This window comes from Pinus tabuliformis, chromosome X (assembly GCF_031772625.1).
Source record: "Pinus tabuliformis cultivar Carrire ecotype Pingquan chromosome X, CPIR1, whole genome shotgun sequence".
NCBI lineage: Eukaryota > Viridiplantae > Streptophyta > Pinopsida > Pinales > Pinaceae > Pinus > Pinus tabuliformis.
Window position 1 is genome coordinate 98,689,001 of NC_142308.1, and position 72,089 is coordinate 98,761,089.

The following is a 72,089-nucleotide window of genomic DNA, read 5'->3' on the forward strand; positions in this document are numbered from 1 at the left end:
TAAGATCAATGTACGAAAGGTGATGATTATTTCGTTTAAAATAAATTTTATATGCTTTGATAGAACTTGTTTTTTCAATTTTTAAGAGTCGAGAAAAAACAGAAGATGACTCTAGTCCCCTTCGATTTTTAATGAGCCTGAAGTGACAAGTGCTCAGATGGACCTTTTCCATTAAGGAGTCTGAAAGGGAACGAAATGGACTTCTTTGGAAATCTAGACAGAGGGATTACCAAACCAATCGCAAAACTGCAGAATACTTTTTACGGTACGGCAGTCAATCTTCCCAAATGCTGTGTTCAGTGCATTGCGATCGATAGGGCGGCAGACACGGCTTCCTATGGATAAAGGATAAAGCCTATTGTGGTCTTCCAAAATATACTCGACAGTACATGGGAGCACAAGTCCGTACTGGCACTTATCGTCTCAAAGTGGAGGAATCACCCAACCAACAGTGAAAACAACAGTTACCAGGCTTTACAATGCCGGAATATGTCTCTAGCCTAGACTTCTAGATGTTGTGCGTTAGGTTCCAAAGCATTTTTAGTTTCATTAAATTTATTTTATGGTTGATCTTGCTTAAGAAATTTGCCTTTCAGGTTCACCGCGTGATGTAGATGTACAATTCCTAAAATGAAATCTAAGATGATAAACAGTCATTTGATCTTCTTTTTTCAATGAAAATCACAGCTACTAGGGAAAGAGAGATGGCATTCTTTCAACAAAGAGCAGAGAGCACACACTATATGCACTATCCTAAATCAAGCCAACAAACAATCTAAATGCAAATGCACATGCATGTATTTGTTTTCAGCCTTCTTAATGTGTGAATGATAAAAATAAAGCTAAGCAAAAATCTAAATTATTTTCCAAAGTGACAATTACTAACAAGTTTCTTTTCAAAACAAAATGAGGACAATGACAACACTTTGTTATTTGGAATTGAAAACTTGCTTTCGACACTTGAAAAACTACTAACTCAAATCAAATACAAGAGTAATAGTGTAATCGACTACCAAGAATAATCAGATTCTCTTCTATGACTGGAAACGAAACTTGCGACACTTTCAAATCAAGAAACGACAGTACAATTACGTTACTTCTTTGTAAAGGAGAACTGGAAATGACTCAAAATACATAAAAAAAAATTACAGTTCTTTGCACAATGGAGGCGGAATAACAGCAAGGAGGGGTTTCAAACAGAGGTGTACTCACTATAGGTAGCAAAACTCCTAAATAGAGCTGAAAAGAGTGAACATAGAAACCAAAATTTAGGAACAAGGCCTTGTCTGATCAGCGCACTTGTAACACAATGAAACTGAAATGCAACACACCTACTACACTCAGGAAGTGCGATGCATTTGAAGTTCACAGAACAGACAGTGCGCTGGACCAGAGACAAGACTTTGATTGGGTTTCGAGTCACAGTTTACAGTTCAGTTCAGGGATTTAGGCCGAGCAAGTGGTAATTAGTAAATCAATCACAGGGGTAGATCTAAGGAGGTTACTAGAGCCACCACAAGGGAAATTAGAGAGCTTGTAAATCAACCATTTAATTCATAAACAGAACCCGGAGATAGACTGAAGCAGCATTGATCTACTTTGCACTTGCATAGCAAATGCAGTTCGAAGGCTAGCTGGCTTGATTTCAAGCTCCGTCTGTAAGTTTATAAAGTAAAAAAATGTAGATGAACAAACAATCTATTCGCTCCCCAGTGGAGTTTCCATTTTGTTATCGGGAAAACTAGTGTCTATACAGAGCTGCTAGTCCCACTGAGGCTGGTAACTACCTTAGAAACAAACACACTAAAAGCTACTTTTGTTTTCCTTTATGAGAAATAGATAAGAGAATAATAAGGAGACCAACCTCTGTCTTGCGCTTGGTTCCTTGCTTGATTCCTCTCTCTTCTGGTAGGTCTTTGCCACTCTCTTCCTTGTCTACCTAGCTTCAAGGAGTACCTGTAGAACCAAAGCAGCATAACACTATCCAAGAACATATATCTATTATCACAAACAATATAGGATCAGATGTACATTGACCACACAAATGCATAAATCATCAATCATACAAGAATGTGGAGGAAAACTTGAATAACTTTATTGATAATCAAGAAAGAACAAAGAGGATTACAACCAAATTTTCTAACCCAGCATCATCCTCTCAGCAAGAAAGCCCTTCTTCACCTCATGAAAAGTTTAGATCACCCAAAACTATGATATTGCACCAAGAAACCAACAACACTTCCTTACAAGATACAAAATTCCAGCCTCTGGATCTCTGGGATGAGGGATCCATATATAGATGTCTGCAAGGGAGGTGAGTCAGCTTTTGGGATTTGATTAGTGTCTTCTCTCTGATAGTTCTTGATTCCACTTGGAGATTGATGATCTCTTACTCGTCCCTAGTCAAATTCAGAGAGGCAAGTGTCACAAGAGACGTTTCTGGAAGATTCCATGCTCCTCCACCTTGCGGATTGACCATTCCATTTGTCCCTTCCCACCCATCGCACCCCATAAAAGGGTTTTTTGACATGCATCACACCTACTATGTGTATTCAAGTGGGATGCATCGCACTTTGCCTATGGACCAAGTGAAATGGTCGAGTTTTGACCAGTTCTGAGTAGTTTTTTATGGAGAACTTCTGGGAGATGTTGTAATCAGTTGACCTTGTTCTTTTAGGGGTTGGAACAACACCTTTAGAGACTTAGGAGCCCTTGGTTTATGGAAATTTATGCTTGGGGTTCTAGTGCCCAAAAATGTCTATAACACCCGTCCCAGGTGTTCTCCTAAAAAATGATATCGTTCAGTAGGAGTGGAGTCTGCAAAGAGCTGTTCCTATCATCTAGGTCCTTGGGCACCTTTGCCTTCCCCTTCTGTGAAGGAACATACGTGGGTAGCCTAGTTGGAGGGTGTGCAACCTCGATTTCTTCCTCCATGTCATCTTCCTCGTTGTCTTTGATCAAGATTTTCTCAAGTTCTTCCTCCTCCTCATTGATTTCCAAATTAACCACTTTCCCTTTTTACACCATGGTCAATTTAGTTCTCAACGGGTTTTAAGGGGACATGCACACTAGAATCATAGGTTGCTTATCCTTCTTGGGCATTGGCGTGCACGGTGATTTAGGGGTTTCCTCTACTATCCTAGCACTCTCAAGGGCATCCTCTACTATCATGGCCTGCGTGGCCTCTTTGGTGGTAATTTCTCCGATTTCCCTGGCTTCTTTATACGTTGCCATTTTGTTTGTCCAGAAATCTCTCAACTACTCAACTGGGTGCTTACACAATGCTCTCCACAAGTTAAACAAGTCTCGGTTTAGAATAATCTGGGTGCATGACAACTCAATTCTCAAGTGACCAAGTCTTGTTTGTGGGGCAACCCTTTGCAATTTATAGTGCCTTTTGAATTCAAATTCAATTGTTCCCCAAAAATCTGGTTCATTAATGCTCCCTTAGTGGTAAGTTTTCCCAAATATTTCCCATAAAGCTCGCCTGAAATTCCTGCCGCCTACTCCATTTGATCTCAAACCAAGCATTTCATCATGAATAATGACTATAACGGTCTCTTTCCAGCCAACCCACGGAGCAACGCAGAGACCCTTCCGCTACCATAGACCCCATGACACGTCACTCCTGCACGCAGCCCTGACATCGCGCAGGTCTTGGGCAAAGAGCACTAAGACTATGCTTCCCACGGCTAGTCAGATGGTCCTGCCACCTGTATATGGATTCAACAGATCATCAATAACTTTCCATAGAAAAAATCTTCCTTTTAACTTTACTATCTGCGTCACGCACTCCACCATCTGTATCGTGGCCCCATTGGTGACCCCTCTAGTAATATATGGTCCAATCGAAGGCATTAAGATGATTAACTCTCAGTGGTAGTCCCCAAATTTTTCAACATAATTGTGCACATCCTATTTTATTACCACAGTTCTCTTATCGAGAAAATCCTTCTTTATCCCTTCCTCAAGCTTCTTGAATTCCACTTTCAATAGAGCACTTTTATCCCTTAAGTTATTGCTTTCATTCATGAGTTCTTGGAGCCTAAGATTACCTTGTTGGATCTCTTCATCAAGTCCCAAGAGTTCTTCTTCACTAAGTTTCACGATCCCTTCTTTCAAGGCTCCATGAATCGTCATATCCACGGTTGTTGCTATGTGCGAACTAGGCATAATATACTCCATCGACATTACACAGTTGCTCCATAGGGCAACCTAGAAGGCATCTCTCCCATCAATTTCTTACACGTTGTCTTATAAGCCCACAAAATTGATACTATGCACAGGTCCGAATCACTTTTTTGTGCGTTATATAACCTATTCAGTGCTTCGCATACTTCGTTAAATGCTTTTGCGTGGGTAACCATCTACACAGTCATCCTTTCCACCCTCTGTCATTCCAACTTGAGGGACCGTTTACATAATTTCCTCCCCAACACATGCTTATTGATCGTGTTCCCCAATGCGAAGGCCATGTGAGTCCACATAGGTTGTTTACCATATGCCTGTACCCACCTAGAAAGATGCATGTACACACTTCCCGTACATTGTATTTATTTGTTAGTCGCATCTAAGGATTCCTGAAACACATGCACATCATTCTCCTACATTCGCGCCAGTCCTCAAAGCTTCCTTGGTGCGTACCCCACCACCTCATGGGCATAGAACGTAGTACCCACTTCAAACACTAGAAACATTACTTTTCTAGAACCTCCCTTTCAAATCTATCCAAGAAAGAATCTACCTCACCCAATCCATCATAAGTAGGAAAGTCTTTCACTTTTGTCAATACGCAGCACAACAATCTTGTCATCATGTTACAATTCAGTGTGGTTACCTCATGTAACTGGTTTTTCCATCGCTCTATCTCTTCGTCCGAATCCGACGTACAAGAGCTTTCGCACTCTCATGAGATTCCTCCATCCGTGGTGGGATTTACCCAGTCTTGCTCTTGTGCGGTTAACTTGTAGATGTAGTCCAAATCGTCATCGCTTTCATAGTTGTGCACTGGCTCTATGTAGTGACATCCTTCTACAAGGTCCAAAGATACGACTACGCGCAAAGATTTTTTCTCAAAAATCATCCTACACTTCCTCAGATTAATCACCCCGTTCATGTCAGTGGCCCAATCGATTCCTAAGAGTGCGGGGTAGGGATTGTTGTCATCAACAATCTCTATCACTTCAATATCTGCTAGTGTGCTTGCCCCTTCAATATCCATAGTTATCCCCTGCAATCTCCCCATAGGTATTATCTTCTGCTGGTTCACCATTCATAGATGGATAGGATACAATTGCAACATAGGCCTCCCCATTTGCTCCCATATCTGCTTCGGCAGAACATTCACATCCGATTCTAAATCTGAAATTGCCCGTTCCATCTCATATTCTTCAATCTGTGCGGTCAACCTCATTCTCTTCCCGTCCTTGTTGCTTCTTTCCAATCTTCTGGACTACACATGACTCTCCTAGCGTGGTCTAAGCATATCTGTTAATGAGTATGTGCAATCCCTTTACAGCCCTACTATCACACAATAGCTTCATGCATGTTTCTAGGAACATCATAAGCATAGATGGGTTCATTTCCGGCTCCAATATATCTTTTCTTCCTAAAGTTGAGGCACCAGTGAAGCTCTTATTAGCTTCCATAAAGGTTTCCTTAGCACGCTCCAAATCAAATTCTACTTCTTTCATTAGAGCCTTGCGAACCCATGTACTATCTTTGGGTTGTTTGTCTCTATCATCTCTCGTCGTAATTTCACTTTGCAGCACAATGTTCACATTTGGATCTTCCTCGTGTAGCTCAAACCTCATCATTTGTAGGTTCTTAGTTAGGGGAGGTTGGAGCACTCCCTTGTCACACGGCCTAGCTACTAGCCTAGGACAATCCTCTATTTTGTGATCAAACAAGGTGTAATACAGAAATGATGGACATGTTTGATTCATAAAATCATAGGCATAATGTCCTGGCCCTACGCAATTGTAACATATCAGTTGTCCACGACCTCTTCCAGGTCCTCCTCCACCTCGACCTCATCCACGCCCCTCAAATATTGTTTTCACCACTCCTGTGTTCTAGTCAAGGGGACATGTCTTGGCCTGTACCTTGTAGGTGCGAGTTCTATCCATCATCAGCTCATAGCTTCTACAAGTGCACTCATCATGTCCAACTAATCTACAAAAATTACAGAACAATTGTTGCAAATTTTTTGTGTACTTATGTAACAAATGGCAGTTTTCTATAACATGATTCCCTCCTATTTGACAAATTGCACAACACAAAGCATGCATTGTGCTAGGTCCTTCTTGTGCCTCTAGTCTTAACGACATCGGTCCTCCTCCCACGAGGTAATTCATGAACACTGGGTAGTGGTCCTTGTCATGACCCTGACCCTTACATTTAATGCACCATACCTCTTTGTGCACTTCTGCCCAAGTTGTCCTGTCCTATTTCAGACTTTGCATCTCAAGGCATAAGTTTTTCAACTGCACGTGGATCTGTTGAACTCCCAAGTTAGGATCCTATATCGGGGTCTCATGCACCCTCATCGCGATCTCTAGTGGTTTTTCCTGAGTCATTAACCTCTATTTCAACAACGCATTCATCAAATGTGGTGTTAGCAATGTTACAAACCATTCGTGGTGTTGTCCATTAGTGAAAATCATATTAGCTTCACGAATTGTGCACTTTAATCTCTGATCCAACTCCCAAGGAGTCTCGCCTAGTAGCATTGTGATCTCTTTAAATCCAATGATTGACTACACCTCTGACTTTGGCTTGCTAAATTCTATGTTTAGTGCAATTTGGATATCTGTGATCCTCGCATTCCGATTGTCATTAGAATTCTTAATATACCAGGTTAGAACGTGATCCTGAAGAGCACTGACCAGCATCATTTTCTTTATATTATCATCTCCAACTCCCCGCTCTACCCATATGGATCTTATCACGAACCAAAATTGGTTTAGATCTTTGTTTCCTACTCCCTTGAACACAGGAAACTTTATTGTGCTTGCCATATTGACTCAGGGTGGTGGCGGAGGTGGTACAACCGAAGATGGAGGTGAAGGCAATGAAGTTGGTGGTGGTGTGGGTGGGGGTGGTATGCATGGAATCATCTGCCTTATCAAATTGATCACATTCCACAGCGAGAACTTCGTGAGATCTTCCTCCTCTCATGCAGGAGCATCTAGACTTAGCCAAGAATGTGAAGGTTCATTCACATGTTGTGGCTAAATGCATCGAATTTCATTGACTTGAGTGGTCAAAAGTCAGTTTTAACGAGAGGGTTGGATCTCTCAAGAAAATGATTTGTATTTCATTATTATAATAGTTAGAAATTGTCTTATTTTAGATTCAGGGATAAGTTCTTAGAATAAGTGTGTGATAGAGCTTGAAAATAGAGATTGAGTTGTTAGAATGATTAAAATAGAAGATTGAGTTGTTAACAAAGGTAGAATAGGGATCAGACTCATAAAAATAAAAAATTGTAATGGAAAGAGGAGAGCAGAGATGATAGAGGACCGAGTATAGAGAGGGTGGAGTGATAGAGAGGATTTTGAGATTGAAATAGGGGTCTTCTGAAATGTTTTAATCAAGCCAAAGAGTCGAGACTCTGTAACATTGATCGTATTGATTAATTCATGTCACGTGCAATTATGTGTTGATTTCATTGAGAACTCTCTTTTTACCTCTGTTTATTTTTATTTGGAATGAAATAAAATATTTCTCTACCTTATGATTTACGTAATAAATCTCAGAGTTCAAAAGATAATCGGGGGCCTTACTTAATAATAGTGGCGGAAGCCCGCATTAAATCCCAGCTGTTGATCTAAGTTCCAACCAAAGGTGCATTCATGCTGACCATTGGATTATCCCGCATCACATTGCATCGCATTGAAATATTCATTTGCCAGCGGACAGACCTTAGGCCTTAAAGAAATGTGATGTGCGATCACCGATTTATCGCATCGCAATATTCCATCAGCAGTTGAATAGACCTCAGACCTTAAGACCCTGTGATGTGTGATCGTTGATCCATCCAATCGCAAATATTTCATGGTATGTGAACGGGCCTTGAGCATTAGGGAAGTGTGATATATAATGGCGCGATGTGATCGCTGATTAAATCACATCGCAACCATTCAAAGGTGGAAGTACCAGGCCCTAAGCCTTGTGATTTGTGATTGCGATATCAATTGTGGACCGTCAGATCAAAGATGTGTGATCCACAGTACAATACCTTCAAGCGGCTCTTTTGATCCGTGAATATCAGTTGTCGAGCTTATATAAAGGAAATCAGAGAAGTGAATTGAAAGGCCTAAATATAAAGGGGAAAGGAACGCGGGGCCGGTTGGTGATAATTTCTAAAGAAATTGATTCCTGCATCATTTGTGGTATCAGAGCACAGAGATTAAGGTTGGTTGCAGTAAGCATGCTGCCGAGGAGAGTAGTTGGCATAGAATGAGGAAGACCTGAAGCAAATGAAGTTTTGCTCGAGGAGATCCGAAGTCTGCATACGAGGATGGAAACAATTGAGACTGCTCAGAGAAGAACACCTGATGAAGGAGTTGACAGTGCTAAAGAAGAATTTTTTGAGGAAGAAGAAGAGGAGGAAAATGAAACTACCAAAGTTATTAAGATATTGGCAAAAGTAGGAGGAAAACTTGAGGTGGAAATCCCTACGTCTGAAGGGAGTCTCAATTCAGAAGAGCTAACGAATTAGATCAGTTCATTAGACAAATATTTTGACTATGAAGAGGAGGATGATGACAAGAAGAAAGTGAAATTCATAGTTACCAGATTAAAGAGTCATGCAACTATTTGGTGGGATGAACTACAAACATCCAGAACAAGGAAAGGAAAATCCAAGATGAAGCAATGGGACAAAATGGTGAGTAAAATGAAAGCTAAATTTATGCCAAAATATTATCAGTTAAATCTTTTTAAGTAGTTATAGAATTTAAGGCAAAAAGGTATGTTTGTTAAAGAATACACAAGAGGGTTTTATAGATTGAGTATTAGAGTAGGACATGCAAAGGATGATATGGAGAAGGTAGCCAGATATATCAATGGCTTAAAATATGACATACAGGATGAGATCAGCTTGCTGAGTCTGAAGACTATTGAGGATGCCTATCAAGAACGTTTGAAGGTAGAAGAGAAGATGTTGAGAAAACAAAATCAGAGGAATAGAGGAAGAAGCACAATAAGAGGTAGAGGAACTACCAGACCAAGGGGACAACAACATCAGCATGAAGTAGGTAGTTCAAGTAGTAGACCACCACAGAGGGGAGATTCTAATAGAGGAAGATTTGCACCTAGAGGAAGAGGTCAATGAAGAGATATTCAGCATTACATGTGTCGAGAATGGGGACATGTGTCGTGAGACTGTCATCATAATAAAACAACAAGTCTAAGGAATGTGAATGTGGTTGAGGCAAAGCAGGAAACACCTCGAATCATAGAAAATGAATAATCCCCTAAAGTAGGAGAATCCTTGTTGTTGGGGCATTTCTTAAGGTAGAGAAAGAGATTGAAGAACCAACACAGAGGAAGAGTTTATTTCGAACTACATGTAAATCTAAAGGTAAGTTTTGTAAAGTGATAATTGATAGTAGAAGCACTGATAACCTTATTTCTACAGAGATGCTGGACGAGCTAGGATTAGCGAAGACAGTACACCCTACTCCTCACAAAGTGTCATGGTTGTAGAAAGGACATTAGATTAATGTGACAGAACAATGCAAGGTAGAGATACATATTGGCACGTATAAGGATGTGATATTATGCCATGTAATTCCAATGGATGTATGCCATGTATTGCTAGGAAGATCATGACAGTTTGATCAGAAAGATATTCATGATGGGAGGAAAAACACTTATACTCTAGAGAAGGATTGAAATAAACATACATTGCTGCCATTGAAGGATGAAACTGACAAAGGAACACCTGCAAATAGTGTTATGATGATGAGCAGAAAGGAGTTGTTGCAAGAGGTTGGAAAAGGTGAAGAAATGCATTTTGTTGTCATAGGGAGACCTAAGATAATTTTAACTTCCACAAACTTAGATGATTTACCTAAAGAAATCAAAACTCTATTAAATGATTTTGCTAATATTATTGTGGATGAGTTTCCAAATACATTGCCACCAATTAGGAGTATTAGTCATCATATTGATCTAATACCAGGAGCAAGTTTCCCAAACAAAGCAGCGTACAGATTAACTCCTCAAGAGAATGCAGAAGTTCGAAGACAAGTGCAAGAACTAGTGGATAAGGGACTAATCAGAGATAGTATTAGTCCATGTGTTGTACCAATAGTACTTAGTCCAAAGAAAGGAGGTGAATGGCATATGTGTACATATTCCAGAGCCATAAACAAGATCATTATCAGGTATAGATTTCCTTTGCCACGCATGGATGATTTGATGGACTGTGTGAGTGGGTTAAGGTATTTTACTAAAGTAGATACAAAGAGTGGATATAATAAAATAAGAATTAAAGAAGGAGATGAATGGAAGACTGCGTTTAAAATAAACAGCGGGTTGTATGAGTGGTTACTGATGCCTTTTGGACTCACTAATGCACCTAGCACGTTCATGAGATTGATGAATGAAGTCTTGAAGGAATATGCAGGCAAGTTTGTTATTGTTTATCTTGATGATATTCTAGTTTTTAGTAAAGGTAAAGAAGAACATCTAGAGCATCTTAAATTGGTTTTAAGAACTCTGTAGAAAGAGAAACTACTGATAAATCTGAAGAAGTGTAGTTTTATGAAAGAAGAATTAATTTACTTGGGATTTGTAGTTTCTAAAGAAGGGTTGAAAATGGATCCAGAGAAGGTCCAAGCAATTTGTGACTAGCCTATTCCTAGGAATATATTTGAGGTTGTAATTTTTCATGGGCTTGCAAGTTTTTACAGGAAATTCATCAGAGGGTTTAGTCAGATTTGTGCACCAATTCTTGAAACAATCAAGGAGACTAATCAGCCAGTCAAATGGATAGAAGCAGCAAACAAGACTTTTAAGTTACTGAAGAGGAAAATCACAGAGAAGTCGATTTTAGCTTTACCTGATTTTCGAAAAGTATTGCAAGTTGAAACAGATGCTAGTGGAGTTTTAATTGGAGCAGTTTTGAGTCAGGAACAGAGACAAATAGCGTACTTCAGTGAGAAATTAAATGAAGTGAAGAGGAAGTAGTCTTCTTATGATAAATATTTTTATGCTATTGTACAAGCCTTGAAAAAATGGAGACATTATTTGTTACCAAAGGAATTTATATTGTATTCTGACATTCATGCATTAAAGTTCATAAACAACTAGACGAAATTGAACCAGAAACATGCCAAGTGGGTACAGCTTTTGCAGAACTTTACTTTTGTGATAAATCACACAAGTGGTAAGTTGAACAAAGTCGTTGATGCTTTAAGCAGGGTAAGTTTTATTGTACAAGAATTCAAAGTTGGTGTTGTAGAATTTGAGGAAATGATTGAAATGTACAAAGATGATGCAAATTTCAAATATATTTATACAGTAGTAAAAGTCCAATAGTTCATAACAGAAGTTAGTGGTAAGATTATCTTATCCAAGGAGGTTTATTGTTTAAAGGCAAAAAGTTGTGTATTCCCAAATATTCTATGAGGGAAAACATAATAAAGGAGAAACATAGTGGAGGATTATCTGGTCATTTTGGACAAGACAAATCCTTTGCTCAGGTGAATGCTTTTTATTATTGGCTAGAAATGAAAACTGATGTTAAGATATTTGTTGAGAAGTGTAGGATATGTCAACATGATAAAGGGAGAAGTCAAAATATAGGATTGTACTAGCCATTTCCAATACCAGATTGACCATGGGATGCAGTTAGCATGGATTTTGTTTTGGGATTACCTAAAACCAAAAGAGGGAATGATACCATTTATGTTGTGGTAGATAGATTTTCCAAGATGGCACATTTCATTGCATGTAAGAAGACTAATGATGCAACACGTATAGCTAATATATTTTTTTCAGAAATTGTAAGATTACATGGATTGCCTGTAAGTATTGTGTCTGATAGAGATACAAAGTTTGTAGGGCATTTCTAGAGAACTCTTTCGAAGAAACTAGGGGCTAACCTCAGTTTCAGTTCAGCATGCCATCCTCAAACAGATGGGCAGACCGAAGTAGTAAGTAGGAGTTGGGGAACATCTTGAGAAGTTTAGTGTATCAAAATCCTAAGCAGTGGGATTTAGCACTAGCTCAGGTTGAGTTTTCTTATAATGACACTCCAAACCGAACTACTGGAATGAGTCCATTTTAGATTGGTTTTGGGATGAATCCAAGAGGTGTGTATGAGCTCATAAATTTTGGAAAACAGGAGACAAGAAGTGCAAAAGCTAAAGAGTTTGCAAAGCAGATATAAAGACTACATGAAGATGTCAAAGGCAGATTGTAGGAAAGCAATGGCAAATACAAACAGAGAGTAGATATGAAAAGAAGAGAGAAAAAATTCCAAGTGGGAGATTAGTATGGTGTATTTGAGAAAAGACAGGTTTCCTGCTAAGACTTACAATAAACTAAAAATCAAAAAGATAGGACCATGTAGAATTGTAAGAAAGTTTTCCACTAATGCTTATGAAATTGAATTGCCAGAAGGGATTGGAATATCACCTATATTCAATATTGCAGATTTGTATCCATACAAAGGGACAGAGGCAGAGCTACAAGAGGAAACTACAGAAGATGAAGTTCAAGCTATGAACTGGGAAGAACAAACGCCAAGGATAATTAAGAAAGAAGTGGAAGTTGTTTTGGAGAAAAGAGTATCTAAAATAACCGGAGGAGAGATTTATTTTCAATATCTAGTCAAATGGAAAGGACAACCAGTGGAGGATGCTAGCTGGTTGACAACAACAGAGTTTTAGAAGTAGGGAGTAAGTCCTGAAAGTCAGAGGGATGATCCTTTTCTTCCTTAGGAGTCTGATGCAGGAACATCTAGACTTAGCTAACAATGTGAAGGTTTGTTCACATGTTGTGGCTAAATGCATTGAATTTCACTCACCTGAGTGGTCAAAAGTCAGTTTTAACGAGAGGGTTGGATCTCTCAGGAAAATGATTTATATTTCATTATTGTAATAGTTAGAAATTGTCTTATTTTAGATTCAGGGATAAGTTGTTAGCATAAGTGTGTGATAGAGCTTGAAAATAGATATTGAGTTGTTATAATGATTAAAATATAAGATTGAGTTATTAATAGAGGTAGAATAGGGATCCAACTCATAAAAATGAAAAATTGTAATGGAAAGAGGAGAGCGGAGATGATAGAAGATTAAGCAAAGTGAGAGTGGAGTGATAGAGAGGATTTTAAGATTGAAACAGGGGTATTTCTTATTTCTGTAATCAAGCCAAGGGGCCAAGACTCTGTAACATTGATCATATTGATTAATTGATTTCGTGTGAAATTATGTGTCGATTTCGTTAAGAACTCTCGTTTTGCCTCTGTTTATTTGTATTCAGAATGAAATCAAATATTTCTCTGTTTTATGCTTTATGTCATAAATCTCAGATTCCAAAGGATAATTGGCGGGCCTTATTTAATAATAGTGGCAGAATCCTGCATTAAATCCCAACCGTTGATATAAGTTCCAACCAACGATGCGATATCACGTCGACTGTTGGATTATACCGCATCACATCGCATCGCATCACGATATTCATTTGCGAGGAGACAGTCCTTAGGCCTTAAATAAATGCGATGTGCAATCGCCTATTTATCACATTGCAATATTCCATCGGCAATTGAATAGACCTCGGGCCTTAAGTCCCTGCAATGTGTGATCGCAGATCCATTGCATAACAAATATTTCATGGTATGTGAATGGGCCTTGAGCATCAGGGATGTGTGATATGTGATGGTGCTATGTGATCGTTGATTAAATCGCATCACAACAATTCAAAGGTGGAAGTACCAGGCCCTAAGCCTTGCGATTTGTGATTGTGATATCAATTGTCGACTGTTAGATCAAAGGTGTGTGATCTATAGTACAGTACCTTCAAGTGGTTCTTTTGATCGGTGAATATCAGTTGTCAGGCTTATATAAAGGAAATCAAAGTAGTGAAGCGAAAGGCCTGAATATAAAGGGGAAAGGAGCATAAGGTCAATTTTTGATAATTCTTAAAACAATTTACCACCTGCGTCATCGTCCCCTTGCGGAGGTGAAATCAAAGGGCTATTCTTTGGTCCCTTACTTCCTTTGTTTCTATAGGTTTTTCCACTTCGCGTGCCTCTGGACAACAAGGTAATCTTATAAACCTCTTTTGACACAATAACATTTTAACCCAAGTATTTAGAGACTTTACATACTCACCTCACGGTCCTTCAAGAAAGCGTTGCTCTTCCTCGCTATAGTTGATTGAAGTATCTACTATGAACTCAATAATGAATCCTCCTATAATTCGATCGAGCCAGTGGTCAAGAGCACGCGCAATCTTATCCTCTAATGCTTCCAATCTGCACACCAACTCTAGGGTCCACACAATATGATTGTCAATATGCCACCTTCCTTAGCTATCTGCTAGTTTTGTGATCCACTCGTACAAGTCAGTAGGGAAAGATGAGAAGAAAATTTCATGGATATCTGTGTATAGGTAGCAGTATAACCACTCTTCCTTTGATAGTCGTAGATTATTATTCTCCTACGCCGCGAACTCGTGAATTCTCCCGTCCAACCAACCTTCAATTTCTTTCTTAGTTGGATTCCAATGATACAACATCAGACATATCTATGCAGATTCCAATCCCGGCAATGAAACCATTTGTTAGCTTGATGGGGCCTGACCTAGTTTTGGAGTTATTTAGCCAAACAAATTCTTGTACTATTGGCCCTTTCAGCAACAACCCACAGAGCAGGAACTGAGGTCTCACCCAAAGTAGTATGGGGGGATGTGATAACCAAGTTTCCGTACCCTCGAGATGTCTCAGGGGTCAGTTTAGTCCAACCGTGAATACCTTCGCACAGGTCACTTCATGCACTTTCCTAAACCGTGAGGCCCTCGCGTAACCCTAACTAGGGGCTGAGGAGCCTTCATGCTGCTAAAGCAGTGATCTATACTATCTCCCCATTTATGCCACGTGTCTTACTTATCTTCTTATAACATTTAGTTATTGTCACGTTAACAAATAGTTTATCTTATATTCACTTATTCAACATATTCATATAAGTTCATGCAACAAATAAATGGTAAACTTGCAATTCATACGCAATATACTTCAATGCATAAAACAGGAAAATATACATAGAAATAATGTAAAACTTCTCTTTACTAATGCTTCAATTGGTTATAGACTCAACCTGCCCTACGCACTCAGCTGTAGGGGTCCACGCACTCAGCAGCAGAGTACTAGGCCTCTCCGCACTCACCTACAAAACGTTCTCCTACTCTACGACCCAAAAACACAACTTTACACTTTTGACTCAATGCTTCATCATTAGATCTTCCATGTTCTATTCCTTTGATTCTTCTTTACACTTAGAGCCTCGCTCTATTTATACAATCCCATGGTTTGCGGACCATGGGTAGAACTCTAAAGCCGCCACTACATTACAAAAGTAAGGGCGGACAACCCTATGACTTGATTACAACTCTACGCTCCGCGACCACAAATCGTGGAGTCTTTACATCGAACTTAGTCAAAACTTGGGCTTTAAGCCCCAAAACTTCCCTTGGGAGTATCCCGCACCCAACAATAATAATCTACAAGGTTTTTTAACTAAAGACTAATAGAAATTAAAGTTTATTCTAATATAGGAAATATAAATACATATTGAGGGAATTATTACTAACTTAATGATCAATATGGATAATATTTTGAATTTGAGAGAATGGGAGATTCTTAGAAAATCAAGCTAGCGATTACCAAATTGAAGGCACGTGTTTATTTCTTGACATAAAGAAAGTCTATATCTATAAATTTATAAAAAAAGATAATTATATCACATAATTTGTGACTAAAACGTCATACAATAGATAAATACACACTCCATACAAGAAGGAGCCTATTCAACTTGCTTTTAAGTATGTTAATATTTGAAAACCTACTATACAAGATCAAATTAGTTAGAAACTATTTTCTTCATTAGAAGCGTCATATCATTTAGCATTTTGAAACATGTAACTAAAATTACCATTAAAAAAGGTAAGAAAAACTTTTTTAAAGCAAGAACGTATTATAACTATAGAGAATTTCATAATTCTAAACAAAATCTGCATGAAATTTGGGATGACAGGTATGAAAAGAACAAGGAAATTACTTATAAAGAAACAAAAATAAATCAAAATGTAGAGGTTCTAATGGATTTAGATAACAAGGAATATGTTTCGAGGTCTTATCAACAATGATTGTGTATTGTTTACCATTTGTGGCAAAAAGGGGGACAAGTTATTTGAGTTTCCTTTGTTTGGAGAATGTACATGGAAAGTTTAGCACAACAATCATGTAGGACGAAAGGAGGGGTAAGACAATTTATAAAATTATATGTTTCAAATATTGACAAAGTTTTATAAGGTTCCTCTTTTTAACTTTAATAGGGGGAGCTCTTGATTGATCTATTAGCTCAATCGAGCTCCAAGGTCCAAAAATTATCCATTAATGCCATCAATATAGTTGGTGTTTGGTTAATGGATGATTAGGTTTTGAAATTGATTAATTGAGCTATAAGCCAGATCAACTGCATGATTAACCATGTTAATCGCTTAATCAGGAGTTTCTTAAACCCATGATAGAGCTATTTGAAAGTTTATCTCAACCGCTCAATCAAGCATCTTAAGTGCTTGATCGAGCTGCTAAGGTCCCAAAATACACAATTTTAGCACCACCACTATGAATTTCTACGCAACACCATTTTGTACCATGGTGGAGTTGATCATGTTGGATTCGTGAGGAAATCCTCTATGCAAGGGCATATGAGTTTGAAATTTTCGAATTCATATGATATTTTTTCATCTAATTTCTTGTAAACGTAAAGCTTGAATTTGTTTTAGAGAGTTTCAAAAGGGTTGAATAAAAAATCAATAACATAAAATATATACAACGAAAAAGGTTCAAAAAATACCACCACCTTCATTTATGAGTACTCATTAAAAGGGTACTCTTGGTTTTTTTTAAATCATTTAAATAGTTGAAAAAAAATCACGTGAACATGTTTGTTTGCAAAATGAAATGGAAATATTATTTGGCCAACCTTGAAAAATAATAAAAAAATAAAATTTGCAATATATATTACTTAGTTCTCTCCTTGTAGATCATGTTGATATATTACTTTTAACAATTTACACATTTTAAACTAAGTTATGCGACATGAGCACACACATAGCTCTTAATATGTGCAAAAATTTGTAAGGAAAATCGTTTCATTAAATGGAAAATTGATGCACATTCTTTTTGCAAAAAATTCATTAAGAAAACATACTTATCCACAAATTGTCTTTTTACTCTAAATCAAAATTCAAAATGTTTATATGAATTTTGAGGACTTCAGTTTGTTAAAAGAGATTTTTTGAAATTTCATTACACATTTGGCCCAAAAGTGTAACCCATCCTCATGCATTCACCCCATGGTTAGTCCAGTTTCCTTGAGTAATGAGGACTTATGTGGTGTCCTCTTAAATTATAGTGGTAACAAATGATAGATTAACTTTTGAGAGGCATAACTTTTATGTTTGAAATTTGATTAGCATATTTCTAGCATTATTGGAAAGGTCTCTAAGTGTATAATAATTTCATGGGGTCAGTAGAAAAGTTTTATCCCCCAAAAAAAATTCATTTAGGGCCTCAAATTAACCTTGAAATGTTTCAAAGGTCAATTCTTTAAGATAGGTCCTACCAATTAAATTGCCCCTATAAGCTAATGATTTAATTTTTTCATCCTAAAAGCATTGAGATGGGTGACAAATTACGTAAAGATCATATCCATATCAATAGAAAAACTTTGTACGAACATTAATATACTACAAAGAGAGTTATAAGGTAATTTAAAGGAACTGGAGACTTTGGGCTCAAATGCTCTATGGTGGAGTACTTCAAAGATATACATATTCAAACATTAATCGGCCTAAAGAGAGTGAAGTATCTACTTCAATATATCTCATGAGCCTTTGATTTTAAAATACTTTAATAAAAAGTAATATTTAAATATTATTTTATTATTACTATTTGGCACTATTAAAATCACTTATATTTTTTATTATATATATATATATATATATATATATATATATATATATAATTAATTAGCTTAATGTGTCTATATCTCAACCCACATTAAACACACAAACCAATACATGTACGCCTAGAAATCAATTATATCAACTTCGATAGTATCGTGGAGATCAATTATACTAACTTCGAAAACGAGAACGCCTTCTATTGTGGAGGATTAATTTCCGTATCTTGCCAGGCACGAACAATGTCTTGAAGCCCGGCTCTGAGGTACTCGTCCCTGAACTTGTCATATTCAGGCGTATCGTCTCCACTTTTAATCACATCCACCGTGTACAAAGACGGTGCTATTTCAAAATCCTGTGCTACAAAAACCATTCACCCTTTCCAACCAAATTTCAATATCTCCTCATCCACCGTACTAACTCTCTCTCTGACACTAAATCCACTGGCCTTCACAATCTCCTCGATCTTGGATATTATAACTGAAACCGGCTGCTTCGTTATGAATCGGAGTACCCTTCTTGAATCTCCGAACAGGGGAGCGAGGTCCAGTCCTTTTCTCCAAGAAGACAGAACACCGAAGGCATTGAGGAATGGGGGATTCGCCTCACTCTCTATATCTTGGCAGGCGAAATCTACAACCAGAGGGCAGGAGCTTTCAGTGAAATCTTGGTCGAATGACAGATTATTGTCCTCGAAACCCTCTTTGAACCAGGGGAGCTCCATGATCTTCGGAATAGTGATCCGGGTCCTAGGGTTAGGATCCAACATTCGAAAAAGCAGCTCACGAACTTCACCCGAGAAGCAGGGCCTCTCGCAGCTGTACTGTCTGTTAATCATTCTCTTCTACATGACGGGCAAATTGTCATGACCAAATGGTAAACAGCCAGACCTAAGTTCGTCTAGAATTACTCCGCACGACCACACGTCTGCGCTGCGAGCATCGTAACCCTTCTGCCTTAAACCCTCGGGCGCGCTGAACCCAAAAGTGCCGCAAAGTGTGTGAAACAACCCATCCTTCCCCACCTGCTCGCGGGTAACGCTCAGCCCAAAATCTGCAACCTTCAGGCTTCCCTTGTCATCTAAAAGTAGGTTTTCAGTCTTGATGTCTCTGTGAAAAATTCCCTTTCTGTGACAGAAGTCTACAGCACTGATCAGTTGCTGGAAATATTTCCTCGATATATCCTCCGGGTCAGTCCGTTTTGTACCGTTAGCGAACTTTATTTTATTCAGTATGGTTCCGCCCGTGACATACTCCATCACAAAATATATCTTTTCTTTGCTGGCCATCACTTCGTAGAGCTGCACGATGTTGGGATGCTTCAGTGTTCTCATAATGGAGATTTCTGCTTTGATCCGTTCTACCCATTCCTTCTTCTCGCGAAGTTTTTCTTTGCTTATGACATTGATGGCCACGGTCCCTCCGGTTTTTAGGTTTTTGGCACGGTATACCTTTGCGAATCCCCCTCTTCCCAAGATTATGTCCCATTTATACTTGGCCAACAGTATATTCTCATCTTTAGAATGAGTCCTTGGGAGTTGAAGAGGCTCTGTTGGCTTACCGAGATTGGCCATGCAGGCCGGAAAACTTGGATTATATACTGTTAAAAACCGTCGGGCCTTGCAAAATTTCTGTGCGTATTTACTAACCCTACTTAAGCTCTGAGGACTGAAAATGAATGTTGGCTTAATACCCACTACAGGTTCTTCTGTAGTTACTGTTTCAAAGCAACCTGCAAAAGATAAGAACAGATTGCTGCTTTAGTCTTGATTGTAATTTTGATTCATAATTTAAGAGCAATCTGCTATAACCAGTGGTTACTATTTATCTATCATGGAATCACACCCGCTGAGATATCTGATCACCCATCAGTGTGAAATTGCGTCGGTTCATCTGTGGTATAACTTTGTACTCTAATGACAACTATTAGCCATATGGCGCTTTATAAATATTAATTAATTACTTGCTTTCGTTATGGTTGATGTGGGGATCAATGTTTTAATTATATTTCCGAAAATAAAAGGGTTTGCTGTCCATTATAATGGAATTAGTGGTCCAAAATGCCTAATGGTTAAGAGTATGTGTTTCTTCCTAAGAGGTTAAAGGTTCAAAACCAGAAGGGGGTAGAGTATGTATGCCTTAGTAGACTTAGCAGTCAAATCGCTGGGGAGGTGGGTCCCTTATCCCATAAAAAAGGGGGCCTCATACACCAATTTGGTGTCTAGCTTGGTTGTGACCTTAAAAATGGATATTATTATTATTATTATTATTATTATTATTATTATTATATATATTTTTTGATTTCTTGAACCATTAGTTTTGGCAAAATTTGAGTATTGTCAAAAGTGGAAATAGATAGGATGTCGACCCAAAATAATGAAATGGTAAAGCATGTATAGTTATGATGAAGATGTGGATATTCCATCGAGGTAAGGAGGAGAGTTAAATTGACTAATAGTTTTTATTTCTCTTGTCTTAGTCATTTTCGGCGAGGAGTGAGGGAATGTGTTCAATTTTAATTTGAGTTTGGCCAGGAATAAGGGAATGTGTTCAATTTTAATTTGAGTTTGGCGATCGTACGTCATTTAAGACATGGATTTTTCGTGCCTCATCTCAATGAACCTTCGTGACCTACAAGGGAGATATGGAAAGAAGAGAAGAAAAACTATGCTCTTTGTTCATACATGACATAATATGAGATGGACTAGATTGAGAAGCTAGTGGAAGAAAGGAAGTTGAACATATTTGGAACATAGAGCCTAAAGTGGGTGCATTAGTTTCTTTTTCACTCACTATGTTTCCATAATAAAGAGACTACATTCTACTACATTGTAACTAGTTGCTCAAATATATACACTAACGAAAACATTTTGCACCAAGTGGGTGACCTTTTCCGATAGACAAATTCCTTTTGGGACTGTCAACATTAGTACAACCTTTCAGTGCACCATGGACTTAGATTTCCGGGGAATTATAAGACATAGGATGGTAGTGTTGTTGGATGATGCATCACTTTCTACAAATGAAGTTATAACCACTAATATGACCTGAAGTAGATATTTGAAAGATGCAATAACTAAACGATTTCACTCAATACCAAGAACATTTTTGTTGTCACCAAAGGAACCTCTTGGGACCATGTAACATCTACGAAAGGTATTTCTATAAAACCAGAAAGGGAATAGGCTATTACACATTCCCTCCTTTAAACAATGCCAAGGTCATGTAGTCCTTCCCAGGAAAGATTAACATTGTAAGGCGATTTCTATTCGAATTCACCAAGATTGTTAATCCCCTTCAATAAATTATCAGAAAGGATTTCCAATTCAAATGGACCAATATAGAAAAGGAGGCTTTCAATAGGATAAAGGATTTTATATCAAATATTGTTGCTTTGTACAACCCTTATTTTTAGAAGGAGTTCTCACTATACATGTTCACCTCTAAATTCTTTTTAACAATAATACTCACTTATAAAGATGATCATAGAAATTAAATCCCAATCTCCTTCATGACTATGCGCTTACAAGATGTCAAACTATATTTACCCTTACGTAGACAAACAAGTATATGTAGTGTACAAAGTGGTACAAGGGTTCATGACATACATCTTGAAGAATCATGTAAAAGTAATAGTTCCTCACCTTGTTGTGAGATCATTATCAATGCAAAAGGAGCTTAAGTAGTGAAGAGGAAATTAGATGATCTATCCCTGAGAATATGATCAAGAATTCAAAGATTGCTACACTATAAAATTTCATAATCTTTGTAAGCTTTATGCTGAGGCTTTAGAACCTAAAGATAATGAAAAAGTATGGGAGAATGAGCTATCCACGTATTCACATCAAAAAAAATTGTACCTTTCCCAGTAGATACAAATGGTAGCAAGAGTTAAAATAATACTCAAAATAGGCAACCACACTTGATGACCTCAACTCTAAGTAAAAAAGAGATATAAAGCTCAAAGCCTCATAGTACCAATTGACTAAAGCCTTGATTTTCAGAAAGTACAAAAAATAAATTTTTCATTTTTGTTTATAGCAGATTAAGATTAATATTTTCCTCTGAGAGCTACATGATAGGAAAGAAGCACAACACCTTGTAGGATAAGCTAAAACATGTAAGATCCTTAGAGTATGATATCACAGTACATCACTCCTTAGGGACTCACACACTTATGTTAGGAAGTGTTTAGACTACTAGAAATGTGTTGGATGAGAGGAAAAGAATGTGGTTCCTTTGCAACTAGTAATCGTGGAAGAAATTTTCCAAGATTGAGGATTGGATGTAAAAGAAATTTTCCAAGGGTGGGGATTAGATGTGATTGGTGAAATTTATCCCCACTCTTCTAAGAAATATCAATAAATAATAATATCTGTGGATTATTTAACCTTGGTGGGAAAATGATATTCCATTGATCAAAATCAATTAACACGTCATCATACAGTTTCTAAAACAATAAATTATTACTAGGTTTGGCATTCAAACTTCTCATATCTTTAATAATGCTTCATATTTTCATCTTTGAAACTCACTGAGTATGAATTAGGCAATGGAATTCGATTAAAGGACTCAACCAATCATTACCCTCAATGAAATGGACTAACTAAATCTAGTAATAAAAAATTAATTCATATCCTATCCAACGCCATGTGGGGATACCGAGTAATCCCCAAAGTTGTTATAGAAATCACCCCATATTTCTTGGCCTATGATAAGGAATCTATACTTCTTCCCATCATATTCCTACCTGCACCATTTTTCTCACAATTATCTTGAGTTTAGTCATCTTTAGCCATGCAAAGACAAGTCAATACCATATAGAAGCTAGAAGAATAAAGATACAAAGCTAGACACAAGTTTTCCACTAACCAACAAACTATCATGAAGTGGTTTGACAACATTTCTATTGGGAAGAAGGATCTTGAAGTAGGAGACCTAGTACTAAAACGAGATAAACCACATGAAGGCATTGAATGGAACCACGTGAAATTTCAACCTTTATGGTTTGTTCCCTACTTAATTACAAAAAAACATTCCTAGGAACATATTGATTCAAGAACCTAGATGGAGAGATGAAACCTGTTTTGATAATTGGACGAATACTTAGAAGATACTTCACATGGTTCCCTTAAATTATTTCATATGCGTATAACTAAACTTTATTTCGTGTTTTGTTCTCTTATAATTTCCTTTCCTCCCCCTTTTCGATTTTGTTTTGATCTAGTTTTCATTTTGTAAATGAATAATTTTGCAATTATAGTGGATTCTTTATTAGCCTTCTCTTACTGAATCCTATCGCAGCTTTCCATTCCTTGCATACATAGCACATATATGACTATGAATCTATATGTAAGGCTTGTGATGTATAATAATGCACAACAATCACAATTCCAATGGTTCTTATGGGGAATATAATCAATAGCACATGGGGAAAACTATAAGAACGATAATAACTAGTTGGTTGAAAAATCTTCAAACGCCTTATGCAGTATGAACTAGGTCTCATCTTGACCTAAAGGATAAAATGCATAAGGGGTGATATCAAGGAGAATTATATACTATACACAATCACAAACGTTTCAATCATAGGGACCATCCCAATTATCTTGCATATACAAAAACAAGATCTATCATCGACCTTATGGCCCTAAATGAGATTAATCTAAAATGACCAAGTAAGAAAAAAAGGAAAAGGATTCAAAAAGGCTTCCCGGATAGTTTGGACATGCATATATCTTTACTAGGGTTATGGATGTTCATTGAAAATTAAGCAAGGGTTGTTATTCTAGGGAATATCCATCAAATTTATTGACATTTATGAGAATTAGAGCAACAATAGAGACTCAAATAAATTCTTTATGTTTCCATTTTCTAAAATTTCTCTCTCTCAATAGCATCAAAAGTATAAGGTGAAGAAGTGGGTGTGTGATCTAATCAATACCATTCTAGTCCTTCCAAAAATAGTAAAGAAATTTTGAAAATGGGAAGTCATGTAGCTCAGGATTTTGCAGTTATAAGATGTGACACCCCTTGTGAAAAGATAAAACATTGTACAAACATAACTTGTTCTCAGGAATCACTGAAATATTCAAAAGTTGAGTGCATTGCACCACCAATTGTTGCAGTAGCTACAACAACCCCCTTTTGTTCTAAAATTATCCAATAATTAGGGGAAAATAAGGGTCCACTCAACAAAAAGATTCCTTCACATCATCATAACAATTTTTTATCCTTTCTAAGCTTGATATACCATTGTTTCTACTTTCCCAACAATTAGGAAATTTCAAGAAAATTCTTGGGAGCCTCCTTTTTGTGTGACATGGTGCTTTAGAACTTTGTTTTTATAGTGATACATTACTGAGAAGATTTGTTTTCATGCAATACAACACGGAATAGGTCCCTTTATCTAGTGATATATTTATCTATAACTATCTTCCTCATATGATACAATGCTCCAGAACTCCTTTTCCCAATGATATAGTGCCTCAAAACTTGCTTTTCCCAACAACATGACACTCTAAAACCTGCTCTATCCACAAAATAGTTCTAAGAAATTCCTTTCATTTGTGATACAGTGGTCCAAAAATACCTTTTACCAATGACATACTCATGGAAAATTTTAGGGGCTAATGTTCGCCCAGTGGGCTAATTTTCCATGATTTTTCCACAAAAAAGATTCGCCAATTTCCAATTTTATAAAAGACGATTCGCCCAAATTTTAGAATATAAAATTATTTTACCTTAAAAATCGCCAACATTATATACAGACTATATATAAAATAATTATAAATTTGAATAATTTTACAAATATATCAATAAACATTTATAATTTGCATATTAGGGATTAGTGAGATTCGCCAATGTTTTAAACTTCAAGAAAATTTTCCATCCTTAAAATTTTCCTTGGACATACTCACCCACTAGCTATATTCTAGGCTTATATATCTATCAATGGTGAATTTGAGGTGTTTTATTGCACCATTGGTCCCCTTGCTTGTGGCATATTGTTGGCTTAAGAGTCATTCGGGTTAACATACTAAGAGGAATGTATGACCACTACCCTATTCCAATGACTTAAAATCTATATAAGGAGAACCATATCATTGGTATCACCACCATTGTTTCACATTACTCTCCTGTTGTGTGGCTAAGCATATAACTAGATACATCCCCCATGCCACATCAATGCCAAGTATCTCCAACTCAAAAATATACGCCATCGACTTAGGGATGAGTTTAGAATTCACCTAGTCATCATTTATTAATGTTAATTCCTTTTTATCTAGTCCTATGAATAAAACTATATATCCTCACTCCTATCATTCTCATAAATGAGTTGGGATGCTATCCTAAAACTAATTTTTACCCTTTCCTCCTATCACATCTCATTCTTACCCATAGATAATTCCTTCAAAGGGCATCCATCAAAGCCAATATATAGTTGCATCACACCACCTTCATGTTAAGACATTTACTTCATAACATAAATAATTACTGAGATGAATAAATATAAAAATAACCAGCAACAACCATAAACACATAAACACAAATGTTTATCCGGGAAAACCCCAAATTCGGGGAAAAACCCAACCTAATAATATCTCATTAGCCTTGGCCAAAACCCTCGCCAATCAGACCAAGTGAGCCTTCACCGCTCACCTCCAGGTCTTGCATTACAATGAAGTCATTCCAATCTTTTATAAGCTCCATTATATATAATACCACGGGTAGAATACTATGGATGCACAATACCATGTGCCCCAAAACCATCATTGTTTAACCTGGTCAACTTTGACTCTATCTTGAGTCAAGTTTACCTAACAATTCCCCCCTTAAACTTGACTTGGGGTTCCTTGACTAACTCCAGCCAAACTTAAGTGAGACAATCCCGCTCACTCTAGCTCTTACCCCTCTTATAGTTTTTACCCAGGGTATTGTTAACCCGACATCCCCCCTATCACCTAGGTCTAACCCAGACTTTATCGGTGATCACCGAGGGGTACACATGCCTTACCAGGTCTTACAGTGGTATGCCCATTTATATGCAATAATTTTGACTTCATTAATTTTTTTTTTGTTTATTGCTGCTGCCATTATGATCCATCCTCTCTCAATTTGATTTGCTCAAAAACTTCTATCGAACCACTCCAATTAAGAGCCCGATGAGAACCTCGTAGATTCCAACATCTGTGACCTCACGTAGTAGAAAACGAACAATTTTCGAAGCCGCATGAATCCCGAACAATTTGTAAGCATGTTCCAAACCGGTAAATATTGCAAATGCACTATGATCCCTGGCAGTTACGACACTATCTTCCGCGCATTCTCCTCGAGGTTCTTTTGCGTACAATTTTTCCACCATTATTTCCTAGACCCAGATCTGTAAGAAAGGCTGCATTCATCTCATTAGGCACTATAAACCCCTGGCATCAAAGAATCCTTTTGAAACCAATATCTGGCTCTGATACGAGTTGTTAAGAAATTTATTGCATAACATAAATAGTTACTAAGAGGAATAAATACAAAAATAACCACCAACAACCATAAACACATAAACACAAATGTTTATTCGGGAAAACCCCAAATTTGGGGAAAAACCCAACCTAATAAGATCTCATTAGCATTGGCCAAAACCCTGGCCAATCCGACCAAGTGAGCCTTCACCGCTCACCTCCAGGTCTTGCATTACAATGAAGTCATTCCAGTCTTTTATAAGCTCCATTACATATAATACCACGGGCAGAATACTCTGGGTGCACAATACCATGTGCCCCAAAACTATCATTGTTTAACCTGGTTAGCTTTGACTCTATTGTGAGTCAAGTTTACCTAACACTTCAAAAAAAATATCTGTTGTAACTTAGTGGGTATGTCATCAACATCGCCATTGGGCCCTATATTTTTCATTGTCCTGAAGAATTATCCCCTAAACCTTGCTCATAATTTGTGCCAAAAAACCTCCAATGTTTTTCTTTCTTCATGCCAATTATCTCTATGTCGTTCTCATTACATTTTCTTGTTTCAACTTAGAACATCACCAAGGGTGTTTCTCCCTAGCATTTTCATTACATCCCCTAATTGATTCCCCATTTCTCAAGCTAATTTTATGCATTAAACCTAGTCATCATCTACTCATTTCAACTCATAGGAGAAATAAATATTGATCAAAACTCAAAAAAATCCATTTCCCTATCCCTCTGTGTGACTAGGAAGTGCCTTTGTCATGCAACAAGCACTTTCTACACCAAAATTGTTATTTCTAATGACGTAGTGTTTTATATTTCATAAATATAGTGTGGCTTGACCTCACCCTTCCTAATTCCTTTGTATCTTCTATCGAATTCACCATACAAAAATGATGCATCGCTCTTGATTCAATAAATCAACTGAGAAGCTTTTATTTGAGCCTTGGCCTCATTCTGAATGGTATCCCTTAAGGCTAAGTAAACATATTATTCACTAGATTTTTCTCATTTACCATGTAAGGACGCTGTTCATTGCAAGTATGCAACTTAGAGTGGCAAAAGGAGCATGGAAAGAAACCACAAAAGGTGTTAGGTTATGAGTCTAGGCCTCAAAATGAACTATATTTCTTAGTGCTAATTAAGCATGCCATTCTTAGAACTTGTGCCCACCCACCAGTCATGACATGGATCATTTTGTCTCCATCATTTAAAATATTAAAGTATGGAAATCATTATCATATGAAAGAAGAAATCCATGTTAGTTTTAATCATGTACTGTATAATAACTCTTCACAAGAAATTATTGAAACTTTCATAAGCTAAAATCTCATGAAATGATCATGGCAGATACATATGCATTGTGAGTCCTAATCTATCACTGACGCAACTCGTAGAAAATAACCTAAAATTTTGAGATAAATTGTAGAGATTATTTTAGTTTATGTTTATTAGCTAATCCCTATAATGTGCTCTATTATTTGAATGGGTTGCATAGGAAAATCCTTGTGAGCATCATGTAATTTAAATTTTAAATCAACTTTTTATAATTTACATTTTATTAAATCTTGTGTTAATAAATTAATTTAAGTATAAAATACATACATATATATATATATATAGATATATACTCATGTAATTTAAATTTTAAATCAACTTTTTATAATTTACATTTTATTAAATCTTGTGTTAATAAATTAATTTAAGTATAAAATACATACATATATATATATATATATATATATATATATATATATATATATATATATATATATATATATATGGTTATCTTGATAAGCATGACATTTATCTGGGTAATATATTCTTTTTAGATTGGTAGGACTACATCTCCATCATGTCCAACTTCTCACCCCGATCCCAGGGATAGCACAAGATTTGAACCCAAGACTTTCGGTTCAGTGAGACTTCATTTCCACGGTAATTGGCAATTGCGATACCCCAAGCAGATGACGTTTATTTGGGTAATTTTGATAAAAGTAAACTAATAGAAATGATATATTAAAAAGTTGTCTACATGGAATTACTTTATCAATCCTTTTTCTTTGGTGGTTATTTTTGTACTCAAATTTCCTCTAACTTCATATTCAGTTAATGAGATAGTTGGGATTAATTTTTGACACTCCCCCTTAATCACCACTACTGATATTTAGAATCCCCAATCAATCTCTTGGATGAATACAATTCTCCTTTTCTAATGGTTTGTGAAAATGTTAATACATTAGTCTATAGATATACAATCTCCCAGAATTATTTCTTCATTGTTGATCAACTCCCTAATGAAATGATACTTTGTATCAATGTGCTTGCTTCTTTTGTGAAATCTGACTTTTTAGACAACCAATTCCAAAATTGTTGTCACAATAATTTTTTTTTGTTCCTTCTTATTCGTGCCATGAATATTTCAATGTTCTTCTCATCTAAAGTACTTGGCATGTTTTTGTGACATATTCAACTTCACCTATAGAAAGAGAAATCATTAGTTATTTCTTGGAAGCCCGTGAAATTACTCCCCAACGCAAATAAAAAAAATATCCTACTGTGTTATTTCTATCATCTAGACTTCCTACCTAATCACCGCTAGTATATCCAACCAGCTTAAATTTTTTTGATGCACTATACACAATTTCATATTCCTTAGTTCCATCAACATACCTTAGAATTATTTCAGTTACTTTCCAATCTATCTCCTTTCATGTCTCCATGAATCTTGAAATTAAACTCACTACATACATTAAATCAATCCCAATTCCAGTAAAATATATAAAACTGTCAACCATACTTTTGTATAATGTTGGATTTACATTGTTTCTAGAATATTCATTACTTAATTTCAAACTCATTGTTTCTAGAATATTGATTACTTAATTTCAAACTCGTTGTTTCTAGAATATTCATTACTTAATTTCAAACTCGTGTTTGTTGGAGTTAGCAGAGGCTTTCTATTTTGCATTATAAACCTCTTCATGGTGTATCATATATACTTTTATTAAGAAATAAAAATGACATCTTCCATTTGCTTCACTTATATGCCTAGAAAATAGCTTAAGAATCCCAAATGTATCATTTCAAACTCATCATTCATGAATTATTTGAAATTGGCTATGAGAATATCATCACTCCCTATTAAAATCAAATAATCTACATATAAAAAAAAAAGAAAAAAAAAAAGAAAATCTTACCATCACTTTCCTTGGTGTATAAAGTAGGCTCAACGTCACTTTTTCTAAATCCATTGTTCAAAAATATGCATTTATCCTGCTATACGATGAACCCGGTGCTTGCTTCAACCCATAAAGAGCTTCATTTAGTCTATACACCTTTTCTTCTTTTCCTTGAACCTCATATGCACTTCATGTATATACATACACTTCATGTTGCAATAGTTGATTCCAAAATGCTAATTTAAAATCCATTTCATATACCTTACATTTATGTTGTGTTGTTATTACCAAGATTGTCCTCACTGTCTCCATTCTTGTGATAACACAAATTTTTCAGCATGACCTCTTTCACATTATTTATTGTATCCCTTAACAACCAATCTCCTTTATTCCTCTCAATCCTTCCTTTAACACTGCTTTTGGTATTATAAACCCACTTGAAACCTATTACTTCTTCTCCTTGTGGAAGACTCGCTAACTACCATGTATCATTATTTTCTATTGCCTCTATTTCTTCTTTCATTTCTACTACCCATTTTTCCTCCATGATTGCATCTTAAAAATCGATTGGATCATATACATAAGAAAACAAAGAAAATATAGAATTCAAAACTATGCTACTTTCTTCTTTATTTTTCTCATAAATATCAAACAAATTTATGAAATTTTCTTTTCTCAAGCTTGCTGAATATGGATTTGATGTGTCACTTGATTTGAACTTGGAGAATGTGGAGTTATTGATATTTTTTTTACACTTGAAGGAGTATTTTATTCAAAGTGCAAGGCTTTCATATTGCTTGGTGAAGGTGTCACTTGAGGACTACTTTGTTGAGCTTGAATAGGCATAGGAGGAGTTACTATTGAACAATTAGCTTCTACTACTAATTCCTATTTTTCCTCTTATGGTGGACTTTCACTCGCATTAATTTACTTCTCTAAACTTTCACCCCAAGCTTCCTATTCTATGAACTATACATCTTTCTTGATTACGACCTTTTTCGTTATTGGATTGTAAAGCTTGTATGTCTTGGATTCATCACTATAACCAACAAATATGAATTTCTCCTCGTTGTCAAATTTATTTCTTAATGGATCTAGGACATGTGCATAAGCCACAAATCCAAACACTCACATGTGAGTGACATTATGTTTTCTTCCGCTCCACTCTTCTTCATGAATCAAGTTCTTTACATTTTTTGCTGAACATCTATTTATGATGCATGTTGTGAAAGCTCTAACTTCAACCCAATGATGATATGGCAAATTCTTTTTCTTTATCATACTCCTTTCCATTTCCATAATTGTTCTATTTTTCCCTTCTGCGACACTCCATTTGTTAGGTGTGTTTCTTGTTTGAATTGTTTATGAATTTCATGATCTATACAAAAATTTAGGAAGTCATTTGAGATGTATTCACCACCTCTATCGGTTCTCAAAGATTTGATGTAGTGCCCAATTTGTTTTTCAACAAGAACCTTGAATTGACAAAAGCAATCAAACACTTCACTTTTACTTCATAGAAAGTAGACCCATGTATTTATAGTGTATTCATCTATAAATTCCAAGAAATAATAACTCCCCCCAATTGATGGTATATACATTAGTCGACACAAAAATGAGTGAACAATTTCCAAAGGTCCTTTTCCTTTATTGAATTTCATACTAGAAATGATTCTCTATGTTCTTTGCCCAGGATGCATCCTTCACAGAAGTTGTTTGTTTTCTCTGTAATTGGAAAACCCTTTACAATGTGTTTCCTGTGTAGCATGTTTAGACCTCCAAAGCTAAGATGATCAAAACTTAGATGCCATAATTTAATTTCATCTTTTATTTACGCTTGAAATCTTGTTTGTGTCAATTTTGAGACCTTTCTTTCATATTCTTATCAACACATTTATATTTGTGCTTTTTCACCCTCCACCTTCAAATATGGTTTTATCTTTAGGGGAAACATGTTATTTTCTATCAGTTTGATTTTTGCAATCAATTTCTTACTTAGAATTTTACCTAGGATTATGGATTCTCCATTTTTCAAAAAGATTGTATGCCTCTTTTAGATAATTTGTCCAGTACTTATCATATTGTTCCTTAAACTCGAAGCAAAATATACATATGAAATATACGTTTTCTCCCCCTTCTTGGTTAGAATATTTACATTTCCATTATCCATGACTCATACTTCATTATCAACCCTAATGAGACATCTAATTTTAAACTTTCATCGGAATTAGAAAACATATATAGGTTCCCTGTCATCTTATTAATAAAACCTAAGTCTAAAAACCATACATCATTTTTCTTCTCTTGTGCTACGTTCATGCTCAAACATGATACCTTGGTTGTAGTTTTCTTTCATTAAATTTGAATTTGGTTTACCATGATCATATTGTTTCTGTCTACATTCAATTTCATAATTCCCATACTTCTTGAAATAACGACATTGAACTAGAGGCTTATCATACCTCCGACCCTGTTCTTGATTTTGGATTGAGCTTTGACTTGGAATTTGGGTGTTGTTTCTTCTTTTTGAGCTTGAAGAGCTACTTCTTCCACCTCTATGTGGACTTCTTCCTTTGACTCTATGATTTGATCTTCTTTTACCTCTACCTTGGACAAATGAGACTTCTGTATTGGAAGTATGTTCCAATGAAATATTTCTTGCTATTCTCAAATTATGTTCATTATAAATGAGTGAAGCATGGTGCTCATACACTAAAAACTATGAGATATTCTTTGTATCATTTATGGCCACAACAATAGGCTCAAACCTCGCTGGTAAACTTCTTAGATTTTTTCAACTATTCTCCTTTCTTCAAGTGCCTAACCATGATATCTAATTTGAGTTAGAAGTCCAATAATTTATGTAAAAAATGAGTCTATTTGTTGGGTGTGGAGCCTGATTATCTTCTATATTCAAAGGTATCGCCACATAGGACCCCAGTTCGAAATGGGGGCGGCAACGCCGCCTGTAAAATATTCGCTGCAGGGGGGGGTCCAGGGGGGGCGGCTGCGACCTTTGGGAGCCCCCCCCCCCTGGCGGGGGGTTTCGGGGGCAGCGCCCCCGAAGCTAAAAACAGCTGTAAAATTGCCTTGTAAAAGTATAGTAATTTCTAGTCAATCTGGGCCGTTCATTAGGCGGATGATCTGACGGTAGAACTTATGTTTAGTTTAGGGTTTTTTGCCCTAGAAGGCAACCCCTCTCTTTGTATGAGGGTATTGTATTTGAGGCTGTGAGATAGATGTGTATTCTGTGAGCGAGAAACAGAGAGGTGAGACTGTGAGAGAAAACAGAGGATATTACAGCGGATTTGCTGTAGGTTGTGTATCTTCATTTTGCTGGATAATAAAAAGGAAGGACTGGCTGTTCGGGGTGGACGTAGCCCAAACTGGGTGAACCACGTATATCTGTGTCTCTCTTGTTTTGTGCGTTTTCTGTGTTTATATTTCTGCAATATTTTATGTGTTCCATTGCTCCGTAATATATAATTTTCTAACAACTAGTATCAGAGCCGAAGGTATATTTGGCTAATAAACTCGCAGGAAAGAAGGATTCCTGGTTCGAGTGGGAGCAATGGCGGAAGATGGTAAGTTTAGGGTCGAGAAATTTAACGGCCAAAACTTCTCGCTGTGGAAGATGCAGATGGAAGATTATCTGTATCAGAAAGATCTATACCTACCATTGGGCGGAAAAACAAAGATGCCGACGGGTATTAAAGACGAAGAATGGAACCTTATCGATAGAAAGCCACTTGGAACAATACGGTTGTGCCTTGCTGTGTCAGTCGCCTTCAACATTTCGAAGGAAACCACGATAGAGGGTTTGATGCAGACGTTGTCGAAACTATATGAAAAACCCTCGGCCTCAAACAAGGTATTTCTTATGAAACGGTTATTTAATATGAATATGTCGGAAGGTCGATCTGTTGCAAACCATTTAAATGATTTTAATACAGTTACAAGTCAGTTAAGTTCTGTAGGGGTAAACTTTGATGATGAAGTTAGAGCTCTGTTATTCTTGTGCTCATTACCAGAAAGTTGGAATGGTTTGGTAATGGCCATTAGTAACTCCGTTTCTGGATCTAGTACTTTAAAGTTTGATGATGTTGTCGGTGCTATCCTTAGCGAGGAAATGCGACGGAAAAGCTCCGGTGAGACATCGGGAAATGCTTTGAGTGCAGAGTCTAGAGGAAGAAAAATGGAAAGAGGAAAGAGCTCAGGATATCGCAGTAAATCAAGGAAAGGCAGATCCAAGTCCAGATCGGGGATAGTGTGCTGGAAATGTGGAAAGAAAGGACACCTAAAGAAAGACTGTAGATCTCGGAAGGGAAAAGAAGGAGATGCACATCAAGAAAACAATCATGAAGCAAATGTGACAGGTGAGGTGTTACAAGATGCTTTGATTCTTTCTTTCGAAAATATTACTGATTCCTGGGTGGTAGATTCAGGGGCTTCATTCCATTCCACACCTGATAAGAAATACTTTCATGACTATGTTCAAGGAGATTTTGGACAAGTTCGTCTAGGTGATGATAAACCCTGTAAAATCGTTGGAATGGGTAAGGTTCTTGTAAAACAGCAGAATGGAAACCAATGGCTATTAAAGGAGGTAAGGCATGTTCCAGATCTAAAGAAAAATCTGATTTCAACAGGGCAGTTAGGCGGTGAAGGTTGTGTGACAACTTTCACAGATAAAGCTTGGAAGGTCACTAAAGGAGCTCTGGTAATAGCAAAAGGCGAAAAGGTTGGTACATTGTATTTATGCAATGGTATTTCTAACTCTGTTAATGCTTTAACTTCCAGAGGAGAAGATGCAGCATTATGGCATCATAGGCTCGGACACATGAGTGAAAAGGGGATGAAGATTCTTCACTCAAGGAATTTGTTGCCGGGTTTGAAGAATGTTGATTTGGACTTCTGTGAGAACTGCATTTATGGAAAACAGAAGAGAGTCAAATTTCTCAGAGTTGGGAAAGAAAAGAAGAACGAAAAATTAGAGCTTGTGCATACAGACGTATGGGGACCTGCTCAGGTATCATCTCTCGGTGGCTCTCGTTATTATGTTACTTTTATTGATGATGCAACTAGAAAAACTTGGATTTATTATATTAAGAATAAATCTGATGTATTTGATACTTTCAAGAAATGGAAAGCTTTGGTTGAGATTGAGACAGGAAAGAAATTGAAGTGTCTTAGATCAGACAATGGAGGTGAATATTGCAGCAAATAGTCTGATAGGTACTGTTCAGAGCATGGAATTCGCAGAGAGAAGACAGTTCCAAGAACACCACAAGAAAATGGTGTGTCAGAAAGGATGAACAGAACAATCATGGAGCGTGCAAGGTGCATGAGATTGCATGCAGGATTGCCTTTACAGTTTTGGGCAGATGCTGTAGACACTGCTGTTTATCTAATAAATAGAGGGCCTTCAAGTTCCTTGGATGGTGGTGTTCCAGAGGAAGCATGGACAGGTAAAAAGGTAAACTACTCTATTTTAAAGCCTTTTGGTTGTGAGGCCTTTGTCGATATTGATAAAGAAAATAGAACAAAGCTTGAGGCAAAGTCAAAGAAATGTACCTTTATTGGATATGGTGTTAATGATTTTGGTTATCACTTATATGATTACGAAAATCACAAAATCATTAGGAACAGAGATGTAATACTCAATGAAAAGGTCTTGTATAAGAATCAGTTGCAGGAAAAGAAACAGGAAAAGGAAAACAAGGAATACGCAGTCCTTGATGAAATCACTGAAAAAGTAAAGGTGCCTGAAAATAATAATAATCAACAACCACAACAACAGCAACCACCACAACAGCAACAGGCACCCCAAACACCTGAAAGTGGTGTTAGAAGATCTACCAGGATAGGTAGACCCCCTGAACGATACTCTCCTTCATTATATTATTTATTTTTGACTGATTCCAGTGAACCCGAATGTTATGAAGAAGCAATGCAGGTTGAAAGCAGGAAGAAGTGGGAGGTAGCCATGGAAGAAGATATGGACTCCTTAATGCATAACCAGACTTGGGATTTAGTCAGGTTTCCTGTAGGAAAAACTACATTGAAGAATAAATGGGTTTACAGGCTGAAGGAAGAAGATGGAGGAAAACAGAGGTATAAAGCTAGACTTGTGGTGAAGGGGTTTGCACAGAAGAAAGGTATTAATTTTGATGAAATATTTTCTCCTGTTGTTAAAATGACTTCAATTAGAACTATTTTAAGTCTTGTAGCAGCTGAAGATTTGCATCTTGAGCAGTTAGATGTAAAGATAGCCTTTCTCGATGGGGATTTGGAGGAAGAGATATATATGCAGCAGCCACAAGGATATGAGGTGAAAGGGAAGGAGAAACTAGTGTGCAGGTTGAAGAAGAGCTTGTATGGCTTAAAACAGGCTCCAAGGCAGTGGTATCTAAAATTTGACAAGTTTATGTCTGAACAAGGTTATACTAGATGTCACTCTGATCATTGTGTTTATTTGAAAAAGAAAAATGATGGCAGCTATATTATATTGTTACTGTATGTAGATGACATGCTTGTTGCATGATCTAACATGCAGGAAATAAATGTGCTCAAAAGAAAATTGGCAAATTCATTTGCAATGAAGGATTTGGGAGCTGCGAAACAAATCCTTGGTATGAGAATAACTAGAGACAGGAAAAATCGTAAGTTAACATTGTCTCAGAATGAGTACATACAAAAGGTGTTGAAAAGATTTAACATGCACAATGCAAAACCAGTTAGTACACCTTTTGCTAGCCATTTCAAACTTAGCAAGGAAATGTGCCCAAAGACCCAAGAAGACATGGATTATATGTCTAAAGTTCCATATGCATCACCAGTTGGAAGCTTAATGTATGCAATGGTCTGCACAAGGCCTGATATTGCACATGCAGTGGGAGTTGTAAGCAGGTACATGAACAATCCAGGAAAGGAACATTGGATGGCAGTGAAATGGATTCTCAGATATTTGAAAGGTACCACAAATCAAGCATTATGCTTTGGTGGTTCAAACATCTCCCTACAAGGATATGTTGATGCAGATATGGCAGGTGACAGAGATAACAGGACGAGCACTACAGGATATGTATTTACTATTGGAGGAACAAATGTCAGTTGGGTTTCAAAAATCCAAAGTGTCGTTGCACTTTCAACAACAGAAGCAGAGTATGTTGCTGCTACAGAGGCTAGTAAAGAAATGATTTGGTTACAAAGGTTTATGGGTGAATTGGGCAAGGAGCATGATATAGGCACGTTATACAGTGATAGCCAAAGTGTCATTCATCTTGCAAAGAACTCAGCATTTCATTCCAGGACTAAACACATACAGCTCAAGTACCATTTCATACCATCAGTGTTGGAAGATGGAGAGTTGAAGCTGGAAAAGATACACCTAGCCAGAATCCTGCAGATATGCTAACAAAAGTTGTAACCAAGGAGAAACTGAGAATATGCTCAGTTTCAGTTGGTCTTCAAGGATGACGATGAAGATGAGAAATAGCCAGGTCCCAAGAGGAGTCATTGTCCAGCAAATGGAGCAGCGGTGGAGTTGCTACAATCAGTCTCCAAGTGGGAGATTGTTGGGTGTGGAGCCTGATTATCTTCTATATTCAAAGGTATCGCCACATAGGACCCCAGTTCGAAATGGGGGCGGCAACGCCGCCCATAAAATATTCGCTGCATGGGGGGTCCAGGGGGGGGGCAGCTGCGACCTTTGGGAGCCCCCCCCTAGCGGGGGGTTTCGAGGGCAGCGCCCCCGAAGCTAAAAACAACTGTAAAATTGCCTTGTAAAAGTATAGTAATTTCTAGTCAATCTGGGTCGTTCATTAGGCGGATGATCTGACGGTAGAACTTATGTTTAGTTTAGGGTTTTTTACCCTAGAAGGCAACCCCTCTCTTTGTATGAGGGTATTGTATTTGAGGCTGTGAGATAGATGTGTATTCTGTGAGCGAGAAACAGAGAGGTGAGACTGTGAGAGAAAACAGAGGATATTACAGCGGATTTGCTGTAGGTTGTGTCTCTTCATTTTGCTGGATAATAAAAAGGAAGGACTGGCTGTTCGGGGTGGACGTAGCCCAAACTGGGTGAACCACGTATATCTGTGTCTCTCTTGTTTTGTGCGTTTTCTGTGTTTATATTTCTGCAATATTTTATGTGTTCCATTGCTCCGTAATATATAATTTTCTAACACTGTTATCTTAGGCTCCTTCATCCATATTGTATAAAAATCCATTTTTCGCATTTTCAATTTTGTTATCTTCACCTTTTCCATGCATTGATATTTTGTCTAGAGAATGTCTCATGCATTCTTTGACTTTTTCCCTCTTTCAATCCTTGGAAAAAATCTCTCATGCATTGCTTGAAATATGTAGAAGAGGGTTTTGGAGTCCTCATTCATATTGTCTATGTTAAAAATAGCAACAGGAAAATCCTAATTTAATTTTTCCTTAAATTATATTAGGAATTAAATTGTAATTATATTCTCATAGCAACCTGTAACAATTAACTAAGTTAATTTCACTTAGTTGGCTCAATAAATTCGAGTTGAGAGTCTATCTAGATTCATGTAGAGTGATCCCTAAATTTTAGGGGCCCACAGAAGTATGAGGTTCGAAGGCATCAGATTTGGATAAGTATTGGCTTGAGCTCATTTTTGAAACAATGAGATAGATTGTACTTGTACAGAACAAGCATTGTATTTTCTTCTCATATCTTCTCATTAATGCAATATACAAATAGCAAGGGTTTTTAGTTGAGGCCTTCCCTAGGAAATTATTGTGATATGTGTGATTGAAATTATTCCTTTTTCTACTTTGTGATTTCATCGATCAACTTTTGTCTCTGCTGATGACTAGAGTAGATTCAAGTCAATGTTTTTAGCATATCACACTCTGTAGTTTGAATCTAGAATACAATTATACAATCTCTTAATAAATCTCTTTCTACCTTTTTTAATGGATTGTATGTTGTTGCATCAGTTGGTTCTTGAAACCCACTCTCTATTAAATCCCATATATTTTGAGAACGAAACGACGTCTTCATTGTGGTTACCCACTATTCATAGCTCTTGCCATTAAATTGAGGAATTTGTGAATTTGAAATGCTTTTGCTTGAAGTCGTCATTTTATACTGAAAAAACATGAATCCTTACTAATAAACATTTGGCTCTTCCTCCAACTATAACAAACTACTTTTATAAATATGTGTTGATAAACTAAATCTCTATAACATGCTCTAATTAATCTTTCACTAGTAATACCTTCTCTAATAAATATGTTGTGATGACAAACAATTTATTTTGATACCATGTGACAGTAAAAGGATAAGTTAAAATAAAAAGATACCACCACATAGATCAAATAAACTAGTTTTCATGATAGAGCATAAAACAGGGTAAAATAGAGTGTTACATGTAGTAAAATCACACAGATTTACATGTAGTCCAAAGACAAAATATTGCAAACCAAAAATAAAATTTCAAAATGAGCCTGCAACAAAACATGTCTTTGGATTATAATTTCATAGTAAGAAAAATATATTCATAAGATAAAGAGGTTGTTCCTCTAATTATTTACTATAAAAAAGGAATAGTTATAGAGGTTTACGAAAACTCCATTTCTACATAGTAATTCGTAGTTTTTCAGGCACCCACTGATATTTTCTCCATACATACAGACTTAGAGGCAAACAAAAAGAAACTATTAAACTAAAACATCACACACATACACAAATTAATTTCCAGTACTTTATGACAGTGCACAGTACAAAATCTTGACGCATAGTAAAGCCTTTCATTCAATGAGAATACCAACCACTTGGGATATTTCCATTGACCAATACAGGGATTGGAAAGTTGTATGTCAGTAAAAAGAAATCATTTATTTTCATGTTCCCTCAACCATAATGTAAAATATGCAATTCGTTTTGTCTATACTCTCCAAGTATGACACACTATCATGTTAAGTTGGGATTAATTTCCAAGGGTGTGGAACTAGTCGTTGATGAGAAGAAACAACTATTTTATTTATTTATGAAAATCATATGTACATAGCATGATGAGAATCATATAACACAAAAGAGAATACAATCGATCTGAGAGACAATTTATTTTCACAGATTACACAAAGCAGGAAGACATTAAACTTATGTAGAACATAAATCACACTTCACATTACATGGAAGGTGTTGCCTTCCTTACATGCTTAGACTAAGGAAAATTACAAATTTATAAATGATGGAAACAGTTCTAGATTCATGTGTTCTTCATAAGTTGCATAGTGAGATTAAAAGTCAATGGATAGTGGATTGGCAGCAGCAGTTGGCGTGGATGGAGGAGTTAGTTGAGAAGTCAGCGTTGACATGGGCGATGAATTTCAACATCAACGTTGATGGTGTTGGACTCACATCTAACATTCTCCCAGTTTTAGCCAAATGAAGAGAAATGAATCAAGTCACACTCAGTCCTACCTGCCTCTACATAACTCATGTATATTTATTGGTGGAATCCTAGTGACCATATCAATAGGGTTCCTATTTGTATGGAGCGTTTTCAAGGATAATTGTGCTTCCTCAAGTACATATTGGATTTAATGTTACTCTAAGTCAATGTGCTTGGTTTTTGAGTGAAATATTGGGTTTTTCTCTAAGTAAATAGAACTTTAACTATCACAATATAACACATAGTTATCATTCTTTATTCCTATCTCTCGTAGCAATCCCTGCATCCAAAACATCTATTTACAAGCTTCTATTGCAGCTATGTACTCTACCTCTATTGTAGAGTCTACCACTAATATTTGTAGCCTTGACACGGAAGGTATCATCAAACCTGAAAATGTATACAAATAACCTATAGTGAAATTTCTCATGTCCATATCTCCAACCATTTCTGCATCTGTAAATCATTCAAGAAAAATGTTATTATGACCAAAACATAAAAAATAACGGCTAGTACCCTTGAGATACCTCAAAATCCATTTTACTGCTTGTCAATGTTGTTTGTGTGGATTGTCAGGGAATCTACTCACTACTCCCACTGAATATGCGATGTATGGTTGTGCATATACAATAGCATACATCAAACTGCCTACTATTTAAGAATAAGGAATATTTCTCATTTGTTCCTTCTCGTTGTCATCACCAGAACATAACTTAGTACTCATGTTAAAGTGGGCTGCAAGGGGTGTACCAACTGGCTTGGCATTGTTCATATTAAACCTATTAAGAACCTTATTGATATATTTTTCTTGTGACAACCACAACCTTTTTATTTTCCTGTAATGCATAATCCGCATGCCTAATAGTCATTGTGTTGGACCTAAATTCTTCATTTCAAACTTGCTCCCCAAATATTTATTTAACATATTGATCAGATTCTTATCATGCCCAACAATTAACATGTTAGCCACATATAAACATAATATTATATTCTTTCCTTGATCATACCTCTTGATATAGACATAATGATCAGCTTCCAACTTGTGAAAATCATGTTCCAACATGAATGAATCAACTTTATCATACCATTGTCAAGGTACCTGTTTCAACCCATAGAGCCTCTTCTTCAACGTGCAAACTAGGTCTTCTTTTCCTTTTTCTATGAAGCCTTCTTGTTGCTCCAAATAAATTTCTTTCTCCAATTAACCATGAACGAAAGAAATTTTTACATCTAACTATTCACATTCTAAGTCTAAGGCAATAACATGACCAAGAACAACTCTAGTTGATGACATTTTGACAATAGGTAAGAAAATCACAGTGAATTCAATACCTTATTTTTGGAAAAATCCCTTCACAACCAACATTTGTTTACACCTCTCCCTAGTTTTGTCACCTTTGTCCTTAATCTTATGTTGGGTATGGAAGGTCCCACATAACAGTTTTGAGTCTTAGAGCCTTTGTAAACATCCAAAATATGCAGAGTGCGAAATGTAAAAGACCAAGTCAAAGGGTTGCCCGCCTGAGAAATAATATAAAATAATAGAAAGTAAGTCGATTAACGGAGCATAGATAGGTATAAATAGAGTGTGGCTCTATGAGGGAAAGGCAATTCCTTTAGGGGGCATGATCTTGGATCTGAATGGTAATGGGTTTTTGAGAGAAGCACTCTGAAAGCATCTTTAAGTCCGAGTCGAGGGTTTGGGTAGTGGATAGAGGCTTTGCAGCTATGTGCACAGAGGCCTGGAAGAGTCTGCAACTGTGTGAGCAAACCCCTGCAGCTGAGTGCGCAGGGTAGATCTGGATGTATTGGTGACAAGTGGAATAAAGATAAGTTTCTTCTGCAAATTCTGTGTTACAATATGAGCTATCACGAACCTGACTATATGAATGATTTATATAACTCTATAATCTATGCACATATACTCATGTTATATATATATATGTGAATCTAAGTGTATTCTAAGTATGAAAACTGGTTAAATCTGTTAATGTTTGCCTAAAGACCCCTCTAAGTAGATCTGAGTTACAATACTTCATCAAGTATATTAGATTTGTAAACTACGCACTAATAGACAACAAGAGGTATTCGCGATCTGTGTGAATACAGCGCAACACGAAGCTACAGAATGGGGCGGGAAACCTCCAAACCACCTCTAGACATCCCAGAGGTGCAGAAACCTGGTTCCATCACCCTCCCCTACTACCTTGGGTGAGACATCAGTCCGCGCTTTGTGGGCTGTTGCCGAAAGGGCTAGTAGCTACGGGATTTTCATGGCTAAATAATTCTATTGAACCTGGGTCAGGCCCATATAAGCCAACAAATGGTTTCATTGACGAGACTGGGATCTGCCTAAGGGTTGTCTGGTGTGAGACGCGGGGACTCAAGAGAGAAGAAAATTGAAGGATTGAAGGGAATAGGAACAGTAGTAGTTCAAGGGTAACAATGATAGCGCAATCTAGTTACTGATATTCAAAGGCACAGGAGTCGAAGACCCGAAACAATTTTTGGTTCGTGTTAACATCAGTATGGAACGCGCAACGAATTGCAGATGATAGTATCAGAAAGGCTACCTTAGTCAGTGCGCTGCAAGACCGAGCACTGACATGGTACATAAAGTACTCCATTGATCACCCAACGGTGGGGACAACAAAAATCCAGACCAAATTGAAGAAGGAGTTTACCCTGCCGAAGTCAAAAACATAGTCGATTATAGGGTTCAAAGAGATTGCGATGATGCCTCATGAAACCTTGTGGGATTTGGACCAAATACTGAAAACTATTCACGAGGCTAACATGACATTAACAGATGCGCAACACTACACTCCGTTTATGGCATCATTAACACCACATCTAAGGACGACTCTATCACAACATAAGATCTCAACCCAGGCTGAAGCACTAGAGACAGCGATTAGGTTGCACAACACTTCGTTATAAGACTTGGGGCTGGGAGTTCAGCAAATGCAAGCACATATCCAAAGTTTGTGTTTGGAAATGAAGAAATTAAAACAAGAACAAGCACCGTGGTCAGAAGTCTGAGAGGAAGTATGGTGTAGGAGGTAGGGGCACGATAAAGATCACTACCCAATCTCAGTGAATTATGTGGCAATGGGGGGACCAACACCATTACAACCAGAGGCAGGGCCAAGCACAACAACCATGCTCTGGTGCACAATCTGTTAGGTGGGAGGAAAGCACAACACGGATAACTGTCATCTACTGCCAAAATACAACCAGACCTCCCTACAGCTATTTTGCAACTTTTGCAGATTGGTGGGCCACGAGGAAAGGGACTGTCGTAGCTACCAATTATTAATGGACCAGTCAACTGATTACAGAATGCAGACTAAGGCACGAGGTCAGGATCTAGCTACGGTGATCACGCGCAGTGGGTTCCAGGGTCGTGGACGAGGATAGGGTGGCATGGGGCCAGGAAGGGGTCACGTGCAGCTAATCTACTACAACTACAGAGCTCCAAGACATTACACATGGGATTGTACCAACCCCACCAAAATTTCGTGCAGTTATTGTGAGAAATTCAATCATGGGTTGATAGATTGTCCTACGCTGATAACACAGATTTGTGAAAAAATGGTAGCGCAACCATCAACAACCTGGAACGTGCAAATGATGAGGCTCAATCCCTACGAGGAAGATCCCAAAGTCAACATGGTACTAAGAGGGGGCATGGCCATAGGAACAGATAGAAGGAGCGTAAGTAGGGAAGATGCAGGGGTGGTTAAGGAGACATATCTTGAAGCTCCGGAGAGCTTCGCGGAAGTCTCTACCCCAAGTTGCAGAGACCAACCTGAGCTGGTCAGGGATCCCTCGGTGGTAACTACCTTTTTTATAGACATGTATAACATTGCTTCATGATAGCAAGGTAGTAAAAGGCTTATAGCAACTGATAAATAGATGCGCAGGATGGAGTGAACCTCACATAGTTCGAAAATTAGGAAGACATCAGTTGCGTACCGAGAGGGAAATGTGACTAACACCATAGACAAATGAGTATGAAGTGGATTAAGTCATTCTGGATCTGGGCTCAGATGCCAACGTACTGCTTAAATAGACTTGGGAGCGCATGGGTAAGCCTACACTATAATGGTCCCCTATCCAGCTGCGAATGGAAAATCAGCAGAAGGTGCTGCGCATGGAAGGGCTACAAGGAGTTACGGTAGACCTTGATGTTGCAAGTACTTGGATGAACTTTGAAGTTATTGAGCTCATGGATGAAATTATGCCCTATCCTACATTGTTAGGAATAGATTGGGCCACCGACATGAACTGGGTTATTAATTTAAAGAAGTGGAAAATGGCATTCGAAACAGAGTCACTACGCGTAGTCATTTCCCTAGAGCCAACCAAAGGACTGTGCTATATTGAACCCATGCTCAACAAATAGAGCGACGACGAATTAGATGGTATCTACAGAATAACTACCCAAAGGCAGGAATGGTGCAAGACAATAGAGGATAGAAGAATATCACGAGGCTATGTAAAATATTTAACCACCGATTCAGACAAAGAAGATGAGCGATGGCGTAACAGGTTTAACGGAGTGACTACGCTACATTGCAATATGATGACTAAATCTCTGTAGTGCGTAAGGGCCCAGGATCGCGAATTGCCAACGTATGATGGGTTGGTGATAATAGATGACTTCCTAACCAAATTTGAAATCGCAGTACCAGAGCACCAATGATTTGATGCGTTCAGATGGGCATTGCGAGTGACGCCTACGCAATGGTGGGGCACATATGAAGGGACTTTCGACGATTGGCATGGATGCAGGCGCATGATGAAGATCAGATTTGGGAAGCTAGAACTACGCATAATGGAGAAATACAATGGATGCAATGACCCGTGCATGCACCTTACCAGATGGATCAAATCCTATGGAGAGGAACCTCAACCAGAATGGGTGCACTTATTTTATCACACCCTGGACGTGATTCCCAGAAACTGGTATACTAAAGAAGAGCTCCGACATGACACAGGCAAGTGCGATATATTGCACGCAGGGTTTTTGTTGAAATTCCTATTTGAAGATCAATGGATGGATCCCATGGATGAAGCATTACAGCTGGTAAAGGCCGCCATTTTCAAGGCACCACTGGAACCATAGGAAACTGTGCAGCTCGACTAGTCGCGACTCTTGAGCTAGGCTCTCGAATGCTATAATGTCTAGGTAGAAGATGATGAGGATGATCCAAGAAACGTCAACATTCTGGAATCAAAGGGGAGCTCTGAGGTGTGCGAACCTAAAATCGAAGATCCAGATATCAAGACATCATTGAAAATGAGACAAGTCAATATCGGAACCGAAGAAGAGCCGAAGTATGCAACGCTAGGGGACTATTGGGACGACACCACAGTGGAGAAGGTCGTCGAACTACTTTGCGAATATCAAGATTTATTCCCAACAAAAATCATTATTCTATAGATCTATAATCTCCCAGAATTATTTCTTCATTGTTGATCAACTCCCTAATGAAATGATACTTTGTATCAATGTGCTTACTTCTTTTGTGAAATCTGACTTTTTAGACAACCAATTCCAAAATTGTTGTCACAATATTTTTTTGTTGTTCCTTCTTAGTCATGGATGAATATTTAAATGGTCTTCTCATCTAAAGTACTTGGCATGTTTTTGTGACATATTCAACTTGACCTATAGAAAGAGAAATCACTAGTTGTTTCTTTGAAGCTCGTGAAATTACTCCCCATCGCAAATAAAAAAAATATCCTAATGTGTTATTTCTATCATCTAGACTTCCTACCTAACCACTGCTAGTATATCCAACCAGCTTAAATTTTTTTGATGCACTATACACAATTTCATATTCCTTAGCTCCATCAACATACCTTAGAATCATTTCAGTTACTTTCCAATCTATCTCATTTCATGTCTCCATGAATCTTGAAATTAAACTCACTACATACATTAAATCAATCCCAATTCTAGTAAAATACATAAAACTGTCAACCATACTCTTGTATAATGTTGTATTTACATTGTTTCTAGAATATTCATTACTTAATTTCAAACTTGTGGTTGTTGGAGTTGGCAGAGGCTTTCTATTTTACACTATAAACCTCTTCAAGGTGTATCATACATGCTTTTATTAATAAATAAAAATGACATCTTCCACTTGCTTCAATTATATGCCTAGAAAATAGCTTAAGAATCCCAAATGTATCATTTCAAAGTCATCGTTCATGAATTATTTGAAATTGGCTATGAGAATATCATCACTCCCTAGTAAAATCAAATAATCTACATATTAAAAAAAAAAAAAATCTTACCATCACATTCCTTGGTGTATAAAGTAGGCTCAACGTCACTTTTTCTAAATCCATTGTTCAAAAAATATGCATTTATCCTGCTATACCATGCACACGGTGCTTGCTTCAACCCATAAAGAACTTCATTTAGTCTATACACCTTTTCTTCTTTTCCTTGAACCTCATATACACTTCATGTATATACGTACACTTCATGTTGCAATAGTTGATTCCAAAATGCTAATTTAACATCCATTTCATATACCTTACACTTGTGTTGCGTTGTTATTACCAAGACTGTCCTCACTGTCTCCATTCCTGTGATAACACAAATTTTTCAGCATGACCTCTTTCACATTATTTATTGTATCCCTTAACAACTAATCTCCTTTATTCCTTTCAATCCTTCCTTCAACACTGCTTTTTGTATTATAAACCCACTTGAATCTTATTAGTTCTTCTCCTTATGGAAGACTCGCTAACTACCATGTATCATTATTTTCTATTGCCTCTATTTCTTCTTTCATTTCTACTACCTATTTTTCCTCCATGATTGCATCTTAAAAATCGATTGGATCATATAAATTAGAAAACAAAGAAATATAGAATTCAAAACTACGCTACTTTCTTCTTTATTTTTCTCATAAATATCAAACAAATTTATGAAATTTTCTTTTCTCAAGCTTGCTAAAGATGGATTTGCTGTGTCACTTGATTTGAACTTGGAGAATGTGGAGTTATTGATATTTTTTTCACACTTGAAGGGGTATTTTCTTCAATGTGCAAGGCTTTCATATTTCTTGGTGAAGGTGTCACTTGAGGACTACTTTATTGAGCTTGAATAGGCATACGAGGAGTTACCATTGAAGAATTAGTTTCTACTACTAATTCCTATTTTTCCTCTTATGGTGGACTTTCACTTGCATTAATTTACTTCTCTAAACTTTTGTCCCAAGCTTCCTATTCTATGAACTATACATCTTTCTTGATTATGACCTTTTTGGTTATTGGATTGTAAAGCTTCTATGTCTTGGATTCATCACTATAACCAAAAAATATGAATTTCTCCTAGTTGTCGAATTTATTTTATTAATGGATCTGGGACATGTGCATAAGCCACAAATCCAAACACTCACAAGTGAGTGACATTATGTTTTCTTCCACTCCATTCTTCTTCACGAATCATGTTCTTTAAATTTTTCGCTGAACATCTATTTATGACGCATCTTGTGAAAGCTATAACTTCAACCCAATGATGAGATGTGAATTATTTTTCTTTATCATACTCCTTTCCATTTCCATAATTGTCCTATTTTTCCCTTCTGCGACACCCCATTTGTTAGGTGTGTTGCTTGTTGTGAACTGTTTATGAATTTCGTCATCTATACAAAAATTTAGGAAGTCATTTGAGATGTATTCACCACCTCTATCTGTTTTCAAAGATTTGATGTAGCACCCACTTTGTTTTTCGAAAATAACCTTGAAATGAAAAAAGAAATAAAATACCTCACTTTACTTCATAGAAAGTAGACCCATGTATTTCTTCTGTATCCATCTATAAATTCCAAGAAATAATAACTCCTCCCAATTGATGGTGTATACATTGGTCCACAAAAAAATGAGTGAACAGTCTCCAAAGGTCCTTTTGCTTTATTGAATTTCATACTAGAAATGATTCACTATATTCTTTGCCCATGATGCATCCTTCACAGAAGTAGTTTGGTTTCTTTGTAATTGGAAAACCATTTACAATGTGTTTCCTATGTCGCATGTTTAGACCTCAAAAATTAATATGCTCAAAACTTAGATGCCATAATTTAATTTCATCTTTTATTTATGCTTGAAATATTGTTTGTGTCAATTTTGAGAACTTTCTTTCATATTCTTATGAATTCATTTAGATTTGTTCTTTTTCACCCTCCACCTTCAAATATGGTTTTATCTTTAGGGGAAACATGTTATTTTCTATCAGTTTGAGTTTTGCAATCAATTTCTTACGTGGAAATTTATCTAGGATTATGGATTCTCCATTTTTGAAAAAGATTGTATGCCTCTTTTGGATAATTTGTCCAATACTTATCATAGTGTGCCTTAAAATTGAAAAAAAATATACAAATGAAATATACTTTTTCTCCCCCTTCTTGGTTAGAATATTTACTTTTCCATTATCCATGACTCGTACTTTATTATCAACCCTAATGCGACTTCTAATTTTAAACTTTCATCTAAATTAGAAAACATATATAGTTTCCCTGTCATTTTATTAATAAAACCTCAGTATAAAAACCATACATCATTTTTCTTCTCTTGTGCTACATTGCGTGCTCAAACATGATACCTTGCTTGTAGTTTTTTTCATGAAATTTGAATTTGGTTTACTATGATCATATTGTTTCTATCTACATTCACTTGCATAATGCCCATACTTCTTGCAATAACGACATTGAACTCGAGGCTTATCATACCTCCGACCTTGTTCTTGGTTTTGGATTGAGCTTTGAATTAGATTTGGGTGTTGTTTCTTCCTTTTGAGCTTGAAGAGCTACTTCTTTCACCTCTATGTGGACTTCTTCCTCTACCTCTATGATTTGGTCTTCCTTTGCCTCTACCTTGGACAACTGACACTTGCGTATTGAAAGTATGTTCCAATGAAGTATTTGTTGCTATTCTCAAATTATGTTCATTAGAAACAAGTGAAGCATGGAGCTCATACACTAAAAACTATGAGAGATCCTTTGTATCCTTTATGGCCACAACAATAGGCTCAAACCTTGTTGGTAAACTTCTTAGATTTTTTTAGCTATTCTTCTTTCTTCAAGTGCCTAACCATGATATCTAATTTGAGTTAGAAGTCCAATAATTTATGTAAAAAATGAGTCTATTATCTTATGCTCCTTCATCCATATTGTATAAAAATCATTTTTAGCATTTTCAATTTTTCTATCTTCACCTTTTCCATGGATTGATATTTTGTCTGGAGAATGTCTCATGGATTCTTTGACTTTTTCCCTCTTTCAATCCTTCGAAAAAATCTCTCATGCACTACTTGAAATATGTAGAAGAGGGTTTTGGAGTCCTCATTCATATTATCTATGTTAAAAATAGCAACAGGAAAATCCTAATTTAATTTTTCCTTGAATTAAATTAGGAATTAAATTGTAATTATATTCTCATAGCAACTTGTAACAATTAACTAAGTTAATTTGACTTAGTTAGCTCAGTAAATTTGAGTTGGGAGTCTATCTAGATTCATGTAGAGTGATCACTAAATTTTAGGGGCCCACAGAAGTATGAGGTTCGAAGGCATCAGATTTGGATAAGTATTGGCTTGAGCTCATTTTTGAAACAATAAGATAGATTGTACTTGTGTAGAACAAGCATTGTATTTTCTTCTCATATCTTCTCGTTAATGCAATATAGAAATAACAATGGCTTTTAGTTGAGGCCTTCCCCAAGAAATTATTGTGATATGTGTGATTGAAATTATTCCTTTTTCTACTTCGTGATTTCATCGATCAACTTTTGTCTCTGCTGATGAGTAGAGTAGATTCAAGTCAATGTTTCTAGTATATCACAATCTGTAGTTTGAATCTACAATACAATTATACAATCTCTTAATAAATCTCTTTCTACCATTTTTAATGGATTGTTTGTTGTTGCATCAGTTGGTTCTTGAAACCCACTCTCTAATAAATCCCATATATTTTGAGAACAAAACAACGTCTTCATTGTGGCTACCCACCAGTCATAGTTCTTTCCATTAAATTGAGGAATTTGTGAATTTGAAATGCTTTTTCTTGAAGTTTTTGTTTTTGACTGAAAAAGCATGAATCCATACTAATAAACATTTGGCTCTTCCTCCAACTATAACAACCTACTTTTATAAATATGTGTTGATAAACTAAATCTCTATAACATGCTCTAATAAACCTTTCACTAGTAATACCTTCTCTAATAAATCTGTTGTGATGACAAACAATTTATTTTGATACCATGTGACAATAAAAATGATAAGTTAAAATAAAAAGATACCACCACATAGATCAAATAAAATAGTTTTCATGATAGAGCATAAAACAGGGTAAAATAGAGTGTTACATGTAGTAAAATCACACAGATTTACATGCAGTCCAAAGACAAAATATTGCAAACCAGAAATAAAATTTCAAAATGAGGCTACAACAAAACATGTCTTTGGATTATAATTTCATAATAAGAAAAATATATTCATAAGATAAAGAGGTTGTTACTCTAATTATTTACTATAAAAAAAGGAATAGTTATAGAGGTTTACGAACAATTTGTTTCTACATAGTAATTCTTAGTTTTCCAGGCACCCACCGATACTTTCTCCATACATACAAACTTAGAGGAAAACAAAAAAAAAACTATTAAACTAAAACTTCACACACATACACAAATTAATTTCCAGTACTTTATGACAGTGCACAGTACAAAATCTTGATGCATAGTAAAGCCTTTCTTTCAATGAGAATACCAACCACTTGGGATATTTCCATTGACCAATACAAGGATTGGAAAGTTGTATGTATGTATAAAAAATCATTTATTTTCATGTTCCCTCAACCATAATGTAAAATATGCAATTTGTTTTGTCTGTACTCTCCAAGTATGACACACTATCATGTTAAATTGGGATTAATTTCCAAGAGTTTGGAACTAGTCATTGATGAGAAGAAACAACTATTTTATTTATTTATGGAAATCATATGTACATAGCATGATGAGAATCATATAACACAAAAGAGAATACAATCGATCTCAGAGACAAATTATTTTCATATATTACACAAATCAGGAAGACATTAAACTTATGTAGAACATAAATCACACTTCACATTACATGGAAGGCGTTGCCTTCCTTGCGTTCTTAGGCTAAGGAAGGCATTTCCTTCCTTCTAGATTCATGTGTTCTTCATACGTTGCATAGTGAGATTAAAAGTCAATGGATAGTGCGTTGGCAGCAACAGTTTGCGTGGATGGAGGAGTTAGTTGAGAAGTCAGCATTGACATGGGAAATGAATTTCGACATCAACGTCAATGGTGTTGGATTAACATCTAACATTCTCCCACTTTTACCCAAATGAAGAGACATGAATCAAGTCACACTCAGTCCTACCTGCCTCTACATAACTCAAGTTTATTTATTGGTAGAATCTTACTGAGCATATCAATAGTGTTCCTATTTGTATGGATCATTTTTAAGGATAATTGTGCTTCCTCCAGTACATATTGGACTTAATGTTACCCTCAGTCAATGTGCTTTGTTTTTGAGTGAAATATTGGGTTTTTCTCTAAGTAAATATAACTTTAACTATCACAATATAACACATACTTATCATTATTTATTCCTTTCTCTCATAGGAATCCCTGCATCCAAAACATCTCTTTATAAGCTTCTATTGCACCTATGTACTCTACCTCTATTGTAGATTCTACCACTATTCTTTGTAGCCTTGGCATGCAAGGTATCATTGAACCTGAAAATGTATACAAATAACCTATAGTGAAATTTCTCGTGAACATATCTCCAACCATTTCTGCATCTGTAAATCCTTCAAGAAAAATGTTATTATGACCAAAAAATAAAAAATAATGGCTAGTACCCTTGAGATACCTCAAAATCCATTTTACTACTTGTCAATGTTGTTTGTGTGGATTGTCAAGGAATCTACTCACTACTCCCACTAAATATGCAATGTATGGTTGTGCATAGACAATGGCATACATCAAACTGCCTACTATTTAAGAATAAGGAATATTTCTCATTTTTTCCTTCTCGTTGTCAAAATTAGGACATAGCTTAGTACTCATGTTAAAGTGGGCTGCAAGGGGTGTCCCAACTGGCTTGGCATCATTCATATTAAACCTATTAAGAACCTTATTGATATATTTTTCTTGTGACAGCCACAACCTTTTGATTTTCCTATAACGCATAATCCTCATGCCTAATAGTCATTGTGTTGGACCTAAATTCTTCATTTCAAACTTGCTCCCCAAATATTTATTTAACCTATTAATCATATTCTTATCATACCCAACAATTAACATGTTAGCCATATATAAACATAATATTATATTCTTTCCTTGATCATACGTCTTGATATAGACATAATGATCAGCTTCCAACCTGTGAAAATCATGTTCCAACATGAATGAATCAACTTTATCATACCATTGTCAAGGTACCTGTTTCAACCCATAGAGCCTCTTCTTCTACCTGCAAACTAGGTCTTCTTTTCCTTTTTCTATGAAGCCTTCTTGTTGCTCCAAATAAATTTCTTTCTCCAATTAAGCATGAAGGAAAGAAATTTTTACATCTAACTATTCACATTTTAAGTCTAAGGCAATAACTTGACCAAGAACAACTCTAATTGATGACATTTTGACAATAGGTAAGAAAATCACAGTGAATTCAATACCTTATTTTTGGAAAAATCCCTTCACAACCATCATTTATTTATACCTCTCCTTCTTTTTGTCACCTTTGTGCTTAATCTTATGTTGGGTAGGAGAGGTCCCACATAACGGTTTTGAGTGTGAGAGCCTTTGTAAACCTTCGAAATATGCGGAGCGCGAAATTTAAAAGACCAATTCAAAGGGTTGTCTGCCCAAGAAATAATATAAAATAATAGAAAGTAATTCGATTAACAGACCATAGATAGGTATAAATAGAGTGTGGCTCTATGAGGGAAAGGCGGTTCCTTTTGGGGGCATGATCTTGGATCTGAATGGTAATGGGTTTTTGAGAGAAGCACTCTAAAAGCGTCTTTAAGTCCGAGTCGGGGGTTTGGGTAGTGGATAGATGCTCTGCAACTGTGTGGGCAGAGGCCTGGAAGAGTCTGCAACTGTGTGCATAGACCCCTTCAGCTGAGTGCGCAGGGTAGATCTGGATGTATTGGTGACAAATGGAAATAAATGTAAGTTTCCTCTTCAAATTCTATGTTACAATCTGATCTATCATGAATCTGACTGTATGAATGATTGATATAACTATTTAATCTATGCACATATTCTTATGTTATAGATATATGTGAATCTAAGTATATTCTAAGTATTAAAACTTGTTAAATCTGTTAATGTTTGCCTAAAGACCCCTCTAAGTAGGTCTGAGTTGCAACACTTTATCAAGTATATTAGATCTATAAACTGCGCACTAATAGACAGTAAGAGGTATTCGCGGTCTGCATGAATATAGCACATCGTGAAGCTACAGAACGGGGTGTGAAATCTCCAAACGACATCTAGACATCCCAGGGGTGTGGAAACCTGGTTCCAACATCCACCCCTGCTATCTTGGGTGAGACCTCAGTCCGCGCTTCATGGGCTATTGCCGAAAGGGCTAGTAACTACGAAATTTTCTTGGCTAAATAATTATTTTTAACCTAGGTCAGGATCATATAAGCCAACAAATGGTTACACTACCGGGACTGGGATCTACCTAAGGGGTGTCTGCTGTGAAACGCGGGGACTCGAGAGAGAAGAAAATTGAAGGATCGAAGGGACCAAGAAAGGTAGTAGTTCAAGGGTAGCAATGACAAGCGTGATCCAGTTACCAATATTCAAAGGCGTAGGAGGCAAAGAATTGGAACAATTTTTGGTTCGTGTTAACATCAGTATGGAAGAAACAATGAATTGTGGATGATAATATCAGAAAGGCTACCTTAGTCAGCGTGCTACAGGACCGAGCACTGACATGGTACATAAAGTACTCCAGTAATCACCCAACGTTGGGGACAACAGAAATCCAGACCAAATTGAAGAAGGAGTTTAGCCTGTCGAAGTTAGAAATGCAGTCAATTATAGGGTTCAAAGAGATTGCAATGATGCCTGGTGAAACCCTTTGGGATTTGAACCAAAGACTGAAAAGTACTATTCACGAGGCTCACATGACATTGACAGATATGCAGCACTACGCTCGGTTTATGGCATCATTAACACCACATATGACGATAACTCTATCACAACAGAAGATCTCAGCCCAGGGTGAAGCACTAGAAACAACAATTAGGTTGCACGACACTCCGTTACAAGACCCGGGGCTGGGAGTTCAGCAATTCCAAGCACAAATCCAAAATTTGTGTTTGGAAATGAATAAATTAGAACAAGAATAGGCATCGTGGTCAGAAGTCCGAGAGGAAGTATGGTGTAGGAGCCAGGGGCACGATAAATATCACTGCCCAGTCTCAGTGAATTATGTGGCAATGGGGTACCAACACCATTGCGACCAGAGGCAGGGCCGAGCACAACAACCCTGCTCTAGTGCACAATCTATCAAGTGGGAGGAAAGCACAACACGAATAACTATCATCTACAGCCAAAATACAACCAGACCCCCCAATAGTTATTTTCCTACTTTTGCAGATCAGTGGGCTAGGAGGAAGGGGACTATGGTAGCTACCAATTATTAATGGACCAGTCACCTGATTACATAATGCAGCCTAAGGCACGAGGTCAGGGTCCAGCTGTGGCGATCGCGCGTGGTGGGTTCTAGGGCCGTGGGCCAAGACAGGGCGGCATGGGACCAGGGAGGGGTCGCAGGCAACTAATCTACTACAACTGCGGAGCTCCAGGACATTACACATGGGATTGTACCAACCCCACCAAAATTTCATGCAGTCATTATGAGAAATTCGATCATGGGCTGATAGATTGTATTAGACTGATAACACAGATTTGTGAAAAAATGGCAGCGCAACCATCAAGAACCCAAAACGTGCAAATGATTAGGCTCGAACCCTACGAGGAAGATCCCAAAGTCAACATGGTATGAAGGGGGGGCATGGCCATAGGAGCAGATAGAAGGAGCTTAAGTAGGGAAGATGCAGGGGTGGGTAAGGAGACATATCTTGAAGCTTAGGAGAGCTTCGCGGAAGTCTCTACCCTAGGTTGTAGGGACCAGCTTAAGCCGGTCAGGGATCCCTCGGTGATAACTACCTTTTTTAGATACATGTATAACATTGCTTCATGACAGCAGGGCAGTTAAAGTCTTATAGGAACTGATAAATAGATGCACAAGATGGAGTGAACCTCGCATAGTTCGAAAATTGGGAAGACATGCGTTGCGGACCAGGAGGGAAATGCGACTAACACCGTAGATCAGCGAGTATGAAATGGATCAGGTCATTCTAGATCTAGGCTTAGATGCCAACGTATTGCCTAAATAGACTTGGGAGTGCATGGGTCAGCCTACACTATAATGGTCCCTTATCCAACTGCGGATGGACAATCAGCAGAAGGTTCTGCCCATGGGAAGGCTACAAGGAGTTATAGTAGACCTTGACGGTGCAAGTACTTAGACGGACTTTGAAGTTATTGAGCTCATGGATGAAAGTATGCCCTATCCTACATTGTTAGGAATAGATTGGGCCACTGACATGAACTGGGTTATTAATTTAAAGAATTGGAAAATGGTATTTGAAATAGAGTCACTTCGCGTAGTCATTTCGCTAGATCTAGCTGAAGGACCGCACTATATTGAACCTGTGCGCAACAAAGAGAGTGACGATGAATTAGATGGTATCTACGTAATAGCTACCCAAAGGCAACAATGGGGCAAGGCAATGGAGGATAGAAGAATATCATGAGGCTATGTAAAATATTTCACCATCGATTCAGATGAAGAAGATGAGCAATGGCATAATAGGTTGAACAGATTGACTACGCTACATTGCAATATGATGACTAAATCTCTGTAGTGTCTAAGGGCCCATGATCGCGAATTGTCGACGTATGATGGGTTGACGATAATATATGAATTTCTAACCAAATTTGAAATCGCAGTACCAGAGCACCAACGGCTTGATGCGTTCAAATGGGCATTGCGCATGACACCTCGTGATGGTGGGGCACATATGAAGGGACTTTCGATGATTGGCGTGGCTATAGGCACATGATGAAGATCATATTTTGGAAGATGGAACTATGCATAATGCAGAAATACAATGGACGCGATGACCCATGCATGCACCTTACTAGATGGATCAAAGCCTATGGAGAGGAACCTCAACCAGAATGGGTGCACATATTTTATCACACCCTGAACGTCATTCCCAGAAACTGGTATACTAAAGCACAGCTCCGACAGGACATAGGCAAGTGGGATCTCTTGCATGTAGGGTTTTTGTTGAAATTCCTTTTAGAAGATCAATGGATGGATCCCATGGATGAAGCATTACAACTGGTGAAGGCCACCATTTTCAAGGCACCACTCGAACTAGAGGAAACTATGCAGCTCAACTAGTCATGACTGCTGAGCTAGGCTCTAGAATGCTATAATGTCCAGGTAGAAGATGATGAGGATGATCCGAAAATGTCAACATTCCAGAACCAGAGGGGATATATAAGGTGTGCGGACCTAAAATCGAAGATCCAGATATCACGACATCGTTGAAAACGAGACAAGTAAATATAGGAGCCAAAGAAGAGCCGAAGTATGCAACGCTACGAGACTGTTGGGACAATGCCACAATGGAGAAGGTCGTCGAACTACTTCGTGAATATCAAGATTTATTCCCAACAAAAATCATGGAGCTAAAAGGGATCCTAGGAGACCTGGGAATGATGAAGATAACGTTGAAGCTAGACGCAAAATCAGTTAAGCAGCGACCCTACCAATTGAACCCAAAATATAAAGCAAAGGTCTGTGAAGAATTGGACAAGATGTTGGCAGCAGGAATCATTGAACCAATCGAGGAATCAGAGTGGGTAAGTCGGATTGTTGTACAAGAGAAGAAACAAAACGGTGAGATTCCTATCTGCGTGGATCTCAGGAAGCTCAATGATGCCTACGTTAACGATCCATTTTCAACTCCATTTACAGATGAGGTACTGGAAAGTGTGGGGGGGGGGCCAAGAAGCCTACTCCTTCACGGATGGGTTCTTAGGATACCACCAGATCAATATCGCACCAGAGGATAGGATTAAAACAATGTTCGCCACTGAATGGGGTTGATTTTAGTACATGGTGATGCCCTTTGGACTAAAGAATGCGTCAGCAATATTTTCACACATAGTGGTAGCGGCATTCAAAGAATTTATACACAAGTTCTTAGAGGTCTATCTTAATGATTGGACCATGTTTGGACTGGATAAGAAGCACATAGCGAGCTTACAGTTGATGCTAGACACTTGCCGCTAACACTAGATTGCGCTAAACTTAAAGAAGTGTACTTTCCTTGTCCCCTTCGGGAACCTGCTGGGCCATGTGGTCTGTAAGTAAGACCTGATGGTGGATCTGGCAAAGATCATCGTCATACTCAATCTACAAGCACCACAAAGTGTCAAACAACTACGCACCACACTAGGAAACATAGGCTACTATCAGAAGTTCATCAAAAGCTACGCCCAGATCACAACTCTGATGGAACAATTGCTAAAGAAGGATGCTACTTATTGCTGGAATGAGGAATGCAAAAAAAGTCTAGAGACACTCAAGTAAAAGATGGCATCAGCCCCTATATTGGTCTTTCTAAAATGGGACATCGAGTTTCATGTGCATGTCGACGCGTCGTGTATCATGCTAGGGGTGGTACTTACTCAAAAAGGAGCGGAGGGAATTGACCACCTAATTGCATTCGCAAGTCGACGATTACCAAAAGCTGAGAAGAATTACTCCACTATCGAGCATGAGGGATTAGTGATGGTATACACGATTTAAAAATTCCACCAATATCTACTTGGAGGCCACTTTAAGATTTATACTAATCACTCGGCGTTAAAATACCTATTGAACAAGCCTCTATTGGGGGGGTGCATTTGTAGATGGTTACTGTTATTCTAGGAGTATGACTATGAGGTCATCGTAAAGCTGAGATGTCTAAATGTAGGCCCTGATCACCTATCCCGAATTGAGACAAGCGAAGAACCCACAAATCTAGAGGATGGACTCCCGAATGCACAACTATATGCGGTGTGTGTAGTGGATGGTCACTTTGAGGATATATCCATTTCTTAACTACATGAACCACATCGTAGGGATATTCTATTCAGCAGAAGAAGAAATTGGTGATATGCACAGTAGATTTAACCGTGATTGCAGGGCACCTCTACAAAATGGGCAATGACGAAATATTACGTAGATATGTCCCGGAGTTCTAGCGATGATAAATCCTGGCAATTGGGGGTTGTTGGCGAACATTATGCAGGTCATGCCATAGCCCAGAAGATTCTTCGCGTAGGATTATGGTGGCTCGCTTTGCATTAGGATTCAAAAGCATACTATCAAGCCTCGCACATATGTCAACGGACGAGGAAACCATTGCGGAGAGATGAAATGTTGCTCCAGCCACAGATGACAGTATAGCCATTCAAGAAGTGGGTAATTGATTTCGTATGACATATCGAGCCGCGAGGGAAGATGGGTGCATGCTATATCATCACTATGACAAATTATTTGGCATGATGGACAGAGGCACAACTGGTTAAGGATTGCATGGCTACAATAGCTACGAAGTTTTTGTTCAAGAATGTACTAACAAGGTTTGGCTATCCCAAAATTCTCATGAGCGACCGGGTAATGCATTTCCTGAATGAAACAATCAGCACACTCATTGAGGAGTTCCAAATATATCACCAGCAGATTACGCCATACCACCCGCAAGCTAATGGGACCATTGAGGCACTCAACAAAATCTTGGATACAGCGTTGACCAAGGTCTGTAATGCACAACGAAATGACTAGGACTCGCACATCCCTATTGTCCTATGGGCATACTGAACCATGTGCAAGAAGTTGACGGGCCATTATGCCTACGGAATATATTGCACCTAGTCTGCGGATTGCAACAATCACAGGTATGGCAGACTGCGGGGCTTTGGAGGAGAGGCTCGCGTAGCTAGAGGAAAAGGAGGAATGGGTTTTGGCCAGATTCCATCAGCAAGTATAGAAACAACGTGAGAAAGCATGGCATGATCTCCATATCAAGGTGCACACCTTCAAGGAAAATGATCTAGTATTGCTATATGATAGTAAGTTCGATAAATTCCCCGGCAAACTCCAAATGCATTAGTTAGGACCCTATCGTCAAAGAAGTTACCGATGGGGGCATGGTTCAGCTTGCTAAACTCAATGGAGACCCCTTCTTGGGCTGAGTGAATGGCAGTCTCCTGAAGCTCTACATGGGTGGGTAGGCCACCTGACTAACCGTCCAAGGGATAGTCTCGCCGCTCTAGCTAGTTGAAAGAGAGCGCAAGATGGTAAAGCAATATAGGGGGAAAGAGGCCCGAGTACTAGGCTATGCGTTGATTTGGCTCATCAACAAGATCGCGGTTGTGTGATAAAAATTGTGCTGATGCACTGCTAAGAAGAGAGGTGACCATTCCTGTCACTATTCGTGACAAGATGTCTACATTATTGCAAAAGGAAGTGGGCGGCGGGCAATTAAGAGAGGGAATATGAGTCGGATATGGAACAAGCTACCATAGATTTTACACGAGGATGCTAGAACAAGTGAGAAGAAATGAATTTAAAATTTGGATCACATATAAATCACTGAGGGGCATCCACTAGGAAACCTACACTTCTGGAAAATACATGCTAGTTATCGGTATGGAGCTGTTAATTATCTCTGCACAAGGAATGAGCTTGAGGGTGGTGATATGGCCATTGAAGCAGTAGCACTCTCTAAGGAATAGGTGTTAATAGCTGTGGGTGTCCCGCAAACTGTAGCATCAATAGTAGGGGAGGTACCGGAAAAGAGGAGACACGAAGCAAAATTGGTTCGAATGTTGTCGCCCCGCCCGGGGGTAGGCTGACGAACTACAACAATACAAAGAAACGATGGAAATACAGAGACCACGGATAGAAAAGAAGTTAATAATTCGTCTTTGACGGACATTGAAGATTGGGATCTCACGGACAACAACAACAGTCTTGGAAAATTACAACACAAGCTGCAATAAATAGTGCAAAGAGTAGATATGAAGGTTGGAAGTGGCTGCAGTGGTATAAGGAGGTCCCGTATGTGGCTCCCTCACTTGAGCTAAAATCTATGTGAGGGCGTTCTGTGTTAACCGAGCAGAGCAGAATGAGCATCATCAATCACAAGGAGTGGTAAAAACACTGAAGTAGGAGTCAGATGAAGCATGGCGGGAGACAACTAAGAAGCAGTAGGACGACGAGTGCCACTCAGAGGGAGGTGAACTGCGAAGCCATGGTAGTGTGTCTAGCTGCACCAACGAGTGACTGAAGATGAGTCACGATGATTGTGTTTGGGGACTCTTGGGTAGCAGAGGTCCCGCGTAACAGTTTTGAGTCTGGGAGCCTTTGTAAACCTTCGAAATATGCAGAGCGCAAAATGTAAAAGACAGAGTCAAAGGGTTATCTGCCCAAAAAATAATATCAAATAGTAGGAAGTAAGTCAGTCCACGGGCCATAGATAGGTATAAATAGAGCGCGACTCTATGAGAGAAAGGCAGTTCCTTTTGGGGGCATGATCTTGGATTTGAATGGTAATGGATTTTTGAGGGAAGCACTGTAAAAGCATTTGTAAGTCTGAGTTGGGGGGTTTGGTTAGTAGATAGAGGCTCTGCACCTATGTGCATAGAGGCCTGGAAGAGTCTACAGCTGTGCGCGCGGACCCCTGCAGCTAAGTGCGCAAGGCAGATCTGGATGTATTGGTGATAAGTGGAAATAAAGATAAGTTTCTTCTGCAAATTCTGTGTCACAATCTGAGCTATCGTGAATCTGACTGTATGAATGATTGATATAAATATTTAATCTATGCACATATACTCATGTTATAAATATATGTGAATCTAAGTGTACTCTAAGTATGCCAACTGGTTAAATATGTCAATGTTTGCTTAAACACCCCTCTAAGTAGATCTAAGTTACAATACTTCATCAAGTATATAAGATCTGTAAATTGGGTGCTAATAGACAGTAAGAGGTATTCAGGATCTGCGTGAATGCAGCACAGTGCAAAGCTGTAGAACGAGGCGCGAAACCTCCAAACTACAGCTAGACATCCCAGGGGTGTGAAAACCTGGTTCCAGCACCCTCCCCTGCTACCTTAGGTGAGACCTTAGTCCATGCTTCGTGGGCTGTTGCTGAAAGGGCCGGTAGTTGTGGGATTTGCTTGGCTAAATAATTCTTCCGAACCTGGGTTAGGCCCATATAAGCCAACATCATGTATACCCATTTGTTTTGCAAGGCTTTTCTACCGTTTTGAGCTTTATCAAGTCTTGAGTTTCATTTTCTAGCAAAAAGTTCATTTCTTCCTCCATTTATTTCTTCCATTCTTTACTGTGCTCAACTTTACAAGCCACTTGAAAACAATTAGGCCCACCTTCATGTGTTAGTAAAATATAGTTTGAAGGAAGATACCTTTGTGAAGGCTTATGAGGCCTAGAAAATCTACAAACTAGTTGTGGTGGTGAGTAATCTAGTTTAATCTATTGTAAAGGTTCCTAGAAGATTCCTTCTTCTTCGTGTTCCTCATTTTCCACTTTCTCTCCTTCCTAGAGTTGAATTTTCTATCATTTTTCTTGTATTGGATGGAATTTTTCACACTGCTTTTCAAAGTTGTTAATAACTTTATTGACTTCTAAGTCACCTAAAGAGCCCTTGAAAATTTATGACTAATTAAATATAACATCTCTGTTTCTAATAACTTTATGTTTGACTAGATCCCATAGACAATAACCAAACTCTTCATCTACATATACCAGAAAAAATGCATTTTATAGATTTATCATCTAGCTTAGTTCTATTTTCTTTGGGAATATGTACTATTGCTTCACATCCAAATATTTTCAAAAGAGAATATTTCAACTTCTTACCAGTAGAATATTCTTCGATAATTCCACCATCCAATGCTATAGTAGGAGATTAATTTATAAGATAACAGGTTGTCCTCACAGCTTCTGCCCAATAATGCTTCTCTAATCAAGAATTTGACAACATACTCCTCACTTTCTCCATAATGCCATGATTCATCCTTTCTACAACACCATTCTATCGAGGAGTACCATGCAAATCCTTCTCATGCTTTATGTTAAACTTGTTATAGTATTCCTTGAATGATTTTGAACAATATTCTCCACCATTACCTATTCTTAGGTACGTGAGAAATTTTTTAGTTTCTCTTTCAACGAAAACATGGACGTTTAAGATATTTCAAACACTTCACTTTTACTTTTCATAGGGTAGGCCCAAACCTTCCTAGTTGCATCATCTATAAATGCCAAAAAATATGATGCTCCTTCTAATGACTTAATGTTAATAGGCCCAAATACATCATCAATTCTAACATATTTTTCTTTCTTTCATGGCCACCTCTAAGGGAAAAACCCCTTGTTTTTCTACCATATATACAATACTCATAGATATCAAGAGTATATGATTTGAAACCTAGTAGTAATTTTTTACCAAAAAATATTTTTAAGCCCTTCTTGCTCATGTAAGCCAATCGTTGATGCCACAAATGTGTTGAATTTCCTTCTTTTGTGACAACAACCAAATATGATTTTCCTACCATTTCATTCAATGTATATAATTTTCTTATCTTGGATCCTTTGTCCATCACCAATTCTCCTTTGATAATTTTCTAGCCCCCTTTTCCAAAACATGTGAAATAGCCTTCCTCATCTAGTCATCCCACAAAGATCAAACTCATCCACATTTTTGGTACATGCCTGACCTGTTTCAACAATATATCTTTTCCATCCGTCCTCTTGATATGGACATCTCCCACTCCAACAATACTACAAAAATGATTGTTCCCCAAAAGCACTTTATCATAATCACCACGACTACATGCAACAAAATTATCTTTGAATGGGGTTACATGGTGAGATGCCGTACATTCAAAGATCCAATCAAAGTTATGACCACATGTGTATAAACATGCATCCTCTATTGAAACAGTAAATAACACATAACCAGCTGTGACTACAGCAATAGTCTCATCTTAATTTGTGTTAGATGACTTGTGATTTGTACTCGTTGTCTTTTTTATCACTTTGTCATTTATTCAAGACTCAACACTCTTTATTCATGTGCCTTGGTTTCTGTTAGGCCCCTATACTACTAGTGTAACCCCTTATTGTTATTAGTACAACCCACTTATTATATTGATGTACCCATGTAGTGCCCATATTGTTACTATTGTGCCCCATAGAAGCCCACTATTGTTATTATTGTGCCCTTACATTATTATTGTTATGTCAGCTCTGATTATGTTATGACCCCTTAGACTCCTATATATAGAAAGGAGGTCTTTTCATTTGTGTCATCCAAGAGTTGTTGATTTATGTAATGTAAAGGAGGTTGCCCCCTTGAAGTGGCTGAATTCTAAGGCGTTGATCTATATTTTCTATCTTTTCTTGAGCTGGTTTCATAACATTTGGTATTAGAGCTATGTATTCTAGGGTTTCGCTACTCCAAACAAGTCATCGTGGCATTTTCGCTATAACTTTTTTTCTGCAACGTTTTAGAAGCTAAAAAAAACCCATTTCAGAAGAAATCGCGCTGAATCTTGGATCCAAATTTCAGAGACTTTTGCGCTATATTTTCAAAGACATGATATGAGGAAGTTGGTCTTTTTGCAGACTCCTGAATTACATTCCAAATAGGTGACCTGTGGAAAATCATCATAACTTTCTCTCTGAGCATCGGATTGAAATTTCGTAAGAAAGTAGATAAAGAGGATGGACTGTAGTTTCTTGTAGATATTTTTCAGCCAAAGGTCGAAAAAGTGACACGTGGCACTTCATAGAAGTTCACTCTTTGGAAAGGTCTATAATCAGTTCAACTTGGGAGATTGTGCATAACTCTTTCTTGGAGAATCCAATTTGGATAAGACCGGTGGCATTAGAAAGAGGACACTGAGGGCTACTATAGGTCACAATTTCAGAACTTAAAGATCCGAAAGTACAGAGTTATAGTCATTTCAAGATCGAGCTCCTAAAATCAAGAAAAAGCAAGATGAGGAAGTTTGATGGCAAGGATCCGGTAAATTGGATACTTCAGATGGAGAAATATTTTGATCTACATGGTGTACCACTATTACAAAAGGTATGTATTGCATCTTCATATTTAGAACCGATCAATTTTTATGGTATGAAGGGCTTTGTTCTTGTAAACAACTTGTTACGTGGTTAGTTTTCACGGAGGAAATGATAGCACATTATGAAGATACAAAGAGCAACACCTTCTTTGGAGCGACACCACAACAATTGGAAAGAGTAAAAGGGCTTTGTGAAATAGTGGAAAGCAAAATTATGGAAACCAGGAAGCGTACCCCTCACAACTATAAAGATGGAAGTGTTGTTTCTCCTAGCCTTCCACAATCTACAAGGGTTACACCACAACAATTGGAAGAAAAAAGAGAAAAAGGGTTTTTTTACAATTGTGATAGCAAATGCACAAAAGATCATAAGTGTGCTAAGAAGAAATTATTTTACATAAAATATGAAGAGGAGGAAGAAAAGGATCAAGAAACATCAAAAGAAGAACATATACGCCAGGACCCCACCCCAGAGAAAGAAGAAATGAATCAGACCATGTCTTGTAAAGCATTGGCAGGAATTACCACTCCTCAAACTCTCAAGATAAAAGGACATATCAAAAAGAAAAAGGTGCAAGAAGTGAAAGATCACATCGAGAAAGAAGAAATGAATCCAACCATATCTTGTAATTCATTGATCGAACTTACCACTCCTCAAACTCTAGAGATAGAAGGACATATCAAGAAGAAAAAGGTTCAAACAGTGAAAGATCACATTGAGCATCAACAACAAGTTCTCCAAATTTTAAAGGATAACGCCACTTCGGTGGAAAATCAAACGAAACAACAGGTAGATCAACATCGTAGTGAAAAATGTTTTGATGTAGGTGATTGGGTATTTTTACAGCTACTTCTCAAGCAAGCTATTTATGAGAAGGAAATGTTGGCAATACTACATGCACTTAAAAAATGGCGACCTTATCGAATGGGAAGACTCTTCAAGGATGAGGATGTGGAAGCATTGTTTTGTGCTATTTCTATTATCCAACCAGATTGGATAAATGAAGCAAGGGATGAATGGAAGAAGGATGAAGTAGTATGGCCACTTATTCAAAAGTTGCAAAAGATCCCAATTCAAACAATATTGTCAGAAATTGAAGAGGAAGGAAGAATCATATTGGAGCCTGGAGAAGTCACAGAAACAAGAACCCGACAGCTACAAAATCGATCAATTTCAAAGTATCTCATCAAGTGGAATAACTTACCTACTGAAGATTCCACATGGGAGGACAAGAATTTTATATAGAAGCATCAAGAACTACTCAAGCGTTGAGGACAACGCTTTTTGAAGGAGAGGGGCATGTTAGGCCCGAATTATTATATTGATGTACCCATGTAGTGCCCATATTATTACTATTGTGCCTCATAGAGGCTCACTATTGTTATTATTGTTCCCTTACATTATTATTGTTATGTCGGCTCTGATTATGTTATGACCCCTTAGACTCCTATATATAGAAAGGAGGTCTTTTCATGTGTATCATCAAAGATTTGTTCATTTATGTGATGTAAAGGAGTTTTCCCCTCGAAGAGGCTAAATTCTAAGGCGTTGATCTATCTTTTCTATCTTTTCTTGAGCTAGTTTCATAACAGTTTCCCACAATGGAAGAAAATGAGCTTGCCCCTCCTTGATTTTGATCGGACTCTTGATTTTGAACTCCCTTGTTGGCCTTGATCAATTATCCTATCACAATGACCTATAGTTAGAGCTTCTCCTTCCTAGATTTCTACAATAGACTTGCGTCACAACTCCTCATTCATTGAACTGTCGCTAACATCATCAAATTTCAAGGTCCCTACAGAAGTACTCATAGCTACAATTAATTTTTTCTAGTTTTCCCGCATAAAACAAATTAACAAGATAGCTCTAATTTCATCATTTGGAATGATTTTAACATAGGAAAGCTAACTAGTAATAATATTGAATTCATTCAATTGCTCAGCAAATGAAGCACCCTCCTTCATGTTGACATTATAAGGCTTCTTAATAGAGAACACTTTGTTTGATTTCATGTTCTTCTCATATAGATCGTGGATCTTCTTCCATAACCCTTATGTCATAATTTTTTTAGTACACATGGAAATACACATTATGTTCTAGATATTGGCAGATTGTAGCAGTTGCCTTTATATCTAGTTTATTCCATTCTTCATCCATTATCGATGAAGGCTTATTTACTATACCCTCAATCAACAAATAATGATCTTTTAAAATCAGTATATCCTCCATCCATGATTTCCATAAGGAAAAATTTACCAGCCTCAACTTCTTCATATAAAATAATGTTATTGTTTCCCTTCTCAATAAAATTCAAGTCTCAAAAATCAATATACCACTTTCAAAATAAAACTTTACTTATTACAACTTTAACAACTCAGAATCCAAAATTGATCTCTTTTACTAAAGATTATAATTTTTCAGATCACAAGCAATCACCCTCCTTACTTTTTTATTTATTAAAAGAAAAAGTTACATATAATTCTAAAACCTAACGGTCTCTTTCCCATATACACTTCTATAGACATAATTACAACTACTTAAGGACAATAACATGATTACTTCGTATAACCAACGGCTGGTCTCACTTTGAGCAAAGAGGTTTCTAGAGGGCCCTCTCTAATCTACCTCTTCGATCTTAGGGCCCGCATCAAAACCGGAAGTGGAGGAGCCCATATGCCCGTTACCTGCACAAGATCTTCCTCCGCCCTGGTACATGATGGCGATGATAGGATCACAAATGTCTTGAACCTCCTTCAACTTGTCTTATAGCTCGTCCACCTCCGCTAGTTGATTGTAGTCGAACCACTCTAAGGTCCCATTAATGGCCTTGTCGATCTTCTCCTTGTCTCAGGGATTCACCTTATCCCGGCCCCTAAGACAATATTCCTGATACTGTAAGTGTAATTCTCCAGCGAGTTATTTGCCTCCACTTTCCTCTTCACGGTCTATAACAACTGGTGCACTTCCAGCTGAGGCTCTGATACCAGTATATGGGAATCAGTGATGACAATAAAGAATAAAATTATAAGTCAATGGACGGTCGATTATCAGCAGTAGTCAGCGTGGATAATGGAGTTAGTTGAGAAGTCTGTGTAGACGTGCGAGATGACTGTTACCATCGGCGTAAGTGGCGTTGGCTTCACATGTAACAAACCAATATTTTGAAAACTCTTACGAAATGATTGAGTGTACATTATTCAGTTAGAATGTAACTATACCCACATTACATGTGAACAAAAAAATTCAAAAGATGAAATAACTTTGGTTTAACAAAGGTTTTAGAGATAGTGAGTAGAGCCTCGCCAAAGCTTCACAACTATCATCCATCCCACCAAACAGTGATATAAATTTGTGCTTTTTATTAATCATAAGAAAATTATACTATTCTATTTTAAAAATTCCGAAATAATAGTAATATTTTTTAATAATGAATTTTATAATTATTTAAAAAAAGTTATAAATTTATTTTATTATTTAATTTTGAAAATAAAAACCAGATTGGCTAACGGGCAAACCATAATATTAAGAAGTAATTCATATTATTAGAAAATACATATAATGAAAAGAGGATTCGGAATCATCAATAACTAAATTTATAATATAAAAAATCCTAATCACTTATGGAATTTGCTGTCGTGTTATACATAATAATGATAATTTTAGCAGACATTTTAAAATTATTTTTTATTTTTATTTTTGGAGTTGTATTTAAGTAGATTTTTTTGGACTTTTCAAGTGAAATCTTGAATTGTCTTATTTAAATTAGTTTTTTCACTGTATATATGGATTCAGCACCCTGGAAAATCTTTAGGGCACTTAGATTACATAGGATTACCCATCAACTTTGTCATTTCAATAAATTCCTGCAAGATTTAGAAAAATTTGACCTCAAAACCCCACTTTAAAAACTTCCAAAAAATCGCACTAAAATCAACTCCATTATTTGTTATTTTTATTGAGATACTTGGTTAGACCATGGGAATTTTAATTAATTTTACATTTACTAAACACTAAAAAATTCTGAGGTGTAAAACTCTATTTACGTTTTATAACTCAACATGAAATCTATATCTCGACAAATTTCATGATCTTGAAAATTAGACCAGGAAATCCAAAATTAGAGATGAATATATGATGAATATAAAACTACACTAATATATATCACAATATAGCCTTAAATCTTAATGGATATAAAAAACAAAATTCTAATAAAAAGAAGTTGCACGCACTATGTCTATGTTTTCAAAAGGTGGAGAATTTTATTTTGAAGAAGTTGCATTCGCAGTAACAAAAAGATAATAAAATCGATAATTTTGTTTTCAGGAGGATTGAATTTGTATATTTTTTAATTGAAAATGAGTAACTTTTGTTGTTGGTATTTTCTTTCCTTTTACCATTGTTAGTATAACTATAAACATCCCACAATGGATTTTATTTTGGGGCGCATATGGACACAACTTCAACTTTAACAGTTTCACGAAGCGACGCAACTTCACATTCATGGCTGATTAGAAATATGCTTCGCTCCAAATCATTTGCCGTCAGTTGAACAGCAGCCAGGTTGTCACCTTCGCAATTTTTTGCAAAGCAGATATTGCGGACTAAGGCCTGACAGTGCTCAGATTGTTTCATAGTATAAAATAGTTCATACTTTATCTATAAAGGCTGAAGATATTGAAAAAGTATATTGCAACTTAATTCCATTTTAATAATGACCAAAAACAAAGAGGACACTATTCTTTTCGGCAAATTTGTATTAGACAAAATCCTGGGGAAAGGGGCATTTGCAGAAGTATACCTTGCAAGAAACCTAAAAACTGGCATGAAAGTTGCCATCAAGGTGATCAGTAAAAATAAACTTGAGGACGATAGGTTGAAAACAGAAATCTCCATTATGAGAAGACTGAAACATCCAAACATTGTACAGCTCTATCAAGTCATGGCCAGCAAGAACAACGTCTATCTTGTGATGGAATATGTCAATGGAGGAACGGTTTTTGGAAGAATAAATTCAACTACCAAGAAAAAACTGTCCAAGGAAGAGGAGGATACATGGAGAAGATATTTCCAGCAGCTGATCACCGCAGTGGACTTCTGTCACAGAATGGGAATTTATCACAGAGACATCAAATCTGACAATCTGCTGTTAGACGGTAAGGGAAACCTCAAGCTCGCAGATTTCGGGCTGAGCACCATTCAGGAGCTTGCGGGAAAAGACAACTTGTTTTACTCGCGTTGCGGCGCTGCTGCCTACCTCGCTCCAGAGATCCTGAGTGGGGCGCGTTACGATGGTGCCAGCGCAGACTTATGGTCTTGCGGTATAGTTCTTTTCGAGATTTTGACTGGCGAGCGTCCGTTTGTTATTGTCGACGATATGCGCGCAGTGTTGAAGAAAATGCGGAACAGAGATTTCAGTCTCCCTGCGAGATTACCATGCAGTGCCCTAATCCTGCTCCATCGGTTGCTGGATCCAGACCATCTGACTCGTATTACCATACCTGAAATCATGGAAGACCCGTGGTTCAAAGTAGGGTTTAATGGTGATAATTTATTACTAACTCATGACGTTGGCCAGAATAATTTGGACATCAGCGCCCATGAGGTTGCCGAGGTTCCGAATTCCCCATGCATAAATGCCTTCAGTTTACTGGCATCCTGGCCAACTGGACTAGACCTGGCTCCTCTGCTCGAGGGTTCAAAAGGGTTTCTGCGATTCATGTCGAAGCAACCGGTTTCTGCCATTATATCAAAGTTTAAGGAGGTTGCCAATACCAATGGCTTTAGTTTCAGAAATAATGACTTGATAGTGAGTATGGAGAGAATGGAATTGCACTTCCAAGCAGAGATTTCTGAAATAGTGCCTTCTCTATGCGCTGTGGATGTGAGTGGCACAATCGCGGAGACACCTGAATCTGAAAATTTTCTGGGGCAGCACATGATACCTGCCCTTCAAGACATTGGGTGGGCCTGGCCAGGTATTCATTCTGAACAGAAGAGTGTGACGCCAAAGAATGAAACAATTGGCAATCCAGTATTTCCTTTCTTGGCTGGAGTATTTGGGGCGTTTGTCTTAGTGACCGCGCGTGCATGGGCCAAAAACCACACATAGTAACGTTGGAGAGGCGATGAGTTTCACCAAAAGCGTATTTTTTTAAATTCTAAGGATGAGAGAGTTTATGGAGAAGCTTGTAAAACATCAGTGGCTGAGTGATGTGGCAGAGCCACTTTAAATTTGTCAAAGAGGGGGTTTAAATTTTAGATGGGAGAGGAAGTTTATTATTTCTCAAAACCTTATTCTTCAAAATTAGTGAAATAAATTAACTAAATTATAATATTATTTTAAATTATAATATATATATATATATATTATTTATTAACTAATAAATATATTTTAAAAAACTAAATTAATAAAAAACAAAAAGAATTTAATAATATTAGTGGACATGACATTTTTTAAATAAATTAAAAAAAAAAAGAAAGACATAACTACTTTTAAAATAAACTTTGGTTTTCTAAACATTATTACTAAATAAATTCCATAGATATTTTATAAAATGAGACATCCTTACCAACCACCTAATAGTTATTAAGATTTAAATTAAAATTTCTTAATCCACCCAATAATTATTCAAGATTCTTAAAATTTCCTAATCCAAAATAGGTACAACTATTATTAATTAATTTTGTTATACATCTCATATTATGAAGATTAAAAAAGAAAAATCATAAAAATTAACTAAAATATAAATTTATTTTAAATTAATATTAATAATTTTTATTATAAAAACATTAGTAAATGAGTAGAACATATAGACAATTAAAGCAAAACACATGTAACTCAAATAAACTATGTAAATTAACAAGATACCATAATAATTCAAAGCTAGTGAAGGACATGACACTACAACAAAACCTTGTGATTAACGTCCCATTTTTCTTCCTTTTTTGTGTCTAGAGCCCATTTGTGGTGCTATTTGCATCCATTTATAAAAAAGGGTGCAAAACTTGATGCAAAATTTGAATCGGGATTTGCGCGAGGTCTTGCACCAAGTTTAGCACTAGGTGTTTCCCCAGGTTTCGCACGAGGTTTTACACCAAGTTTTATGTCAAGTTTTGTGCCACCCTTTGCACAAGGTATTATGCCAAGTTTTGCGTCAAGTTTGGCACATAATTTTGTTTCATGTACTTTTACATCCTCTATTGCATCCGGTTTTTTCACCTACACTTACATCAACTTTTGCATCATTTTCTGCATGCTCTTTCACATAATTTTTTGCATCCCCCTTTGCGCCAAGTTGTGTGTCATTCATTTATTTTTGCATCTAATTTTGCATCTACCTTTGTTGCATCCACTTTTGCATCGTGTTTTGCATCCACATTTGTATCCATTATTGTGTCCACTATTTCATCCACTTTTGTTGTGCGACAATTTGTGACTAGTTTGGCACCTACTTTTGCACCCACTTTTACTTTTGA

At 37.2% G+C, this 72,089-nt stretch overlaps 2 protein-coding genes and 1 pseudogene across 2 annotated transcripts; 1 reads left to right on the top strand and 2 right to left on the bottom strand.

Moving 5' to 3' along the window:
- Positions 1-18,406: 18,406 nt before the first annotated feature.
- LOC149138587 (CBL-interacting protein kinase 5-like) lies at positions 18,407-19,045 on the bottom strand. The gene is made up of 2 exons (XM_089450404.1): positions 18,656-19,045; positions 18,407-18,562 (listed from the first exon to the last, which is right to left on the bottom strand). The coding sequence occupies exons 1-2, from the start codon at positions 19,043-19,045 to the stop codon at positions 18,407-18,409; spliced, it is 546 nt and encodes a 181-aa protein (XP_089306530.1).
- Positions 19,046-19,051: 6 nt separating this feature from the next.
- On the bottom strand, positions 19,052-19,780 carry LOC149138588 (CBL-interacting serine/threonine-protein kinase 12 pseudogene; annotated as a pseudogene).
- Positions 19,781-69,324: 49,544 nt separating this feature from the next.
- LOC149138589 (CBL-interacting serine/threonine-protein kinase 6-like) lies at positions 69,325-70,722 on the top strand. Its single transcript, XM_089450405.1, has one exon. It carries the CDS (start codon positions 69,325-69,327, stop codon positions 70,720-70,722), a length of 1,398 nt encoding a protein of 465 aa, XP_089306531.1.
- The last annotated feature ends 1,367 nt before the right edge of the window (positions 70,723-72,089 follow it).

Excerpts from the sequence above, each read along its gene's own strand:
- LOC149138587 (XM_089450404.1), bottom strand. The coding sequence starts at position 19,045 with ATGATTAACAGACAGTACAGCTGCGAGAGGCCCTGCTTCTCGGGTGAA. Across the intron at positions 18,563-18,655 it reads AGATCGAGGAGATTGTGAAG|GATTTTGAAATAGCACCGTC; the intron begins GCCAGTGGATTT and ends TTTGTAGCACAG.
- LOC149138589 (XM_089450405.1), top strand. The coding sequence starts at position 69,325 with ATGACCAAAAACAAAGAGGACACTATTCTTTTCGGCAAATTTGTATTA.